Source organism: Pseudorasbora parva, chromosome 1, assembly GCF_024679245.1.
Source record: "Pseudorasbora parva isolate DD20220531a chromosome 1, ASM2467924v1, whole genome shotgun sequence".
Classification (NCBI taxonomy): domain Eukaryota; kingdom Metazoa; phylum Chordata; class Actinopteri; order Cypriniformes; family Gobionidae; genus Pseudorasbora; species Pseudorasbora parva.
Window position 1 is genome coordinate 64,924,774 of NC_090172.1, and position 72,089 is coordinate 64,996,862.

Sequence of the window (72,089 nt, forward strand, 5' to 3'; positions counted from 1 at the left end):
GACTCAAGCAGTCATACAGAGAATTCCACCTGCAAATGCAAGGTGTCTTGAGTTGCTGGTCAGTCAGTTGGCTTAGCATCTCATTACTTTTTGGTCTGCCAGATGCAGTCCATAGGGCTGAGCACTTTGCCATGGTTGAGTGATTCAGTCTAGAGAGAGTTGGATGCTCTTTGATTGATTTCTTAGCATCAGTTGTTGAGACCAAACTCAATGTGTGTGTGGCACTCCTGATGTGAGGTGGTGAAATGATAGAACACCCTGACGTTTCTTCTTCTTGGGGATCTATGGTGACGTAGGTCAGATCACGTTCCTGCTCTTCAATTTCATCTTGTCCATCCGATAGAACACAGATATTAAACTCTTCAAATGCCTCTACGAAGTTGGAGGCATTATCAGTAACTGTAGCTACAATCATTTCTGTAGTCAGTCCATACTGTGTGAATTTCCTCCAAAAGCTCTGCTATACGGCTGTATGTATGAGGGCTGGGAAAGCGTCTGCACGCAAGAGCAGCTGATTCTCTTTCAAGTGTATCTCTATGTATCCAGTGTACAGTTATTGAAAAACAATAGGATTGATGATTATTTTATACAAAATCCGACGGAATATCAATATTTCTCATATGTAATACGTTTAAAAACGTGTAAAAACTGCAGATGGATTTTATATTGTGAACGTGTGCTTAGCAAGGAGATTTCAGTGGAGTTACGAGCTTACGACGTTTTCAGTGGAGTTATTAGCTTATGACGATCTCATAAGGCACAATTTTATCTACAATGCCGTTCAGTGTGCAATATGTGTGAATACTGTGTAGAGTGTATATTTTTCACAACACACTTTACCGTAATGTCGTTTTTAAGAGGAGCAGCGCCACTGTGTTCAAAACTTGTTCACTTCTTGGAGGGAGCCCGGGCCAGAGCTGTTAAGGGTGTCCCGTGATTTTCGTGCATCTAGCCTGTACATTGCCACTGCCAACATCAGACCGAAAATATGGTAAAATCATTTACTATGGTGATTTTTCTTAAGTATTTAAGTTTTTGAAATACTCCAAATAAACTCCCTCAAAATATTTTGTTACAAACTACATTTTATTTTTTCCACACCTGCAAAATACAAATTACAAAATACACTAAAGTAATTAAATACGTATTTAAAATACAATTAATTGAAATACTGCCCATGTCTGACCAAGCCCCCAATATTAACTATCAATGTGATTATTATTCAAATATGATGAATGAAAATCTGACGTAGGTATCCAACTCAGTTTTGGAAACTGAGGAAATCAGTTTCTGGTCTCAAATCTTTCATCAGTCTACCCGACTAGTTAATGGTCAAGGACATAATTATTAAGGGAAACGGAAATATTGGTAATGTTTTAATAGCATTAATATTATCAAATGCAATTCCCAATGCATGGAAATCAGCCAGTTCTCACTAGATAATTACCAACCTATATTTTGAGATTATCAGTGTTGAAAATGATCAAGTAAAAATCTTATTTCAGAGAATCTGTTGCTCAGGTTTTAATAAAATGAGTTCAAATTGGTTTAGTAATTACCTATCATAAAGAATGCAGTGCGTCTCTTTTGAAAACTTCTACAGAATTAAAAATGAATAAAGGGGTCCTGCAGGGATCTATTTTAGCACCAATATTATTTTCAATTCATATAAATGACCTCCAGCTCATGAGATGCAAATGACTCAGCAAATGACCAGAGCTAAAATACATTTACATGCTGATGACGATACAGTTATCTAAAGTGGCACAGTCCATGAATCAAGCCATAGAGCCAGGGTTTTAAAATTAAAGATCTTTTAAAAATGCTTAGACCTAATTTGGGTGTTCTCTTTTGAATACATTTGTTTTTCCGTTTAAGCCAAATAATTATCCAAAGTTGTGGTGGGGTGATGTGATTGTATGCCAACCTAATTTGTGTCGACTGCATCTCCACGTCCCCATCATTGATCTCTGTATGAATTGGTTGGTTGGTCGTCCTTGTACCAAAGGAGAACAATGCATATGCTTCTGTTTATAAGGCATTATCAGGCAAATTGCCAATTTATAATCTCTTATATTATACGTGTAGATTAGATCTTCTTCTAAGAGTTTGGCAAAACGTTTTGGTTGTGTATTTTTAATCTGTTGTGTGAAATGTTTTGTGCTGCCATTTATTCATTTATTTAATTACTTTTTGCCAGGACTTCCAGGAAGAGAAGATTTCTCCTAATTGATATCTTCTTCTTCTTCTTCTTCTTCTTCTTCTTCTTCTTCTTCTTCTTTAATGCAAGTGAATACAAATGCAACTGTTCATTGTTAGCTCATTCTATATCAGGACCCTGCAATACTGACACGCCCAAACTTTTGATTTGAATATATTAGTAAATGTTATTAAACAAAGATTAAAAAATGCTTATAAGTATAAAACAGACCCTTATAGTAAAGCGTTACCGAATGTCCTAAAGGCAGAATTTAAAAGATACTAAAACATCCAGAAAAATGTGCTGAATTGCAAGAAATATGTTTGTATGCATTTCCAAGAAGTGGGCACATTTTCACTCCTCCCTCTCTTACACTCTATATAAAACTCAGTCAAATGAGCATCTCTACACTTTCTGAACTCCAGCTTAGACTCAAGCAGACTCTTTCATTTCCACGAGCTCAAGAACGACACGCAGGTAAATCTATACACCGCACTAATATAAATCATACAGATCAGATACTGAAGATCATCTTAATAATGCATCTAGTCTGTTTAATCATCTCATTATAATCTAACGTTTTAACTGATTTCAGGATGCGTTAGTGTTTTCAAATACATCTGACATATGCTGAAAATGTAAAATGTAATTGTTTTCATCGTTGTTTTTTTGATGAATGTTGAAGTGTGTGTGTGTGTGTGTGTGACTCAAGCATGATCAATTGCAAGATATTCTTATAGTGGTGTTATATCAACTCAATTAGAAGTTAATGCCATAAGAGTTAGCCTTTTTTTTAAATATCATCAATTGACATGAAATATAGTTGTTATACATCATTAATTCCCAAATGCATGTATGTATGTTTATTTATTCCCTTCCTTTGAAATTGAATAACTATGGTGTCTTGTTGCATCACTGCATCAATAAGAAGAGAATTACAATAATGAAGGTCCAGGTGCCCAACCAAAGAGAACACTGACCACCATAATGAAGTGGAGGAAATGAGTGCCACGTCTATAAAAAATGGCCCACCTCAAAAACCGTTTGGCCACCTGTTGTTGTTTTTTTTTGTTTTTTGTTTTTTGGCAGAATGGTACTCAAACCAGTCAAGTAATGTTTTCTTGGGTTTTGTAAGTAGGCATAGCAGGCAAATAGTTCAGATTACTAAATTGCTTTAAGAAAGTTCAAAAACATTTTGGACATTAAATAAAATGTAAATAAAACTAAGATTTAAGTCTTAGTAAGAACAACTTTTGGATTTTATAGTAAACAAAATAAGGAATTTTTTTGTGTCAGGATTTTTCTGCAAAGAGCATTTAAGAAATTATTATTATTATTATATATTATTATTCCTTTAGAGATATATTCAGAAACCCATGCTGATGTAGAAGTCGTTCGTTAGCTTGTCTGATTAGCCTGTTTTCACTCATTGTGAAGCTCTCTCTCTCTCTCTCTCTCTCTCTCTCTCTCTCTCTCTCTCTCTCTCTCTCTCTCTCTCTCTCTCTCTCTCTCTCTCTCTCTCAGGATGAGATCAGCGGTTCTCCTCTTACTCTTCGTCACTCTGATGTTCACTGAGGCCAGGTCTCCCTGCCAGGACCAGAATAACAACGGTTATAACAGTTATGGCAACTTTAAGAAACAGCATATTCTCTCAGAAGATTTCAACACAAGAAGTCGAAGTGCTTGGGCAAACTACCTAACAAGAAATCGTCTTTGTGGGAGAGCACCTCTCCAGTCCTTCCTTCCTCATGACATACGTATAGTTGCAAATATCTGCAATGGAAGAGGCGTCAAACACAGCGGCAACCTGTGCACCAGTACAGATGTGTTCACAGTGTACATTGTTCGAAGCACTCTACAGAACAACCAGTGTATAGTTCAGACTCCACAAACGCAACAGCGCTATGTTGTTGTAGCTTGTGATCTGGTTGGCAGCCGCTGTTTGCCTGTTCACTATGAGACACAAACCAACACACCACCATCCCAAAATGGTGAGATCTGCCAGCGGCAGACCGATCGGCCTCGGTACATTAGGCGTGAAGAGTGGTGGCACTAAAGACAAGGTTGAAAAGATAAAAGTCAGTAGCAAGTGATTTCTACTTAATCTCTACCGGACGTTTTGCATAAGCATCATTAACCATGACGAATGCAAACGTGTTCATTAGCTTCACTTCTATCCTCTTCATCTCTTCTACAGCTGCTTTTAGACCTTTCAGGCCAGAGATTGTGATTTATTTCTGTGAACGCTTTATTTAATCCGTCCATTAGTGAATCAGTGAACCTGTGATGATTCTTCAAAAAAGGGTTCCTGAAGTTTTTGTTTGCTTGATTGAAGAAATGATCGCTGTTTATCACTGTTTTCAGATAAACTATAGCCATTTCTAGGCTTTTCCATGTGTAATTTTGAGAATTTATGTTTTTTCAAGCTTTTTATATTCTTTAAATATACAACTTAATGCATTTGTGGTTTTATGTTTTTGCAAAACTGAAATTGTATATTCTTGCTAAAAATAAAACGTCTTACTGACTGTCAGTGTGAGTGTCTTATTCTCCATTCCCACATCATGGATCAGCGTCAGTTTGGCCGGACTGTGTGTGTTTCCGGCGCTGTGGGGCGTCTCCATACTGTGATCTGCACAAACACAGGAATTTTTTTTCTTGAAATCCTCCCAAACAACATGTGGTGATTATAGGGGTTGTTCAAAAAATTTTTTTTTTTTTTTTAAAGGCTTTCTGAGCCCAAGACTCATCTAATCTCTGCGATTCTGAATCTGTGATCTTGGAGAGTCTTTGTCTTCTTGAACTACCGTGCATTAAGACGATATATACAGTCTTGTTCAAAATAATAGCAGTACAATGTGACTAACCAGAATAATCAAGGTTTTTAGTATATTTTTTATTGCTACGTGGCAAACAAGTTACCAGTAGGTTCAGTAGATTCTCAGAAAACAAATGAGACCCAGCATTCATGATATGCACGCTCTTCAGGCTGTGCAATTGGGCAATTAGTTGAATTAGTTGAAAGGGGTGTGTTCAAAAAAATAGCAGTGTGGCATTCAATCACTGAGGTCATCAATTTTGTGAAGAAACAGGTGTGAATCAGGTGGCCCCTATTTAAGGATGAAGCCAACACTTGTTGAACATGCATTTGAAAGCTGAGGAAAATGGGTCGTTCAAGACATTGTTCAGAAGAACAGCGTACTTTGATTAAAAAGTTGATTAGAGAGGGGAAAACCTATAAAGAGGTGCAAAAAATGATAGGCTGTTCAGCTAAAATGATCTCCAATGCCTTAAAATGGAGAGCAAAACCAGAGAGACGTGGAAGAAAACGGAAGACAACCATCAAAATGGATAGAAGAATAACCAGAATGGCAAAGGCTCAGCCAATGATCACCTCCAGGATGATCAAAGACAGTCTGGAGTTACCTGTAAGTACTGTGACAGTTAGAAGACGTCTGTGTGAAGCTAATCTATTTTCAAGAATCCCCCGCAAAGTCCCTCTGTTAAAAAAAAGGCATGTGCAGAAGAGGTTACAATTTGCCAAAGAACACATCAACTGGCCTAAAGAGAAATGGAGGAACATTTTGTGGACTGATGAGAGTAAAATTATTCTTTTTGGGTCCAAGGGCCACAGGCAGTTTGTGAGACGACCCCCAAACTCTGAATTCAAGCCACAGTACACAGTGAAGACAGTGAAGCATGGAGGTGCAAGCATCATGATATGGGCATGTTTCTCCTACTATGGTGTTGGGCCTATTTATCGCATACCAGGGATCATGGATCAGTTTGCATATGTTAAAATACTTGAAGAGGTCATGTTGCCCTATGCTGAAGAGGACATGCCCTTGAAATGGTTGTTTCAACAAGATAATGACCCAAAACTCACTAGTAAACGGATAAAGTCTTGGTTCCAAACCAACAAAATTAATGTTATGGAGTGGCCAGCCCAATCTCCAGACCTTAATCCAATTGAGAACTTGTGGGGTGATATCAAAAATGCTGTTTCTGAAGCAAAACCAAGAAATGTGAATGAATTGTGGAATGTTGTTAAAGAATCATGGAGTGGAATAACAGCTGAGAGGTGCCACAAGTTGGTTGACTCCATGCCACACAGATGTCAAGCAGTTTTAAAAAACTGTGGTCATACAACTAAATATTAGTTTAGTGATTCACAGGATTGCTAAATCCCAGAAAAAAAAAATGTTTGTACAAAATAGTTTTGAGTTTGTACAGTCAAAGGTAGACACTGCTATTTTTTTGAACACACCCCTTTCAACTAATTGCCCAATTGCACAGCCTTAAGAGCGTGCATATCATGAATGCTGGGTCTTGTTTGTTTTCTGACAATCTACTGAACCTACTGGTAACTTGTTTGCCATGTAGCAATAAAAATATACTAAAAACCTTGATTATTCTGGTTAGTCACATTGTACTGATATTATTTTGAACAAGACTGTACACACGCAGATTCGTAACATCTTTAGTTGATTGAACTTCTTAACTATTGCCCTGATGGTAGAAATTTCTTTCTTACAGCCACTTTTGCTGCACATCAGAACTATTTTCTTTGGTTTAACTCATGGCCTTTGTGCTTCCTCGTACTAATACTCCTGTGGAACAAGACGTCATAGCAAGAAAATGTCATGTTTCTAGTCAACCCGGTGTGCAAAATGTGGAATAAAACGCTAATTTTACAGTACTATTGAATAATGTAAAGCTAGTTATATCCTTTTTATGAGAGCAACAGCCTTCTGAATTACATGACTTTAAAAATTACATTCCCTAAAAATGTCCAATACTTTGTTGAACTAGAAAACTTTTGGTCAGCTGGTCATACTTAAATTAACACAGACCGGCATCCTGTCATCTTTTTGCTGAAAGAATTGTGCATCATTATCGAAAAAATTAATCTCTTAGGGAGATGTTGGCTGAAATCGCACTCCAGGTAGAATCTGATATACAAGTACATGGTATGTACATTTGGAATGCACATTCTGCATCTCTTGAAGATAAGGGCTTCTGTGATAGGCAGTCTTCTGCGATGAAATAGTGAATTTCATTTCTTCATCAGTAAAATGGCACTGAAGACGGTTACCAGCATTTTGTCTCGTATATGCAGTACTTTAGCTCATCATTACTTGGGATTGCGGCTACTTTGCAAGTTACTTTGCATATTCAGAGTTTCATTCCAAATATTCAGAGTTTCATTCCATATGTTCAAGTTTTATTCCATATATTCAGAGTTTCATTCCATATATTTAGTTTCATTCCATATATTCAGTTTAATTTCATATATTCAGAGTTTCATTCCATATGTTCAGAGTTTCAGTCCATATATTCAGTTTCATTAAATATGTTCAGAGTTTCATTCCATATATTCAGAGTTTCATTCCATATATTCAGAGTTGCATTAAATATGTTCAGAGTTTCATTCCATATATTCAGAGTTTTATTCCATATATTCAGTTTCATTCCATATATTTGAGTTTAATTCTATATATTCAGAGTTTCATTCCATATATTCAGAGTTTCATTCCATATGCTCAGAGTTCCATTCCATATATTCAGAGTTTCATTCCATATATTCAGAGTTTCATTCCATATATTCAGAGTTTCATTCCATATATTCAGAGTTTCATTCCATATATTCAGTTTCATTCCATATATTCAGAGTTTTATTCCATATATTTAGTTTCATTCCATATATTCAGTTTCATTCCATATATTTGAGTTTAATTCTATATATTCAGAGTTTCATTCCATATATTCAGAGTTTCATTCCATATATTCAGTTTCATTACATATATTCAGAGTTTCATTAAATATGTTAAAAGTTTCATTCCATATATTCAGTTTCATTACTTACATTCAGAGTTTCATTCCATATGTTCAGAGTTCCATTCAATATATTCAGAGTTTCATTCCATATATTTGAGTTCCCTATATCGAGGGAACTTCGCACTGCGTTGAAACGACGATTTGGGGATACTCCCTAAGCATGAACGCGTCTGAAGTATGAATGAAACTAGTCCAATCCTTATTGGTCCTACGTCATGACGTAGATGTGACGGCATACCCGGAAGCTATATAGGGGAGCCCGGCGCATTGTAGCGTCAGTTATCGCTCTTCAGCATAACGCTCTGTGTGTGTTTGAACATTGTCTGTCTATTTATTGTTGTCTGTCCCAAAAAGAAAGAAAAAAAAAAAAATATATATATATATATATATATATATATATATATATATATATATATATATATATATATATATGTGGCAAGGGGGGCGTGGTTCAGCGAGGTCTGCAGCGGCAGAGAGAGCCGCGGGACGAGCGGTAAGTGAGTGGGTTGGAAGCAGATTAATAACACCTGTCTCTCGTTCCAGTAATGAGCGCGGAGAGGGTATAAGACATCGGTGGAACCGGAGACCGAGGAGAGAGAGAGTCGGACTGTTGGTGCGCAACACACAGAGACTGAGTTGACCCGGAAGCCGGAAGTGCCGCGAACCGGAAGTTATTGTTGCTTATGAGTTTGACTGAAAACACACGACTGAAGTGTGATATTGACTTTGCTGAAAGAAATAAAAGAAAAGCATCAACAGTCCAGCCGACCCCCGTGTCCTGTTCCTTCCTTATCTTATCGAACTTGTTACACTGGTGCCGAAACCCGGGAAGGAAGTAGGACAGCGTCGCCACCATGCAAACGCCCTCCGCCTCGCCGTTTGCGGATATTATCACCTCCCTTGCGGCCCTCCATCAGGACCAACACCAAGCCATGCTGGACCTTCGGGCAGACCAAGAGCGCCGCTTCGCGGCCATTGTCCAAGGCCAGCAAGAGGACCGCGAGAGGTTCCGGAGCTGGATCGACCGGGAGGTTCGTACCGAAGCCGCCGGGCTGACCAGCGCACCGGTCCACGTGCCCCTGCATAAGATGGGGCCACAGGATGACCCGGAGGCCTTCATCGACCTGTTCCAAAAAGCTGCGGAGGCCTGCGGGTGGCCCCGGGCACAGTGGCCGGTGCGCCTGATTCCACTGCTCACCGGGGAAGCCCAGGCAGCCGCCCAACAACTGCCGGTGGCGAACCTCCTGGACTATGAAGACCTCAAGCGGGCCATCATCCAGCGGGTTGGTCGGACCCCTGAACAACATCGCCAGAGATTCCGCTCGCTGGAGTGCGGCGAGGCCGGCCGACCCTTCGCGATGGCCCAGCAGCTCCGGGACTCCTGCCGCAAATGGCTACTGGCTGGTGGAAGCGACGTGGACCACATCGTCGATCTGGTGGTACTGGAGCAATTCATCGCTCGGCTACCGAAGAAGACTGCCGAGTGGGTCCAGTGCCACCGGCCCACGTCGCTGACGACGGCCATCAATCTGGCGGAGGACCACCTGGTGGCGTGCCCAGGGATCGGCGAGCCCCTGCTAACCTCTCCCTCTCTCTCTCCCCCCTCTGTCTCTCCCTCTCCCTCTCGCCCTGTCCCTCTCCCTAGGTCCCGCCCTCCAGGGCCCCCTCGCATTCCCCCCAGAGGCCGGGGTGGAATGGGCCCAGGGCACTACGGGAGTTCGAGGGCCCCGCCCAGGGGGGCGGGGCTGCTGGGGTCGGGCGGGGATAACGGATCCGGTTCCACCCCCCCTCCGCACTCATTTTCCAACCCACTCCCCGCCGCAGGGGCGGCGGGTAGGCCTAGGCTGGCCTGCTGGCGGTGCGGCGACCCGGATCATTTTGTGGACCGATGTCCGATGATGGACGTCGGGACAATGATCCGGGTCCCGGACTTCCAGCGGACCACCCCCGATCAAGCAGGAGAGTACCAAATTCCTGTGAGTATCAAGGGGGGTACATACCAGGCCTTGGTGGATTCAGGATGTAACCAAACCTCGATCCATCAAAGCCTGATGCAGCCTGGGGCATTGGATACTGGCCGCGTGGTTAAGGTGCGGTGTGTGCACGGGGATGTGGTGGAGTATCCGCTGGTCCCAGTCACGATACAGTTCAGGGGATAAAAAACATAGCATTGAGGTGGCGGTTAGTCCCCACCTCCGGCATCCGCTAATTCTGGGGACGAATTGGCCCGCCTTTTCGGCGTTATTGGGGTCGTTATGCGCGGATGCCGCTTGGGAGAACAAGGCTAGGAACGGGGCGGCGCGAGTGCAGGTTGGCGAGACTGATACGGGACCCTTGGGAACAGCTCCAGAGGAACCGAGCGGGGTCGAGAGACTGATTCTCTCGGACCGCGATGACTTCCCTCTGGAGCAGTCTCAAGATGAGACCCTAAAACATGCATTTCAGCAGGTCCGCTCTATCGACGGTCAGTCTCTCCAACCCGCATTGCCCGTCACGTATCCTTATTTTGCCATAATTAAGGATCGGTTGTAAGCAGCCGCCCAACAACTGCCGGTGGCGAACCTCCTGGACTATGAAGACCTCAAGCGGGCCATCATCCAGCGGGTTGGTCGGACCCCTGAACAACATCGCCAGAGATTCCGCTCGCTGGATTGGGGCGAGGCCGGCCGACCCTTCGCGATGGCCCAGCAGCTCCGGGACTCCTGCCGCAAATGGCTACTGGCTGGTGGAAGCGACGTGGACCACATCGTCGATCTGGTGGTACTGGAGCAATTCATCGCTCGGCTACCGAAGAAGACTGCCGAGTGGGTCCAGTGCCACCGGCCCACGTCGCTGACGATCTGGCGGAGGACCACCTGGTGGCGTGCCCAGGGGTCGGCGAGCCCCTGCTAACCTCTCCCTCTCTCTCTCCCCCCTCTGTCTCTCCCTCTCCCTCTCGCCCTGTCCCTCTCCCTAGGTCCCGCCCTCCAGGGCCCCCTCGCATTCCCCCCAGAGGCCGGGGTGGAATGGGCCCAGGGCACCACGGGAGTTCGAGGGCCCCGCCCAGGGGGGCGGGGCTGCTGGGGTCGGGCGGGGATAACGGATCCGGTTCCACCCCCCCTCCGCGCTCTTTTTCCAACCCACTCCCCGCCGCAGGGGCGGCGGGTAGGCCTGGGCTGGCCTGCTGGCGGTGCGGCGACCCAGATCATTTTGTGGACCGATGTCCGATGATGGACGTCGGGACAATGATCCGGGTCCCGGACTTCCAGCGGACCACCCCCGATCAAGCAGGAGAGTACCAAATTCCTGTGAGTATCAAGGGGGGTACATATCAGGCCTTGGTGGATTCAGGATGTAACCAAACCTCGATCCATCAAAGCCTGATGCAGCCTGGGGCATTGGATACTGGCCGCGTGGTTAAGGTGCGGTGTGTGCACGGGGATGTGGTGGAGTATCCGCTGGTCCCAGTCACGATACAGTCCAGGGGCTAAAAAACATAGCATTGAGGTGGCGGTTAGTCCCCACCTCCGGCATCCGCTAATTCTGGGGACGAATTGGCCCGCCTTTTCGGCGTAATTGGGGTCGTTATGCGCGGATGCCGCTTGGGAGAACAAGGCTAGGAACGGGGCGGCGCGAGTGCAGGTTGGCGAGACTGATACGGGACCCTTGGGAACAGCTCCAGAGGAACCGAGCGGGGTCGAGAGACTGATTCTCTCGGACCGCGATGACTTCCCTCTGGAGCAGTTTCAAGATGAGACCCTAAAACATGCATTTCAGCAGGTCCGCTCTATCGACGGTCAGTCTCTCCAACCCGCATTGCCCGTCACGTATCCTTATTTTGCCATAATTAAGGATCGGTTGTATCGAGTGACCCAAGACACTCAGACAAAAGTGGATACAACCCAGTTATTAGTACCAAAGAGCCGCCGGGAAATGCTTTTCCAGGCGGCTCACTCGAACCCGATGGCGGGCCACCTGGGACAGGTGGCCACACTGAATCGCTTAATGACCCGATTTTTTTGGCCAGGCATTCATGACAATGTGCGCAGGTGGTGCGCGTCTTGCCCTGAATGTCAGTTGGTGAATCCACTGGCCGCCCCAAAAGCGCCATTGCGCCCCCTTCCATTAATGCAGGTCCCCTTCGAGAGAATTGCGATGGACCTCATCGGGCCATTAGAGCGATCCGCACGCGGACATCGTTTTGCGTTAGTCATCGTGGACTACGCAACACGATATCCGGAGGCAGTGGCTCTCCGTAACATCTCCGCGAAGAGTGTTGCGGACGCACTGTTTCGTCTGATCTCCCGAGTGGGGATTCCGAAAGAAATCCTCACTGATCAAGGCACGGCGTTTATGTCACGCACGTTGAGCGAACTCTACGGATTATTGGGCATTAAATCCATTTGGACAAGCGTCTATCACCCACAAATGGACGGCTTGGTCGAACGGTTTAATCGCACTCTTAAATCCATGATCCGTAAGTTCGTACAGGAAGACGCCAAAAATTGGGATCGGTGGTTAGAACCCCTCTTATTTGCCGTGCGGGAGGTTCCACAAGCCTCCACGGGGTTTTCCCCCTTCGAGCTTCTTTACGGACGGCAGCCCCGGGGGGTGCTGGACGTCCTACGAGAAACTTGGGAGGAGGGACCTTCTTTGGCCAAAAATGAAATTCAGTACGTGCTGGACTTGCGAACAAAACTCCACACCTTGGGGCGGCTATCTAGGGAGAATTTGTTGCAAGCCCAGGACCGCCAGAGCCGGTCATATAACAGGGGTACGAAACTACGCAAATTCACACCGGGAGAGAAAGTGCTCGTATTACTCCCTACATCGAGCTCTAAATTAATGTCAAAGTGGCAGGGGCCGTTTGAGGTCGCACGACAGGTGGGAGACCTCGATTATGAAGTGATACGATCCGATAGGAATGGGGCACGTCAAATATACCACCTCAATCTCCTTAAGAAATGGAATGAGGTGGAATCAGTGTTGTTGGCGACGGTGATCGGGGGAGAGGATGATTTCGGGCCAGAGGCGAGCATCAAAGCACAATCAGTCGCACTGGCCCCTGGGGGAGATCACCTCTCACCGTCCCAACTCACTGATTTATCAAAACTACAGGCGGAGTTCGCCGACGTGTTCTCGCCCCTACCGGGACGTACCAACTTAATTCAGCACCATATCGAGACCGAGCCGGGCGTGGTAGTTCGCAGCCGGCCGTATCGCTTGCCTGAACACAAGAAAATGTATCCAATGCAGCGGGTTGACGAGTTGCTTGATCGGCTGGGCACGGCTCGATTTTATTCGACATTGGACTTAACGAAGGGCTATTGGCAGATCCCCTTGTCTCCATTGTCCAAAGAAAAGACAGTTTTCACCACGCCGTTTGGATTACACCAATTCGTCACGCTTCCCTTCGGGTTGTTCGGGGCGCCCGCTACCTTTCAGCGCCTCATGGACAGGATTTTGCGTCCCCATGCCGCATATGCTGCTGCCTATCTGGATGATATCGTGATTTACAGTCACGATTGGCCGCGGCATATGCAGCATGTCCGGGCGGTCTTGAGGTCGCTGAGGGGAGCGGGGCTCATGGCCAACCCGAAGAAGTGTGCGATTGGGCGGGTGGAAGTAAGGTATCTGGGCTTCCACTTGGGTCATGGACAGGTGCGTCCCCAAATTGATAAGACCGCCGCAATTGCAACCTGTCCGAGAACCAAGACCAAAAAGGAGGTAAGGCAGTTCTTGGGGCTGGCGGGATATTATAGACGGTTTATACCAAATTATTCGGACCTCACCAGCCCTTTGACTGACCTTTGTAGAAAGGGGCTACCAGATACGGTCCAATGGACGGAGCCGTGCCAGCAGGCCTTCACCCGAGTTAAGGCTGCTCTATGTGGCGGGCCGCTTTTACACTCCCCTGACTTTTCTCTCCCTTTTCTGTTGCAGACTGACGCGTCGGACAGGGGGCTGGGCGCAGTCCTGGCCCAGGAGGTGGAGGGGGGAGAGCGGCCGGTGCTGTACATTAGCCGCAAGCTCTCAAAGAGAGAGGCTAAGTACAGCACCATCGAAAAGGAGTGCCTTGCCATCAGGTGGGCCGTTCTCACCCTCCGCTACTACCTTCTGGGGCGGGAGTTCACCCTCTGTTCGGACCACGCTCCTCTCCAATGGCTCCACCGAATGAAGGATACCAACGCGCGGATCACCCGTTGGTATCTAGCTCTTCAGCCTTTTAAGTTCCAGATGGTCCACAGGCCGGGTGCTCAGATGGCTGTGGCCGACTTCCTCTCCAGAAATGGGGAGGGGGGGGAGGGGGTTTGCAGGCCGGACGGCTCCCCGGCCTGAGTCGGGCGGTGGGGGTATGTGGCAAGGGGGGCGTGGTTCAGCGAGGGGGGGGGGTTTGCAGGCCGGACGGCTCCCCGGCCTGAGTCGGGCGGTGGGGGTATGTGGCAAGGGGGGCGTGGTTCAGCGAGGTCTGCAGCAGGAGAGAGAGCTGCGGGACGAGCGGTAAGTGAGTGGGTTGGAAGCAGATTAATAACACCTGTCTCTCGTTCCAGTAATGAGCGCGGAGAGGGTATAAGACATCGGTGGAACCGGAGACCGAGGAGAGAGAGAGTCGGACTGTTGGTGCGCAACACACAGAGACTGAGTTGACCCGGAAGCCGGAAGTGCCGCGAACCGGAAGTTATTGTTGCTTATGAGTTTGACTGAAAACACACGACTGAAGTGTGATATTGACTTTGCTGAAAGAAATAAAAGAAAAGCATCAACAGTCCAGCCGACCCCCGTGTCCTCTTCCTTCCTTATCTTATCGAACTTGTTACAATATATATATATATATATATATATATATATATAAAACAGATATGTCGAATACTGAGTTTAAGAGGTGCGTGCATCCGTGTCCCCGCTACATCTCGGGAATGGACATGCACTCTCTATGTGTTCAGTGCCTGGGCGTTCAGCATGCTCAGGCGGCTCTTGAGGAAGCCGCCTGCAGTCATTGCGAGCTGCTGACGCTCAGGGTACTAAGGTCTCGGTTGGCGGTCTTTGATGAGGCCGGCCAACCACGCGAGCCCCGATGTTCTGGGCCTGTGTCCGCCGAGGCGGCGTGGCGGCGCAGATCATGGGGCTCGCAGCTGGACTTATCAGCGGAGATTGAGACTGCCGAGGCACTTTCTCAATCTTCCTCTGATAGTTCAGAGGTTCTTCCACCTTGTGTGAAAGCCCGTGAAGCGGCTTCTTCCCCCGGGGTGGAGAACCCGATGTTGATCCTCTCCGGATCCGAGGATCCGGAAGAGATCAACATCGAGGCGGGTGGAGCTGCATACATGTCACCACCGCATCCACCTGCCCAAGAGGAGCTTATCGAGGTGCTGACTCGTGCCGTGGCCAAGTTAAATATTGATTGGCCACAAGAGAGACAGGAAGTCAAGCCATCCAGCAGGCTGGACGATCGGTTTCTCTCACGCCGGGCTCAGTTGCCTCGCCTGGGGCTTGCCGTTTTTTCCGGACCTGCACAACTTGGTCCTGGAACAGACCATACTCCGCACGCATATCCAACCCCCCAGTATTAGATTATGGGAATGTTGTGGGTGCGCGCAAGGCCGGCTACGGGACGATGGAAGATGCTCTGTCACCCGAATCGGCATCGTCCCTAAAAGCCCCGGTACTGCCCACCAAACCATGCAGGGACACATCGGCATTGGTGGGCAGGGCTTATATGGCGGCGGGTCGGGCTGGTAGCTCTCTGCACACACTTTCGATTCTGCAGGCGTACCAGGCCGACCTCCTAAAAGAGCTAGACGAGGAAGAAGGTCCCTCCCCTGAGGATATCTTAGAACTCGGGGAGGCCGCTGATCTGTATCTCCGCGTCACCAAGGAGACGGCCCGTGCCATCGGCCGCTCCATGGCCTCAATGGTGACGGTGGAGAGACACCTATGGTAAAATCTGTCGGGGATGAAGGAGAAAGATAAGACGTTTCTCCTAGACTCCCCGATCTCGCCTTCTGGCCTATTCTGCGACGCCGTTAATTCGGTCGTCGACAGGTTTCAGGAGGCGAGGAAACAGTCAGCGGCCTTCCGACAGTTCCTCCCTCGTCGGCCGAAATCAGCCGTCAGCCAGCTCCTTGCATCGCCAGGTGCAAAAAGAGAGCGTCGCCTCTAGAGCCCCTCCTCCGGGAGCCTGGTAACAGAGGCGGCGCTCTCACCAGCAGGCTTCCGTGCAGAAGGGCGATCTAAGGAATGTCCTTCTCGCTAAGAAGGCTGCTGGTCCCGCGACACTCTCGAAGGGAAAACGATGTGGTATTCCCGCCGTCACAGACGCTTCGGGCCACATCGTCTTCCCTCGGATACGTCACACTCCAGTCGCTTCGAGTAAGACCTGCGACTGGGTGGGACGAGTGTCCAAATACCGAAAAATACCGAAAATATTTCGTCCCCTGTCGGGCATCCGCTTCAGGGATCGAAAAACGAGACTCAAGTAACACCCGAGACCAGCCTCGAGAGGCTGATTCCCTTAGTAGATTATCTCGGCGAATGGAAATGCCTTCCGAATATATCCACGTGGGTCTTGCGTACTGTAGAAATAGGGTAAATGGATGGACTGCATTTATATAGCGCTTTTATCCAAAGCGCTTTACATTTTGCCTCACATTCACCCATTCATACACCGACGGCGATGTCAGCCATGTAAGGCGCCATCCAGCTCGTCGGGAGCAGTTGGGGTTAGGTGTCTTGCTCATGGACACTTCGACACTTGTTCAGGTGGAACCGGGGATTGAACCACCAACCTTCTGGTTTGTAGACAACCTACATGAACCACTGAGCCAATGCCGCCCAGGGTACAGACTGCAGTTCGATCACCCCCCTCCAAAGTTCAATGGGATGACATGGACTGCAGTGGTGCCAGAGCGGGTTTGGGTAATGGAACAAGAAGTAAAACTTTGCTGGCAAAGGGGGCCATAGAGTGGGTCCCGCCGTCGGAGAGGGAGGCCGGGTTCTACAGCCAGTACTTTATAGTTCCAAAAAAGGATGGAGGGCTTCGGCCGATTTTAGATCTGAGGTATCTGAACCGGTCTCTGAGGAGATTCAGGTTCAAGATGTTGACCATCCAAACCATCATGAGTCAGATCCAGCCCAAGGACTGGTTTGTCACGATAGATTTAAAAGACGCCTATTTTCATGTCTCCATCCTCCCTTGCCACAGGAGGTTTCTGAGGTTCACTTTCGGGGGCGAAGCGTACCAATATCGAGTGCTTCCCTTCGGTCTAGCTCTTTCCCCTCGCACATTTACCAAATGCATGGATGCAGCTCTGGCTCCATTGAGACTTCAGGGCATCCGGGTACTAAATTATATAGACGACTGGCTAATACTAGCTCAGTCGTTCGAGATGGCAGTTCAACATCGAGATGTAGTTCTAGCACATATCCAACGCTTGGGGTTGAGGCTCAACACGAAAAAGAGCGTGTTGACGCCAGCTCAGAAAACGAGTTTTCTGGGAGTAATATGGGATTCGTTCGATGCGGGCGCAACTTTCCCCCGCACAAATCAAGACTGTTCTGGCGATAGTCTCAAGGATAAAGCTGGGCCAAAGTATCACTGTGAAACACTTTCAGATAGTGTTAGGGCATCTAGCAGCAGCGTCCAACATTATTCCGTTCGGCCTGCTACATATGAGAGCCTTACAGTGGTGGCTGAAGACCAAGGGGTTTTCCCCAGAGGGAACCCATTCCGTATGATCAAAGTCATGTGGAAATGCCTTCGGGCTCTAGGTATATGGAAGAAATCTTGGTTTCTGTCTCAAGGGCCAGTCTTGGGAGCATCATGTTGCCGGAAAACCGTTTCAACAGATGCCTCCCTTACTGGCTGGGGCGCGGTCATGGAAGGCCGCTTTGCGAGGGGTCCATGGGAGGACCGTCATTCAACCTGGCACATAAACTGCCTGGAAATGATGGCGGTTTACAGGGCTCTCAGGAGTTTCCTCCCAGAGCTTCGTGGGCAACACGTTCTAGTCCGTACAGACAATACGGCAGTCGTGGCATACATAAACCACCAGGGGGGGTTGGGACCGCGCCCACTATGCAAACTGGCACATCTCATTCTTCGCTGGTCACAAGACAAACTGTTATCCCTCAGGGCAGTGTATATCCCAGGGATACAGAATCAGGGGGCAGATATACTATCAAGACTGAGGCCCGGGGAATGGCGGCTCCACCCAGAGGTGGTGGAGGCGATTGTCAGGAGGTTCGGCCCAGTGGAAGTGGATCTGTTTGCGTCTCGAGAGACGTCCCACTGTCCACTGTGGTTCTCCCACTTGCCCCCAGCCCCGCTGGGGTTGGACGCCATGGTACAGACGTGGCCGAGGCGGCGTCTGTATGCATTTCCCCCTGTCGCTCTGCTCCCAGGGGTCCTGGAGAGGGTTTGGCAACAAGGAGTCAGTCTCCTTCTGGTAGCTCCTCGTTGGCCAACTCGATTATGGTTCTCGGACATAATAGCACTGCTGGCGGATCACCCGTGGCAGGTCCCTCTGAGGAGGGACCTCCTATCGCAGGCAGGGGGCACAATATTTCACCCCCGCCCCAAAATTTGGATCCTCTGGGTCTGGCCCCTGAGGGGGCCAGGTACCGAGAGGAGGGATTGCCAGCGGACATTATAGAGACCTTACTTAGCTCTAGGGCCCCATCTACTAGGAGATTGTACAACCTCAAGTGGAATGTCTTCGTCACTTGGTGTAGAGAGCGTGAGGTGGACCCAATTAACTGCCCAGTGGCTTCAGTATTGGAGTTCCTCCAAGATCGTTTCTCTGCAGGGCTTACCCCGTCCACAATTAAGGTGTATGTGGCAGCTATTGGAGCTTTCCACGCTCCGTTAGGTGATGGGCCCTTGGGTAGGCACCATTGGGTTGTACGTTTCCTTCGTGGGGCAAGTAGAATGTGACCTGTAGTGCGTACCAGAGTTCCAACCTGGGATCTGGCAGCGGTTCTCGAAGGCCTGGCCGAGGCCCCCTTCGAGCCACTAGAGGCAGCAGAACCTAAAAATCTCACGCTTAAAATGGCGTTCCTCCTAGCTATTATCTCTCTCAGGAGAGTGGGAGATCTTCAAGCCTTGGCCATCACGCCAACCTGCTTGAAGTTTGCCCCGGGAGGAGTAAAGGCCGTACTGCACCCTAAGCCAGGGTATGTGCCCAAGGTTCCGTCCAGTACGGTCAGATCGTTGGTTTTTCAGGCATTTCATCCTCCACCCCACCTGATGGCGGAAGAAGGGAGATTGTTCCTTTTGTGTCCAGTTCGGGCCCTAAGGATTTATCTGGAAAGGTCAGCTCAGTGGAGGAAATCAGACCAGCTGTTAGTGTGTTTTGGCTCACCCAAGAAAGGGCTGCCTGCGTCCACCCCTACTATCAGTAATTGTATTGTGCAGGCAATAGCTTTGGCATATCAGGTGCGCAATCTGCCTTCACCTATTGCCTTGAGAGCCCACTCGACAGAGGCATGGCCTCCTCGGTGGCCCTTCTGTCCGGAGTCCTTATGCAGGACATCTGTGAAGCGGCCGGCTGGGCTACTCAGCACACATTCATAAGGTTTTACAGCTTACACCTCCCTGCGACCCCCGGTGGCAGGGTACTCCAGTTCTAATTGTGCCTGGTCTCCAGCTCACAATAGGGCAGGCGTATCCTTGGTGTGGCCTAGTGGGCACTCGTTCCCCAAATCGTCGTTTCGACGCAGTGCGAAGTTCCCTCGATATAGGGAACGGCTCGGGTTATGTATGTAACCCTTGTTCCCTGAGAGGGAACGAGAACTGCGTCTCGTCGCCACACCGCGTATCGCCTGAGAGCGTTTTGCTTCATCGCGATAATTGACGCTACAATGCGCCGGTCATGACGTAGGACCAATAAGGATTGGACTAGTTTCATTCATACTTCAGACGCGTTCATGCTTAGGGAGTATCCCCCAAATCGTTGTTTCGACGCAGTGCTCGTTCCCTCTCAGGGAACAAGGGTTATATACATAACCCGAGACGTTTCATTCTATATATTCAGAGTCACATTCCATATATTCAGAGTTTCATTCCATATGTTCAGAGTTTCATTCCATATGTTCAGTTTCATTCCATATATTCAGAGTTTCATTCCATATATTCAGAGTTTCATTCCATACAAGTTTCAACAGAGACAGCATTGTGCATCATTATCGAAGGAATTCATCTCTTAGGGAGATGTTGACTGAAATCTCACTCCAGGTAGAATCTGATATAGATGTTATGCACATTTAGAGAGCACATTCTTCATCAATTGAAGATATGGGCTTCTGTAGGTGGTCCCTGTGAGATGGAAGACATGATTCTTTCCGTATTACAGTTTTCCCTTACGAAAGGAAAATATATTTACCAACACATTACTTGAAATATATTATAATATATTGTAAATACTTGGAATAATATATTGATGGTATTATACAATATATTATATATTCCTGTAATATATTGCAAAATATACAAATGATTGCCGCTTTCATATATTGCAATATATTGGAGAATATAAATATTAAATCCCATATATGTGAATATATTGCCTAATGTATTACATTATATTTTCCAATATACTGCAATATATTTTTGTTTCGTAAGGGTTTCTCACTCTTGAGACACAATGACCACAACATGTAACTCATGCACCAACCCCTGATTAATTTCTGCTAAACTACAAGCACAATTCCTCGTTTACACTCAAATTGCAGTTCTAAAATACACTTTTTTTTTCAAAACACTACACACAGTTATCTGAATTTGGCACAATTTCCATACAGAAAATCTTGTTTTCACAAGGAACACACTGCCATTCAAATATACACACTGACTACTTTTTTTTACTTTAATAGTATACAGTAAATTATTCTGTTGGTTGGGATGTACACTGTATATTAGGGGTGTAACGATTCGTTTAACAACGATTCGATTCGTTTCATGATTTGAGGTTGTTGATACGATTTAAGTACGATATTGGTTAATTTAGAATGATATGATCCGAAACGATGATCAGAAAAAGACTCAAGTAATTATGATGAATGGAGAATAAGTGTTTTGTGTCCTGCTGTACTGTAGCTCATCATTATTTGTATTGCTGCTTCTTTGCAAGTTTCATTCCACAAAGTTTCTTTCTATTCATACTTTCATTACATATATTAGTTTCATTCCATGTTCAACTATCATCACATATATTCAAGTTAGATTCCATATTTCATTCTATGTATTCAGTTTATTTCCATATATTAACTTTCATTCCATAAATAGTTTCATTACAGATATTCGTTACATTCCGTATATTCAGATTTTCATTTCAAATATGAGTCTCATTCCATTCATTCCATAAATAGTTTCATTCAATATATTCAAGTTTCATTCCATATACTGTATTATTTTTTCTCCATATATTCAAGTTCCATTCCAAATATTCACTTTAATTTAGGGGTGTAATGATTCGTTTAGCAACGATTCAATTGGTATCATGATTTGAGGTTGTCAATAAGATTTAAGTACGATATTGGTTCATTGAGAATGATATGATCCGAAACGATTCAGTGACTTGAAATCGATTCATTAACTTTTTAGCCAAAAATTTAAATCAGTGTGACTGTTTTATTTTAGTCGAATCAAATCGTTGTTAAAACGAATCGTTACACCCCTAGGTGTGTTGCAAAAATTTAGGCAGAGACACATATTTCCAATGAGCCTGGGTTGATAAAAAGGCAAAAGGTAAGTTCACCATGTCTTTAACAAAAATGGAAGGCAATGTTGCAGTAAGAGGAAAAGTGAGGATGAGAGGGGGAGCCTGTGGAGGAAGAGGGGTAGAGAGGGGAAGAGAGGGGTAGAGGTGTGGTAGGAAGATGTAGACCTAGAGTAGGATGTGGCCAAAGAAGACGTGGACCAAATGTATCAGATATACGAATCAGGCAACCGTGGTACCCATGGGTTGACATTGAGAGAGGCTGGACAGAGACTTCAGCCCAACCTCAGCAGATGTAAAACATAAACCTTTGAAAATGCATGAATAAAAAAATTAATGATTTCACATTATGGAGAGAAATAAATATTTTCATCAATATGCAGTACTGGTCTTGTGTGTACTTTTTGGGACAGAGAGACTGTGGGCCACCCCCCTGCCCAAAAAAACGATCTCCTCCATTCCCCTGATCAAGTCACAGAATGTCGATTAGCCACAGTCTCTCTGTGAGATCTTTTCTCCAGATTAGTGAGCTTTAGGGGTGTAACGATTCGTTTTAACAACGATTTGATTCGACTAAAATAAAACAGTCACACTGATTAAAATTTTTGCCTAAAAAGTTAATGAATCGATTTCAAGTCACTGAATCGTTTCGGATGTAATAACAACAATGACTATGAGTTTAATGTCTCGGGGAATAATTAATTCAAAAGGGATTTAATATTCAATATTCATGAATTTATGAATATAATTTGCTAGTCGTTCATTACGTATTAAAATTTCCCGATAGGGAAAATTGTTTAATTAAATACAAGTAACCCTTTACGGAATTGCTTGAAATTATCCTACTAAGTTTGTCCTGCAAATTAGTTATAGACTTTTCAAATCAATTCTCACAAAGGGATTACTGCTTTACGAGCGCATAAGAAACATTAACTTTACTGATCAGGACAAGTTCAATATTTCAAATGGTCATACAGTTTACTTTACTAACATAGTAGCATAAGCAGTTAGGTAACGTTAGATCGCAAGTTTCATTGACTTTGTGTATATGTGAGAACAACAGACTCAACTCATAAAATGTCTTTCGGAGGTTTAATAAACACAGACTAAAAATAACACTACGATTCACACAGAAAGTACACACTAAATATGCATCAAGAGACTAGACATATAGATATTAACGAAAGAATACATAAAAGAGAATAATGAATAGACTGAAATTAGAGAGAGATAAAAGAGAGAGAGAGAAAGGGAGAGAGAGAGATGGTTCAAATAATTAGGGGTACGAAGCAGCTTTCCTTCAGTTCATCAAATACAACCTTCACGGAGTTAACTTGTCCCAACGGGAAAATAACACACCCTCTTTACAGCAGTTTGAATTTGGAAGATAATACTTGCTCGAGTTGTGGCTTCTCGTGTGTGTGCGTGTTCCGATTTCAAATGCCCTGCGTGTCCGGTGGTTTTTTTCCGAGGTCGAGAGGGAGCGGCTGGTTGCTTTCTGGAGACGCTCCGTGTCCTCCTTCTGAAGAATGCCCTTGGGGCTACTAAGTTGATGACTCAGTAGGGAAGCGAGGAGAACCAGGGAAGAGGGGAAGAGAGGAAGAGCTGGGGCCTGCTTGGAGGGCCTGCATTGGTGGCATGGCTTAAGTGCCAGCCACCGTGGGTGTTGGCTCCCACAGGGAGAGAGTTGGAGAAGTAAGAGCAAGAGATTTTCAGAGAAGAGAGAGAAGATTGTCTCCACTGGTCTTTTAAGGTCTGGAAGTAGTCCCACCCTCCAGGGTTAGACTTAACCAATGAGATTGTTGGGATTTCCAGGCGGGAAATTCCTCAGCAGATTTTATGGCTCTTTGTTTCAAAGCTCGACTCAGTGGGTCTCTGACCATTCATACTATAATTAATGCAACAAACACACACTGCATTTTCTGAATAAGTGATATACATGGAAGTGTAAGTCGTGAAGTGAGCATTAATTTGATAGGAGACATGATATATATGAGGTTATCTGAACTAGTAATTTGTTAAGACAAAGATAAAAAAGATGCAAAATACCATACAGAAGAAACATTTTACAAAACAGTTATGTGTTTACATATAATGTCCTGGGGTGCATGTTCATCTATAGATGGTTTGTCTATAATTTGAGGCAAAAGCTCTGTGTCTTAAACTCTTTGTGTCTGAAACTTCATGTGGCCAAATTCTTTTGGGCCATAAAACATCTTATCAGATGGTTTCCAGGGTAACGAAGAATCTTTCTCTGTTGTGTTGGGGGAAGGTCTGTTAGTAAGCACAACTTTCAAAACATATTTGTTAAATGTAACTGGCGATTGTGTGTTTGATTCGCCTGAGTCGCTACATAATCCCCCCTTTCGCTAGTTGTTGTCCCTCCTATGGACAACAACGAGCTATATCAAAGGTTCAGGAAGATCAGACACACCATAGCAATGTTAGGCTCCAGTTGTTTGTGTCTCCTGAAGTGATGGTCATTCCACGGCAGATAAGGCAGACAGTAGCCAAGTTCAGGTCTCTGTGCTTGTGCAGCAGGTGCCGAGGCAGCAGGTGCCCTGACGGTGCGTCACCTGTCATCCAGAAGTCCGTTTGTGTGGTGCAGGTGTGCTGTGGGCTTTCTGCAGCCCTGGGTGGGACCATGTTCCTCGCAATGGCCAGTCAGTCCTTTAGGTCTCCTGCCTAGGAAGATGGACTGTGCATCTTGACACTTTTATGTCCTATGCTGACTAGGAACTTTTCAGAGGGTGCCTCGCATTGTGGCCAGGCTGGGTGCCTTCTGGTGATCCACTTTGGTTTCTCTGTTTCAAAGTTCAAAGTCATTGGGGTTTTGAGAATCCCTTCAGAGGCGGCCTTGTGTTCGTTTAAGGCCTTCTTTCTCAAATCACATGCATGACATAGTGTGGGGCTTGGCAGTATTGCCTACAAGGTGACTAACTGGTGTTGGAGGAGAAGGTTCTTGAAACTGGTGTAAGGTTAGGCAGAGGGCAGAGGGCAGAGGGCAGAGGGCAGAGGGCTTGGGCTCCCCCCCCCCCCTTTGCGTTTGTGTGCAGGGCTGGAGGAGCTTGCGCTGCTGATGTGAAGTTCAGGAGAGTACGTCTTTCTTTTGAGGATTCATTTGCAGTTGGTGATCAGCAGTCCAGGTTGCTCTCTCAGTACGATGCCCGAGTCTGGACCCGGTGTGATGATGTCTGGTGGTGGCTGGCCTCTGATTGTCTGGAGGCACAGGAGCATGATCACGGCCGCGTTTCTTAGGCATTTCCAGATCTGTTGCATGGCCTCGGTAGTGAAGTGGATGCCTCTGTCTGAGTTGATTCTCAGTGGTAATCTTGACAGGAAAAAGATGTGATTCATCAGGGGGTATGCCGTGGTCTGGGCGGTGTCGTTGGGTGCTGGTAGACACTCCACCCACTTGGTAAACTGGCACACCGCTGTGAGAGAGTACTTTTTGCCTTTTGTGGACCTGGGCAGGGGTTCTACCCGGTCGATTTGTAGGTTTGACCATGGGAACGTGGTCCCTCTGTGTTGCAGTGGGGCTCTGTGGTTCGGGTTTGCTGGTTGGAACTGGCAGCAAACTAGCCATTCTCTAACATACTCTGCCGCATCTTGATGCATCCCAGGCCCATATGCCACCTGTTTCAGTGTGTCATACGTGGCTCTGGTGCCGTGGTGTCCAGCACATGGTGTGTTGTGGCGCCTGAGTCGCTACACGGATCATATCCTTTTAAATGAACCAATATCGTACTTAAATCGTATCGACAACCTCAAATCATGATACGAATCGAATCGTTTTTTACAGTCAAGTAACCCCAAGAGTTATTCTTCCCTGAGATAGGTTTGAACAGTACATTGCTGTTCCATTTTATTAAAATAAACTAAAATAGACTATGCACCTATATAGATATATATTATAGGACTATACTTAGCAAAATATTTTACAAAACTCAGACTGTAAATAGTCCCTCTCAGTCTGAACTCCGTCACGCCTAATAATTTAGACTCCTCCCTTATGTCATATAAGTTATAGAGACATCATTCAGGTTTATCAGTGAGGCAGAGGATGGTAAGTAGCCTAGTAGGCTGTCAAGCTTTTTATTCATAATTTGTATTACTTTATCGAGTTTCAAATGAGTGTGTTTACTTAGGCTATTTGTTTAATAGTTTACTTAACTTATCACGGGAAACGACGCAAGAGAAATATATTTTTTTCCTTTTTAAACACTTAAGTAATGAGCAAACTTTATGCCGCGGTGAAGAAATCTCGAAGCTCCGTCAGTCATTCAGAAAGTGAAAGTAATCTGGAGGAGCTGAAATATTCCCGACTCCCAGAATGACCCGTATTTGTCTTTAATCTTTCATAGTACACTCCTCAAGTAAACACTGGAGTAAGTCTCAACATGCAAAACGAAAGTTACGAAATTAAATGGATAGTGAAGCTCTCTCACAGATCAAAAGCACACACAGGGCTTCTGTAAGTTTCGCTGCATATCCTCAGGGTCACGGCATAGTTCTTGTCTACAGTAGATCACTCACGTCACTTGTTTGGACAGTTTTTTGGACTCTTTGATTTCTCCTGTTTTGATGAAAATGATAGCATTGATTAAGTCATGTCAACTGTATCTCTGCAAAGCTTTGTGTTGACAGATCAAAGTATGATATCGATTTTTGTTTTTATTTTTCTGTTTTGTTATCAGTTTTTTACAATCATGATTCTAATCTTATCCACATTTTGAAAGATATTATATAGACTGATATTTTTTCCTGTTATATAAGAGTTTAAAGGGATAGTTCACTGAAAAATAAAAATTAACCCATGATTTACTGACCCTAAAATCATTCTAGGTCTACATCTTCATTCTAGACTTTCTTCTTTCAGACGAATACAGCTAGAGTTATATTTAAAACATCCTGGCTATTCCAAGCTTTAAAATGGTAATGAATGGCTGTTTCTGTTTCGAAGTTCATAAAAGTGCATCTATCCATTATAAAAGTACATCCATCATAAAAGTGCATCTATCCATTATAAAAGTGCATCTATCCATTATAAAAGTGCATCTATCCATTATAAAAGTGCATCTATCCATCATAAAAGTGCATCTGTCCATCATAAAAGTGCATCTATCCATTATAAAAGTGCATCTATCCATTATAAAAGTACATCTATCCATCATTAAAGTGCATCTATCCATTATAAAAGTACATCTATCCATCATAAAAGTGCATCTATCCATCATAAAAGTAAATCTATCCATCGTAAAAGTGCATCTATCCATCATAAAAGTACATCTATCCATTATAAAAGTACATCCATCATAAAAGTGCATCTATCCATCATAAAAGTGCATCTATCCATTATAAAAGTGGATCTAACCATCATAAAAGTACATCTATCCATTATAAAAGTGCATCTATCCATTATAAAAGTACATCTATCCATCATAAAAGTGCATCTATCCATCATAAAAGTACATCTATCCATTATAAAAGTACATCCATCATAAAAGTGCATCTATCCATCATAAAAGTGCATCTAACCATCATAAAAGTGCATCTATCCATCATAAAAGTGCATCTATCATCATAAAAGTGCATCTATCCATCATAAAAGTGCATCTAGCCATCATAAAAGTGCATCTATCCATCATAAAAGAGCATCTATCCATCATAAAAGTGCATCTGTCCATCATAAAAGAGCATCTATCCATCATAAAAGTAAAACTGTCCTTCATAAAAGTGCATCTGTCCATCATAAAAGTGCATCTATCCATCATAAAAGTGCATCTGTCCATCATAAAAGTGCATCTATCCATCATAAAAGTGCATCTGTCCATCATAAAAGAGCATCTATCCATCATAAAAGTAAAACTGTCCTTCATAAAAGTGCATCTGTCCTTCATAAAAGTGCATCTGTCCTTCATAAAAGTGCATCTGTCCATTATAAAAGAGCATCTGTCCTTCATAAAAGTGCATCTGTCCTTCATAAAAGTGCATCTGTCCATCATAAAAGTGCATCTGTCCATCATAAAAGTGCATCTATCCGTCATAAAAGTGCATCTATCCGTCATAAAAGTGAATCTATCCATCATAAAAGTGCATCTATCCATCATAAAAGTGCATCTATCCATCATAAAAGTGCATCTGTCCATCATAAAAGTGCATCTATCCATCATAAAAGTGCATCTGTCCATCATAAAAGTGCATCTGTCCATCATAAAAGTGAATCTATCCATCATAAAAGTGCATCTATCCATCATAAAAGTGCATCTATCCATCATAAAAGTGCGTCTGTCCATCATAAAAGTGCATCTATCCATCATAAAAGTGCATCTGTCCATCATAAAAGTGCATCTGTCCATTATAAAAGTACATCTATCCATCATAAAAGTGCATCTATCCATCATAAAAGTACATCTATCCATCATAAAAGTGCATCTGTCCATCATAAAAGTGCATCTGTCCATTATAAAAGTGCATCTGTCCATTATAAAAGTGCATCTGTCCATCATAAAAGTGCATCTGTCCATCATAAAAGTGCATCTGTCCATTATAAAAGTGCATCTATCCATCATAAAAGGGCATCTATCCATCATAAAAGTGCATCTGTCCATCATAAAAGTGCATCTGTCCATTATAAAAGTGCATCTATCCATCATAAAAGTGCATCTATCCATCATAAAAGTGCATCTATCATCATAAAAGTGCATCTGTCCATTATAAAAGTACATCTATCCATCATAAAAGTGCATCTATCCATCATAAAAGTACATCTATCGATCATAAAAGTGCATCTAACATCATAAAAGTACATCTATCCATCATAAAAGTGCATCTGTCCTTCATAAAAGTGCATCTGTCCTTCATAAAAGTGCATCTATCCATCATAAAAGTGCATCTATCCATCATAAAAGTGCATCTGTCCTTCATAAAAGTGCATCTGTCCTTCATAAAAGTGCATCTATCCATCATAAAAGTGCATCTATCCATCATAAAAGTGCATCTATCATCATAAAAGTGCATCTATCCATCATAAAAGTGCATCTGTCCATCATAAAAGTGCATCTATCCATCATAAAAGTGCATCTGTCCATCATAAAAGTGCATCTGTCCATCATAAAAGTGAATCTATCCATCATAAAAGTGCATCTATCCATCATAAAAGTGCATCTATCATCATAAAAGTGCGTCTGTCCATCATAAAAGTGCATCTATCCATCATAAAAGTGCATCTATCATCATAAAAGTGCATCTATCCATCATAAAAGTGCATCTATCATCATAAAAGTGCATCTGTCCATCATAAAAGTGCATCTGTCCATCATAAAAGTGCATCTATCCATCATAAAAGTGCATCTGTCCATCATAAAAGTGCATCTATCCATCATAAAAGTGCATCTGTCCATCATAAAAGTGCATCTGTCCATCATAAAAGTGCATCTATCCATCATAAAAGTGCGTCTGTCCATCATAAAAGTGCATCTATCCATCATAAAAGTACATCTATCGATCATAAAAGTGCATCTAACATCATAAAAGTACATCTATCCATCATAAAAGTGCATCTGTCCTTCATAAAAGTGCATCTGTCCTTCATAAAAGTGCATCTATCCATCATAAAAGTGCATCTATCCATCATAAAAGTGCATCTATCCATCATAAAAGTGCATCTGTCCATCATAAAAGTGCATCTATCCATCATAAAAGTGCATCTGTCCATCATAAAAGTGCATCTGTCCATCATAAAAGTGCATCTGTCCATCATAAAATTGCATCTGTCCATTATAAAAGTGCATCTATCCATTATAAAAGAGCATCTATCCATCATAAAAGTGCATCTGTCCATCATAAAAGTGCATCTATCCATCATAAAAGTGCATCTGTCCATCATAAAAGTGCATCTGTCCATCATAAAAGTACATCTATCATCATAAAAGTGCATCTATCCATCATAAAAGTGCATCTGTCCTTCTTAAAAGTGCATCTATCATCATAAAAGTGCATCTGTCCATCATAAAAGTGCATCTATCCATCATAAAAGTGCATCTGTCCATCATAAAAGTACATCTATCATCATAAAAGTGCATCTATCCATCATAAAAGTGCATCTGTCCTTCTTAAAAGTGCATCTATCCATCATAAAAGTGCATCTATCCATCATAAAAGTGCATCTATCATCATAAAAGTGCATCTGTCCATCATAAAAGTGCATCTATCCATCATAAAAGTGCATCTTTCCATCATAAAAGTGCATCTATCCATCATAAAAGTGCATCTATCATCATAAAAGTGCATCTGTCCATCATAAAAGTGCATCTATCCATCATAAAAGTGCATCTGTCCATCATAAAAGTGCATCTTTCCATTATAAAAGTACATCTATCCATCATAAAAGTGCATCTATCCATCATAAAAGTGCATCTATCCATCATAAAAGTGCATCTATCCATCATAAAAGTGCATCTAGCCATCATGAAAGAGCATCTAACCATCATAAAAGTGCATCTATCCATCATAAAAGTGCATCTGTCCTTCATAAAAGTGCATCTGTCCATCATAAAAGTGCATCTATCCACCATAAAAGTGCATCTATCCATCATAAAAGTGCATCTATCCATCATAAAAGTGCATCTATCATCATAAAAGTGCATCTATCCATCATAAAAGTGCATCTATCCATCATAAAAGTGCATCTATCCATCATAAAAGTGCATCTATCCATCATAAAAGTGCATCTATCCATCATAAAAGTGCATCTATCCATCATAAAAGTACATCTATCCATCATAAAAGTGCATCTGTCCAGATGTCTTTTCGTTATTTGTATTGCTGTTGAGTTTCTCCAAGGTGCTTTTTGTTTGGTACTCTTTTTCTTGACTTTTAGAGGAGCAATATCATCAATTACAATCTTTACTTTTGAGTTAAAGGAGTCAAGGAGAAAATCAACAGAGTCTGCAGATATGCTTGGTTTTAGAGATAAAGCCTTCATAAACAGCACATTAGTGTTCTCATTTAAGCATCTCTTTTTGACAGAGACAGATCTAGCTTCAATGGCAGGAGAGATTGATATATCAAATAAAATACAGAAATGATCAGACAGGGCCACATCCTTAAAGGGGGGGTGAAATGCTGTTTCATGCATACTGATCTTTTTACACTGTTAAAGACTTGGAATCCCATACTAAACATAGACAAAGTTTCAAAAGTTAAGGTGGACGTTTGATGGGAGTATTTCTTTGTCAAAAATACTACTTCCGGTTAGTCATAAGTTTCGGCAAGTTTTTTGAGATCATGCGTCCCCTTTGACGTTAATGGGGGCGGAATTTCCTTGTATGGGCCTTACGGACAATTCTACCGGAAGCGCGTGAGAGAGAGCGTGGGAGAGAGCGAAAGCAACAGGCTACCCCCATCAAAGCGCTGGCTTGTAGGATGCTAAACAGGTGATATAACCAGTAGCTACTGACTTACCCACTGATAGGCCGGCGGTCGATCTGTATTAGCACTTTCCTCACGCGACGGGCGAATCACTTTCCTCACAGAGCGACTCACTTTCCTCACGCGGCAGGCGAATCACTTTCCTCACTGAGCGAATCACTTTCCTCACAGAGCGACTCACTTTCCTCACGCGGCGGGCGAATCACTTTCCTCACTGAGCGAATCACTTTCCTCACAGAGCGACTCACTTTCCTCACGCGACGGGCGAATCACTTTCCTCACAGAGCGACTCACTTTCCTCACGCGGCAGGCGAATCACTTTCCTCACTGAGCGAATCACTTTCCTCACAGAGCGACTCACTTTCCTCACAGAGCGACTCACTTTCCTCACGCGGCGGGCGAATCACTTTTCTCACTGAGCGAATCACTTTCCTCACAGAGCGAATCACTTTCCTCACAGAGCGAATCACTTTCCTCACAGAGCGAATCACTTTCCTCACAGAGCGAATCACTTTCCTCACGCGGCGGGCGAATCACTTTCCTCACTGAGCGAATCACTTTCCTCACAGAGCGAATCACTTTCCTCACTGCAGCGCGCTGCTGCATACGTCATTATTTAGCTCCGCTCACACGACACGCCCCCACCCGCTCGGCTTTTTTCGGAAAGACTCGGAACAGCGCATCTTTCTTATATAATTATAAAAAAAATAAAGACTTTTCGGAGATATGCAGGATGCAATGCTACTCTATAGGTACTCAAGATTGACATGACACTGACTGAAACTGAGTGTTTCACCCCCCCTTTAATAACAATTGATGAAATGTTTAGACCCTTACTGATAAGTAAATCTAGAGTGTGTCCACGATTGTGTATGGGTCCATGTACATGCTGTGTCAAATCAAAAGTGTTAAGAACAGTCATGAGCTCTTTTGTTGTACTGGATTCAATATTGTCTATGTGAATGTTAAAATCCCCAGCAATAGCAAAACAGTCAAACTCTGAGGAAATTATTGATAACAGTTCTGTAAAGTCCTCAGTGAAGCCTGCAGAGTATTTCGGAGGCCTGTAAATAAAGAAAAGCAGGATGCGTGGAGAAACTTTTAACACAATACCCAGATATTCTAGAGACAAATAGTCACCAAATGATACTTGCTTACATTGATAGAAATCTTTAAAAAGAGCAGCAACACCTCCACCTCTCCTAACAGCTCTGCAAACACTCATAAAAGTAAAGTTAGGAGGGGCTGCTTCATTTAGGACTGTTGCACTACAGTTTACTTCTAGCCACGTTTCATTTAGTAGCAAAAAATCAAGGTTGTTAGTGGTTATTAAGTCGCTGACTAGGAATGATTTGTTCTTAAGTGAACAGATGTTTAAAAGTGCTAACTTAACAGTATTCATTTTTTCCTCCACATTAATCCTATTTTGACAGGTAACAGGCAGCAGATTATATTGGTTTGTTAAACGGCCTGACAAGGCCTTAGACTTTCTTTCACGTAACAGAACAGAGATAGAGAAAGAGGCAGGCACACTGGGTTCCCCCTTGTTTTGTAAACATTTGATAAAGGTACTGTTATCATAGCGGGGACCCAAAACACATCACTGAGAGCTGGAATCAATTGTTTTTGGTTCACCCACAACAGATGGAGGAGGGTGTGGGCCCTGACGTTGTGACCGAAGAAATCTCACAGGAGGAGGGCGAGGGCGACCAAATATTGGTCGATATTTGGGGGCTCACAGCGATCGAGTGTGATAGTCTGATTCCAGCATGAACCAAGTCCTCCATTTTCTCTGAGAAGCTCAGATGCGTGGATGCTGGACAGAGGAATGACATGTCCGGAGAGAGGGGCTGTTGCTCTGGTGTTATCAGAAGCTGAAATATGTTGTCTTGGCTTTGCTGTCCATTTTCCAGAAAATCATCCTTGGGTGCTGAATCTTGGAGCAGTTCTAATCCTTCACAGTCTGTCTGTGGTGAGCTCTGTGGGCAGGGCTCAGCTGGGAGTGTGTCCGTGAGCAATTGTTGTTGTGGGCGCGTGGTCTTATAATTGTCCTTGTGGGATGTGTCAGCCACATGTCCATTGACAGCTGCTGAAAAGAAGTCCTGTGGTCGTCCATACTCTGTATCAGGTTGAGTGGGTTAGAACACACAGCTGAAGGATGATGAAGGGAAAAATAAATATTGTCCTTTAACACTCTTGCACCAAGTTTGTTTGGGTGATGGCCATGTGATGTAAACAATTGTCTCTGACTCCAGAAGAGATTAAAGTTCAGGCGGACCTGGAACCTGTGGCGTGGGCAGACCTGGACCCTACGGCGTGGGCGGACCTGGACCCTGCGGCGTGGGCGGACCTGGACCCTGTGGCGTGGGCGGACCTGGACGTTCTGGCGTGGGCGGACCTGGACCCTGTGGCGGGGGCGGACCTGGACCCTGCGGCGGGGGCGAACCTGGACCCTGCGGCGTGGGCGGACCTGGACCCTGTGGCGTGGGCGGACCTGGACGTTCTGGCGTGGGCGGACCTGGACCCTGTGGCGGGGGCGGACCTGGACCCTCAGGCGAAGACATGGGCAGCAACGGTAATGGCAGTTCAACTGGCAATGACGGTAATGGCAGTTCAATGTGCCCCTGGAGGCGAGGGGAGGAAGACTAGGCTTAAACAAACAAAAGTCTTGACTTGACTTGACAAAACTCAACCTGATTTAAACTAACACTCACCTACAGCGGGTTACACATACAATAACTGACAATGACACATCACAAACATGAGGGCTTAAATACACAAGGGCTAATGACAAGACAAGTGACACCTGTGAACAATGATCAACCCATAAACCAATGATAACATGACACATGAGGGCATGGAATCGGCACTGAATAGTCGGCCCTCTAAACCCATTCACACACATACACACACACACACACACACACACACACACACACACACACACACACACACACACACACACACACACAGATGACTCATCTATGAGTCGACTATAGAGAGATTCGACAATTCTGATATATCCTTAGTCCTAAAATAAACAAAAAAAATTGTTGTAAATTTTAAAAGTAACACATTACTTTATAGTTACTTAAAAGAGTAATCTAATTACATAAGTATTGCTTGAATAACTTGGATCTGAGAGTGCAAGCATGACATTGAACCATCAACACATTTTAACAGTGATTCAATGCCATTACCATTGCATTTGCCCCCAATATTAATTGCAGGTGCAAATGATGTTCTTAAAAAAATAAAAAATAAATAAATATATATATATATATATATATATATATATATATATATATATATATATATATATATATATATATATATATATATATATATACAGTATTGTTCAAAATAATAGCAGTACAATGTGACTAACCAGAATAATCAAGGTTTTTAGTATATTTTTTATTGCTACGTGGCAAACAAGTTACCAGTAGGTTCAGTAGATTATCAGAAAACAAACAAGACCCAGCATTCATGATATGCACGCTCTTAAGGCTGTGCAATTGGGCAATTAGTTGAAAGGGGTGTGTTCAAAAAAATAGCAGTGTCTACCTTTGACTGTACAAACTCAAAACTATTTTGTATAAACATTTTTTTTTTCTGGGATTTAGCAATCCTGTGAATCACTAAACTAATATTTAGTTGTATGACCACAGTTTTTTAAAACTGCTTGACATCTGTGTGGCATGGAGTCAACCAACTTGTGGCACCTCTCAGCTGTTATTCCACTCCATGATTCTTTAACAACATTCCACAATTCATTCACATGTCTTGGTTTTGCTTCAGAAACAGCATTTTTGATATCACCCCACAAGTTCTCAATTGGATTAAGGTCTGGAGATTGGGCTGGCCACTCCATAACATTAATTTTGTTGGTTTGGAACCAAGACTTTGCCCGTTTACTAGTGTGTTTTGGGTCATTGTCTTGTTGAAACAACCGTTTCAAGGGCATGTCCTCTTCAGCATAGGGCAACATGACCTCTTCAAGTATTTTAACATATGCAAACTGATCCATGATCCCTGGTATGCGATAAATAGGCCAACACCATAGTAGGAGAAACATGCCCATATCATGATGCTTGCACCTCCATGCTTCACTAGCTGCGTTTCCATTACAGATTTGCGAAAAACTTTTGCGATATTTCTTAAATGTCGATAAAAAACTGTTGCGAAATGACAGCGTTTCCATAGCTGCAGTTATGCGACTAAAACATATTATTTTCCTCTCGCGATAGGTCATTCCAAAATGATGGCACTTGGTAGGTTTGTATATCCCATCCACCACACTAGCCATTACTATTATTGGAAGGAGACGTGTGTTATTCAAGCATTAATGGCAAGGAAAGCCCCTTAGGTTACTTAAGCGGCACGGATATGAGGTGTGTGTGTGTGTGTGTCAGATCTGCTTCAAGGTCTTCATGATAATGTAGCATTTCTGTGTTTAGAATCCAGTATTACTGTAATCCTATTGTCTTTTATGAGTTTAATAAAAAACTTGTCTTCTCTCCAAACCGAACCGTCATCTGTAAAGAATGATCGACTTTTACACGCGCCAGGTTGACGCATATAGAGTAGAGCGAAATGTTTGAATTTGCATGGTAACTCAAATGTTTGTTGTTTTTTTGTTTTTGTTTTTACCACTTTCGTTATTTTGGCTAGATATTTCATTTGATGGGCATGTGAATTGAATTTAGAAATGCTTTGGAAAAGAAAAAAATGGCATTTAATAAACAAAATAATTTTTTTTTAAATAAAGACCGCGTTTGGAGTGAGTGCATGCAAAATAATTAGTTCCCTGAGTCCACAAATAAAAATAGACAGTTTATAGTTTATAATTATGTCTTGAACTTATCTGTAGAGCTAAAAATGACAAGAGTATTGTAAATTGTTTAATCTCTCTTAAAGGAAGAAGGAAAAAATGAGAACGTCGGCGCTTTTATCGGCCGTGGGTTAAATAAAACATAGCCTATCTACGAAACTAAATAGGCTACGTTTAGCCTAAACATTAGCCTGTAATATTATTATTTTAATTGATATGTTGATTATGAAAAGTGAGCAGCATGAGTAAGAATCACAATATGTTTGAGACCTGGGGAGTCACATGAGTTTGATCACTTCGAGTTTTATTTTCTAGAAAGTCTTTCTTAAAAAATTTTTTTCGTTTTGTATAAATTGTATTTTTATTTTTATCGATGTTTCATCAATTAATTGCCTGTTTATTAAATAAGAAGCAAACTAAGATCGTCTGGAATGGATTGACGTGCGTAACTGCCTGTTTCCTCAGCCTTTGAGTAAGGCTGAAAATACAGGCTGGCTCTTTCTGTTTTAAAACATTTCTTGAATATATGTCTTAATTACAGTATATATAGCCTGTAGTCCTTATTAGGAGAAAATATATGTCCTTTTAACTACATTATCTTGTTATCACGACACAAGTGGAAATAACATAGGGCCAATATATTATATTTTCATGAGTGGAAAATATAATATATTGGCCCTATGTTGCAGCAATGTGTCACCGCAACAGGTGACCTGAAATGCGGAAAAACCGTTTCCATTGCAGTTTTGCGAAAATGTCCTTTTTCGAATTGCCTGAAAAACCACCTCATGAGAGCGTAAAAACTTTTTTGCGATATATGGGAGTTTTTGCGAAATTGCCGCGTTTCCATTAACGCGTGTTTTCTATTCGCAATTTCAATATGCGCAATTTGAAGGGTAATGGAAACGCGCCTAATGACTTCACTGTGTACTGTGGCTTGAATTCAGAGTTTGGGGGTCGTCTCACAAACTGCCTGTGGCCCTTGGACCCAAAAAGAACAATTTTACTCTCATCAGTCCACAAAATGTTCCTCCATTTCTCTTTAGGCCAGTTGATGTGTTCTTTGGCAAATTGTAACCTCTTCTGCACATGCCTTTTTTTTAACAGAGGGACTTTGCGGGGGATTCTTGAAAATAGATTAGCTTCACACAGACGTCTTCTAACTGTCACAGTACTTACAGGTAACTCCAGACTGTCTTTGATCATCCTGGAGGTGATCATTGGCTGAGCCTTTGCCATTCTGGTTATTCTTCTATCCATTTTGATGGTTGTCTTCCGTTTTCTTCCACGTCTCTCTGGTTTTGCTCTCCATTTTAAGGCATTGGAGATCATTTTAGCTGAACAGCCTATCATTTTTTGCACCTCTTTATAGGTTTTCCCCTCTCTAATCAACTTTTTAATCAAAGTACGCTGTTCTTCTGAACAATGTCTTGAACGACCCATTTTCCTCAGCTTTCAAATGCATGTTCAACAAGTGTTGGCTTCATCCTTAAATAGGGGCCACCTGATTCACACCTGTTTCTTCACAAAATTGATGACCTCAGTGATTGAATGCCACACTGCTATTTTTTTGAACACACCCCTTTCAACTAATTCAACTAATTGCCCAATTGCACAGCCTTAAGAGCGTGCATATCATGAATGCTGGGTCTCATTTGTTTTCTGACAATCTACTGAACCTACTGGTAACTTGTTTGCCACGTAGCAATAAAAAATATACTAAAAACCTTGATTATTCTGGTTAGTCACATTGTACTGCTATTATTTTGAACAAGACTGTATATATATATATATATATATATATATATATATATATATATATATATATATATATATATATATTTTATTTTTATTTTTTTTATTTATTTATTTATTTTTTTTAAGAATGTTCAAAGAATGTTTTCTGCCAACATTATGACAATATGTAACTCATTCCCCGCAAGCGTTTTTGATAATTTTCACAAATGTTTCATGGTCCCATAATAGTTTGTTGTATGAATGTCTGAATATTCAAAATATCAAAATAAAGTACTGAGCCACTGCTTTTGAACAACAAAAACAACAAACTTTTTTCCCCCTAGTTTTATTTTAGCTTTCTGCATTCTTTTTTATCAACACTTGAATATGGGTAAGCTTCATAAAAAATAAAACAATTACAAAAATATATATTTTTGACCAAAAAGCTGAGAAAATCATGTTTTTGTCAAAGACTACATCCAGATGTGATTCAGAGCGATGAAGCACCCCAAAGCTTCACAGTCATGTAGCTCGTACTTGGTTGACATTTCATTCCTTAACATTAGGCAGATTTATATGAAGTTTAATGTTGACGATCGTGACACGAACAATGTAGGGCAGACTGGGTTTAGTTGTAACACGGGGAGAGTTGTAACTCTATCTATTCCACGAATCACAGATAAGATATTCACATAAGATGTCATATGACAGTTTCAGTTTTCTCTGGCTTCCTTTATGATCCCACATGGATGTTTTCCAGTCTGCGCTGCTATGTCTCCTGAAGCTACAGCAGAAAATCTAATTCTGAGGTAAGAAAGTAAAAAAAATATCAGGTCAAACTGTAGTTTCTCTAGTAAAGAATGGTGTATCAACCTAATGCTAATTTCAAAGCACCATGCTAATACAGCTAGCTAAACAGTGGGTAACAGAGGCGGGGTAGGTTGTAACACATTTTGAAACTATCCACTTACATACAACTAAGGATATTTTTGTGAATTTAATAATTCTACAGAATATCTATGTTTATGTTAAATTGCTCTCACTCACTCACACACACACATGGATACTTTTATTTGGATCTGATAGACATTGCACAAGATAATAAGATCCACATACTCTGGGAAGAGTCAATGACAAGGTGAAAGGTTTATAGTTCACGGCTCACATACTTTTACAAGCTCTTCCATTTATAATACTTTACACGTTAAGGATAAACAAAACATCTCTATCTCCATATCTGCATGCTCCCTATGGTGGCTGAAACTTGCAAGCCTTTTTGCCCCCTTTTTTTTTGCAGCCCCCCCCCCCCCCCCAACTGCCCCCCTATATATATATATATACATCTATATCCCAGTCTGTAAATGAGATCTACCAGTGGTTGATATTTCAATAGTTTTGAATAGTAATAAGTGTCCATATAGATGTCAAAACAGCAGCCCACCTCAAAAATACATACACACTTCATAACCTCTTTTATAATTACGATGTCAGGAGTATTGGGAATGTTTTTAAAATAGTCACTGTCAGATGTGTTCTGATGAAACCACTTAACCTGTACAGTGCCATGCTTGTAAATCTTACTCTCATGTCCATAGTTTATCTCCTTAAGTCCTTTTTGACCAGATCAACCTGCCGGTCATGTCTGGCCACATAAAGTCCTTTATAATTGTGGCATCCGTTTAGAATATGAGCAACAGTTTCATTCTCTTGCTGAGTTGGGTGAAATATACAGTAAGGCTCATGCTTAGATGGATACCATGTTGCCAGATTGTATTTAGTTGGGAGACATTGTAATCTTGCTTAGTCATGGATATTAGGATGTCATCTGAAATTGAGGGGTTTGTCAAAACAGAATGACACTGAATGGTCAGCAAATTGTAGTAATGCAAGTTTTCCTTGTAATCTGACTCCTGTCCAGTGCTGTCCGCTTTGGGTCTGTCTGAGATTAAGAATTGAGTCTCTTGTGTGTTTAATCTGCAGCTGGTGAGATGTAATGTCTTTATTGAGGATCGCTAGGGTGGAAACCAACGGATCGGTGAATATATTATCATTGAGAGCAGCTACTTCTCCGACGGATCCCAGACAGGACAGCTGTATTCCTATACGGTGGCAGAAATCATTTAAATCCAGCCAGTCGGAGCACACTCGAAATCCGGCTGCTCTGATGTTCAACTTTTCATTCTGCTTTAGTTTAAAGCCAAGAAACTGAGAATTGTTTGTGGATGCAGCAGGTATTTTGCAACACTGTAGATGTAGAAACAGCGATTCACGTGCTAGTTCTCTAAAAGTTATACCGTCATTGTTGAGCATGTTTAGAAGATGTCCTGTTCTGGAAGAGGTGTAGAGCCATTCAATGTTTGGAGCGCCGAGACCTCCGCTTCTGCGCGGCTGGAAGATAATGTCCCGAGTTGTACGGCTATTAAGACCAAACCATTTCCTCACCAGCTTCACCATTTTGTTGTTCATTACTGACAATGTACATTGTGGAATATGTATGTTCGGGAAAAGATGTTGGATTTTTGCCGCTGCAATCAGTCTGATGGCCTCAATTTTCATCATTATGGGAAGTGGGGCAGCATCGATCAGCCCAAGTCTTTGGGTGTACTCGTGACACAGCTCTGTGATCTGTTCCTCCCAATCGCAACTGATGTTAAATTTATGACCCAGATAAGGATAAGTTCCGTGGCGTTCATACAGTCGGATAGGATGTGAAAGCAGGGGGGTTGTCAGACTTTGCTTGGTACCATCTGTTTCCTCCACTGCGTCTCTCATAGAACGCAGCACATTTAGTATGTTTGATGTCTAAACCTGACCGCTTTATGAACTCATCGGTGCAGAGGAGAATGTTGGAAATTACACTTTCATCTCTTGAGGAGATTTCCATATCGTCCATTGACAAACACACACACACACACACACACACACACACACACACACACACACACACACACACACACACACACACACACACACACATGAATGTCCACGCACAGACATGCACAAATGCACACAATATGCACACCAAGACCAATTTGTATTTGTTATCATCTTACAAAGTCTGTGATATAGTTGAAGAAAATTAAATTGTTGCCATTTGTAGAAGACAAATGTGGGTACTTTGCCTAAAAGGTTCAGACGTGTAGCTACAAAAAAGTGCTGAAGAAAAAAGTGTCACAACCATAATTAATAAAGTTTTTGTGATTACATTTTGGAAACTTTATTAAAGAACAGATACCATTGAACAAATATTATATTAACATTACTGGAAGAATGTTTTGTTCATAACTTTGGCTAACCTTCTCTCAAAGTTATAATCTGGGTTAACTCCTTCCTAATCGCCTATGAATTTATAATATCTCAAAACTCAGAAATTATAGTGCAGTGAGCTTGATGCTATTAAATGAGAAGTGCGCTAGTTAGCATAGCAAAACTTGTTTGACGTCATTCAGCTTCACTGGTATGGGGTGGGGAAAATGTTTTTAGTGTTTCACATTTTTTTATCTATCACACAACAGCAGCCTCCTCTCCAACTGCGGTGTTGATTCTGATCGATGTGAGTACTTCAAATTTCACATTATAATTCCATTTCTGAAACTGATTTTAAGTTTTGCTATCAGCCCATTCTTGCATTCTTTAACGAGTAGAAATTAAGTGTGGCCCTTTTAAGAGCTGCGCGCGCTCCCTGCTAAAAAGGTCTGCATTTTGTGTATGCGCGCACTGCGTCTTGAGCTCCCATGTGTGAGGATTATTTTCTGTTGCTTACAGTCAGTTATTTTGTTTTATTAAGTAATGCTGTGGACGGAAATGGAGTTTGTGATGAGAGTTTCGCCGGGAATAAAGTGCGAGCTGTTTGATGTTGATCACCTCCGTGTTTGCATCAACTCTAGTTACATTAAGTGAGCTATCCGAAGTTTTCACCCGGACATAAGCCTTAGGCTACACTACCTGCAAATAAGTGTTAATGTAAAGTGATGATATAAAGTCATGATATATGATATACAGTTAATGCAATGATATGATGCATTAACCTTCTGAAAAATCTTATAGCGTACAATAAAGATTCATATCATTGTCATCTATACGAAGAAACTTTTTCCATTTTTAGTACTTTGTTTTCATAAACATGCAAAAAAAAAAAAAATGCTTAAAACCCTTTTTCACCCTTAGCTTTTGTATCAAGGGGGTAGGGAGCAGCAGCTCGTTTGCATTTTAAGATACATGCATGAAAACAGCATATACTTGCTTTCACTCAAAAATGGTCTTTTGAGCTGAAACTTTATAGACACATTCTGGGGACACCTGAGACTAGTGATGGGAGCTTTTCAATCATTTAAATCAATTTTGAATCATTTTGCGAAGCAATTGGGTCAAATGATTCAATGTTTAAAAAAAACAAAACAAAAAAACAGCCAGGCCAAATGTAAAAAACAAAAACAACAATTGCAAATGTTTTATTCCAAATGATTGCATATATTGATATATTTTTTTATATATGCATGGTTTAGCTAAACAGGCTATTAAGAAACTATTAACTACATTGTAAAATCTAATCATTCACTTTAAATTTAAAAACTTTAAGGGGGGGGGGGGGGGATGCTGTTTCATGCATACTGAGCTTTTTACACTGTTAAAGACTTGGATTCCCATCCTAAACATAGACAAAGTTTCAAAAACTAATGTTGGACGTTTGATGGAGTATTTCTGTGTCAAAAATACTCCTTCCGGTTTCTCACAAGTTTCGGAGAGTTTTTTTCGAGTATGGCTCGGCTTGACGTCGATAGACCGGAAGGTCCTTGTATGGGCCGTACGGGCTCTTCTCCCGGTAGGGTGCGCGCGTGTGACCAGAGGTAGAGAGGAAATGCACGCCCATAAACACTCTTAGCTGCAGATCCAGTCGTCCGTGAACACTTCTGTCGTTATAGTCCGCGCCGCGCTCCACTTTATTCCTATGGGTGACTTCAACGCTTCAGCACAGCATTCCGGGAAGGCAGCGCTGCATTTGAACCGATTTGAACGCAAAAAAATTACAGGAAGCTTCACAACATCGTGGCTCTCCACTGCTGTCAGAGGACTTCATCAAATCATACCAAAGAAGTGTGTTTTTGACAGAGCGGTCCCAGCGATAAAGGTTCGGTCCTGCTTTGGAAGCAGCCGGTGAGTTAAACTGCTTCAAATGTCTGTGCTGTCGGCTATCGTTGCGTGAGTAAACATCAGTAAACGACACGATCGCGTGCTTCGTCATTCAAATGCTCTAACGGTTACTCCATTGTTGTTCTCTGTATAACGTTACAGTATTCTGACGTGCAAAACCGTTTTGCTTGCTACTGCTAAGGTTTAGTCGCATACAATAGTCCATAAACCGAATCATGTCCTCATAAACTGCGAGTAAACACACACAAATGTTGACCGGCCACTAAATACAGTCCATACCACAGAGACGGACGTCCTGCTGTTGCTGTTTCTCCTGTTCAATTTATTTCAGCCTCTGAATGATTCTGGATCATTATCTGTATTAGCTGAGATCGATAACCATGTGTTTCTCCACGCTTGAGGACGTCACCGCTTTGCGCGCTCGTCATTCTTTAGCTCCGCCCACACGATACGTTCAAGATTTTTATAGCTGGCAAAGTTAAAGTCCAATGAAATACACTGAAAACCATCTGTCTGTCCTTTTAAAAGCAACTGAATGCCCTGCTACATTAGATATATTAGATTAACCTTTGATGCATGCCATCACACTGGTCACTGATTCTTGAGATAAAGGACAAAACATGTCCTAATAGTATAGTGATTGCAGTACCAGTTTTGGCCACAATCTTACACTTCCTTTAACATCAGTTAATGTATTCATGTAAATAACATGAACTAACCATGAGCAGTTCATTTGTTACTGTATTATTTAATCTTTGTTAACGTTAATTAAATGAAAATACAGCTGTCCATTGATTCTTCATGTTAGTTTACAGTGCATTAACTAATGTTAAGAAGGTTTTAATAAAGTATTAATAAATGTTGAAATTAACACTAACACAGATAAAAATATAGCTGCAAGCAGCCATTATCGGGGCCAAGCGCAAGAAAAGCAAACAAGGAAGTCAGCAGCAGACCTACTGCAAAATAAGTAAAGACATTTGGAGACAATTTTTAAGCAAAAAAAAGAGATAATCACATGTTTTGTATAATTATAGTGCCACCAAGTGGCACAATCATACCAATTTTTTTTGTTTGTCCTCGGAGTGAGCCCATAGAAGTGTGTGTCAATTTTGGTGTAAATATCTCATTTTGTTATAGACATTTATGTGAAAAAACACATAAAAAATGACTGACACATGATTTTGATTTGATTTTACTACCCCTTACTATCAATATTTTGAGATTTGGGCTTTAACATTTAGCTATCGACCTATGTTTGGATCATATCGACCTATTACCTACAAAGTTTGGCTTCAATATGTCAAAGTGTCGCAGAGATACAGCCTCAAGAGTCATTTTTGCATTGTGGCTCAACTCTGTTGCAGTGGTATATGAAAACTTTTTTGTCTATCAACACAAAATTCACATTATACAAAATGGCTGATGAAGTTGCAAAGATGCAATTATATCTATTATTACAGTTCATGTATTCATTAAACCTCTGACAGCAATATGAACAGCAGTCTTCATAATAACACTAAAATAACAGTAGGTATACTTAGATGAATAACAGTATATCTAGTATTTTAATTTTTCAGGATATTTAAAATGATACAATACATTTACAGAAGACCATGGAGTGACTGTAAGACACATTAATAGTAGGATTGACAGCGGAAGTAACAACTAATCACTAGGAATAATCGTAGTCTGGTTGTTCGGCTGTTCTGGAGTAGGCTAGCTGCAAATAATAATTTCCATTTCCATTTTACATTTAGCTTGCGTTCATGTAACTGAATCAGGAATAAATTCAGTCAGGATGATTGTAAAATCCCAGTTTAAATCCCTTATCTTGCAATACCCTGCAATAAATCCCTCAGAATTGAACATCAACAATAACAAATGACCTGACACGTTAATGACCCTCTACTCTCTATAGAAATGCATTCATAGAGATTTGTAAATTAATTTTTAGAAAATAATTTGTGCTCAGGCTTGATGTAGAAATTAATAAATAGGAGTTAAAGTAAGTGTCTTTGTTTTTGGTGTGGTTTAAGCTTTTGTGGAAGAGGCGTATCGTCAGATGTTTCCTGAAACTTGTGAGGGTTTCAGCAGATCAGGTCAATTCCTGTCATCGTTTTACTTTCGAGACTGTGATTACAGGTCATTTTTGTTCGTTAGAAATGTAGTTATCCCTGAAAAAAAGTTCCTTACCAATAGGCTTACCTAAGCAGAAAGCGAAAGCTTGGTGTGGCCATCCAGCAACGTCTTCTCCACTTTCTGTCTTAACCTTTTTTTGAAGAAACAAAGAAAAGGCGTAAAAACGATGTAAGTACATTGCATTGTACACCCTTCACAGACAGTAACATGGACGCTGTAGTGTAAAGTGCGATCAGGGGTGATTATAGTGTTCAGATATCTGTGGATGCTTCAGGAATAATTGATAATGCTGGAATATGATGCACTTTAATTTTATTTATTTTATTTAAGGAAAAAAAATTATATTCAGTTTAACAGCATTAGATTTAAATTATGAATGTGCCAAATGCGTTTACAAAATGGCCTGAATCCACTTTGGACCACTCTATCACTGAATAATCTGAAACGAAACAGACCGACCACATTGAGAGAACAACCAGCAAAGGGTGTCAGTATTTATTTTTTTGCAGTACATCCAGTACATGGATGTCTGACAACTTATTTGCTTTTTGCAGTTTTCTGATTTAAAAACATTTAAAACGTCTAAAGAAAAAAAACAAATGAAAATAATAAATAAATAAATAAATATAACGTCTAGAGATAGAGTAGACTACACCCGTTCTGCGGTACGATTGCTCTCTCTCTGAAACTAGCGTACTAGTAAGGCTACCCTTGTGAAAAAGAAGTGTGCTTAATTGTATTGAAAGTGTATTTTTTGTGCACTTAATATATTTAAAGTATATTTTTTTAAAAATGCACTTGTAGATAATATGATATAATTAAAATTAAGTGCCACTTAAGTGTACTTAAAGAGAATACACTTTAATGACAATATTTCTAAACACACTTAAGTACACTTTTTTAAAATTCACTTTGTAATAATATCTAATTAATTTGTATTTTTAAAAAGTACACTTTCATGACAATATTTATAAACACACTTTAGTGCACTTTTAATAAGTGTACTTTGTAATAATATATAATTAATTTGTACTTTAAAAAAGTACACTTTCATGACGATATTTATAAACACACTTTAGTGCACTTTTAATTAGTGCACTTTATAATAATATCTAATTAATTTGTACTTTAAAAAAGTACACTTTCATGACAATATTTATAAACACACTTTAGTACACTCATAATAAGTGCACTTTATAATAATATCTAATTAATTTGTACTTTAAAAAAGTACACTTGCATAACGATATTTATAAACACACTTTAGTGCACTTTTAATAAGTGCACTTTATAATAATATCTAATTAATTTGTACTTTAAAAAAGTACACTTTCATGACAATATTTATAAACACACTTTAGTACACTTTTAATAAGTGCACTTTATAATAATATCTAATTAATTTGTACTTTAAAAAAGTACACTTTCATGACAATATTTATAAACACACTTTAGTACACTCATAATAAGTGCACTTTATAATAATATCTAATTAATTTGTACTTTAAAAAAGTACACTTGCATAACAATATTTATAAACACACTTTAGTGCACTTTTAATAAGTGCACTTTATAATAATATCTAATTAATTTGTACTTTAAAAAAGTACACTTGCATAACGATATTTATAAACACACTTTAGTGCACTTTTAATAAGTGCACTTTATAATAATATCTAATTAATTTGTACTTTAAAAAAGTACACTTGCATAACGATATTTATAAACACACTTTAGTGCACTTTTAATAAGTGCACTTTATAATAATATCTAATTAATTTGTACTTTAAAAAAGTACACTTTCATGACAATATTTATAAACACACTTTAGTACACTTATAATAAGTGCGCTTTGTAATAATATATAATTAATTTTCACTTAAAGAAAGTACACTTGTATGACAATATTTATAAACACACTTAAGTGCACTTTTTAAAAATGCACCTTGTAATGTCTACACCTAAATTTACTTAAACCATTTTAATTATGAGTTTGTTTCATAAAGTACACTTATTTTACTAATGACAAAGCACATGGAAAATAAATGATTTTTTAAAAAAAATTAGTTGTCCAAATTTACATTGGTTAATGTATTTTTCTTCAAAATTTCACTCGCTTACACTCCAGTACAACATACTGTTGAAATGTTATAACTAGCTCATATGAACTCAACAACAAGTGTCAGTTTTCTACATAATTTGACATTGTCAATCTTTATGAGAGGAGTTGCCTAATGTACTGTAGGCTACTTTACATCTGTGTAGAATAACCTACTTTCAATATTATGTTGTTGTATGGCGATTAAACACACATTTAATTGCATTAATTCCAAGAAAAAGTTGAACAAATCTAAACCAAATTAATTTGCATTAAAATTCAGTTAAAATAGGCTACATTTAATTTTAATCAGACTCTAAACATGATTGACTTTTAGTTAGGTGAATGAGTCAAGTTCTCTGAAATACAGTCCAACTACACAGTGTGTTAGAACAACCTGAACAGAAATGGATAATTAATAAGTGATTTATAATCAACATTTAATGCACGAAATATCTTATTTTATATTTATACTTAATATTTCAATGCGCATGCGCCAAAAATACTACGTCATGATTTTGAAAAATGCGCGTCCGCCATGATTGCGTCATCTCGATGCGTGAGGGAAATGAAGCTGAAGAGAACAGACAACAGAGGAGCGAACCGTTTGGATCATTACAGATGAGACGTTATATGCTACAAATAACGAGTCAAGTAAGTATATCTTGATATAAGCTCTCTTGATTTTACATTTTCACCGTAACATGGTAGCTCTCTATTACAGTGTAGTAGTTATTTAGTTTAATCGCAGATAGGATAGACGCAATATGGACTCGGGAGGTGAATTAACATTAATCATGTTTCCTATGTATCTAAGATTGTATTATACTAATTTCTTAAATCGGAATGTGATCGCCGGTGTGGGCATGTTCAATGAATTTGCCTGCTGTAAATACAATATTTTAATCGATCTCCTACTTTTTAAATGGACAGAAGACATTTAACGTTATATACATTTATTCCATATATTAACTTAACGTATAACAACAACCAGTAATGAAATAATGATTTTAATATGTTCTTTTCTTTTTGCATTTGGAGAGTAAGATGTTAAAGTACTATTTGTGTTTTTAATATTTTGTGCTTATTTTTTATTTTATTTTGTAGGATCAATACAGATGTGTTATTGGAGATCCAGTGCAAGCTGTGTGGAATCACGGAGCCATCCTGATGAGGTCCAGTTAATGTTAATTATGAATTTATGCCCAGCCATGACACAAGCTAAAACATAACTATCAAGTCTTTAGCTTTTAAATGCTTTGCATCTTGTCCATTTGTAAGTAATACATTCCCACTTGTGCATTTACAGATCCCCTAATCATTATATATTTTACAGGCCACACACCCAAAGGAAAGGAGCCGCAGCATTGCTGTGCCAGGCGTGGTAAATGCAGGAACATCCTTCATGGAGATGGGCGAGGTAAGCTGAAACTTGCAAGGCAAGATGAGGAAAAATGCAAGAATACTTTTCTCAATTTACATTGGTCTTGGGTTATTTATCTATATTTAAGTTATGTTTAATTCCCTGTAAAGTAGGAATAAAAACCATTATTAAAATGTTCTCTATTTTTAAAGTCCAGTGTCAGTGAAGATGATGTGCTCAGTGGGATACGTGAAGGAACCTCTCCAATCACTCTACCCTGACGACTGAGGTAATTCATCACATAGGGGATGCAGTTGTGGTCAAAAGCGTACACACACCGTGCAGAATAAACTGCTTCATCAGGGCAGGACTAGATAAAAAAGAGACAACATGCTCATTTTTATGATCCCTCTTATGGCTATTTCTTTTTTTCTTCTTTTTTTCATACAGATACTGCTGTGTGAATATATAGTGTACATCTATCGTTTTAATTTAATTGAGCCAATTATAATAATGGATAGATCTGTTTTATAAACAAGTTTTTTCTTTGCGTTTTCTTTTTCTTTCCTCAAGGTATATATTTTTTTGCTTTCCTGCCTCTTTGGAACATGTCCATTCACATCTACTGCGGAGAGATGGTGCACCAGTTTCCTACTGATGGAGAGCTTCTGGGACATTGACATAAACAGCACTTTCCAAACAACTTGAAAAGAGTTGGTGACAAACAATTTTGTGTGCCTTTGGAGTTCTTCCGTTTTTTTTTTTTTTTTTTCTTCATTCACTGTAATGCTGGAATAAGATTTTAGAATAAACCTTTTGGTCCTAATTTTGGTGCTAGTAAAGGTTTAAGAGCTTATAAGTTCAGTAACACTTTACAATAAGATCTAATTTGTTAACGTTATTTAATGTATTGACCAACATGATCTAACAGTGATTTCTTTTTATTTATTTTTTTTATTTAATTTTTTACAGTGTTTATTAATAGTTGTTGACCTTGCTTAATAAATTATAGTTCAAAGCTGGTTAATTAAATTTATAGTCATTGTTCATGCAAGTTAAAAATGCATTAAATAATTAACATTTAAGATTGCATTAATAATAGGGGTGTAACAGTACACAAAGCTGACATTTCGGCGAGGAACACTAAATATAAAAATGCTTCTTTTTTTTATTGGTTTACTGAACAAATTGTAATTATCCTAATCTAAAGGTTTCTTAAAGAATTAAAAATATAATATAAAAAATATCTCTACTAATTATTATTATTATTATTACCTTTATTTAACCAGGAGAAAAACTCACCGAGATTAAAATGTCCTGTCCTGGCCAAGATAGCCAGCTGTGTTTGCATGTACAGTTATACATAAAAAGTCACATAAAAAACATAAAACATACAACCAGTCAAAAACAATTACACACCATTAATTTACTCTCAAAATGATGTAGTAAAATTTTAAAATGACTAAATGTCACCAGATCTTTTAGCTTCAACTCAGTCTGGAGCAAATTCCAATCTGAGGCTGCGACATATCTGAAGGACTTTTTACCAAGCTTTACTCTAACAAAGGGCACACAAAGATTATAATTTGATTCAGAATGTAATATATAATTGCCTTGTTGTTTCTGTTTAATCAAACGACAAAGAATGCTGTATAGTGTAGACTATATAGGGAGGCCTTACTTGCACTCGCATTGTATGCAAACGTGTAAACTTCTCATAAGACCGTTTTTGCATTAACTTATAAATCTAATTATAGGTTAGATTTTTTTTCAGGTTTTCAGGTTAAGTAGAATATGATGAATATATAGGCTAATATAATGCATACATTTAGTGAAAGAGTTCATCTCTCTCGTGTTTTATCGACATCTTTCTGCTGTTGAAACACTGAACGATTACACAATGTGATACATTTTAGTAAGTTGTAATGTATCCTTAACATACCTTCTGATGTTAATTCATGTTTATTCTTTGACTATGACGAGGTGATCACATTCACTCGTGCCGCAGTGCTGCTTGAACTGATGTGTCTTTACAGTGATCTGTCATGTCACATTAAAGAGCATCAATATGGCATCACTTGAATTTAATGATAAAATTGACAGAATACATATGTTCTTATGAAAACTTGTATTGAAGTGTGTTCCACTCATTAAACAAGCCGTCTGTTAACTGTTAAAGATTGCATTCGTACCGCTCGGTACACACGTGCACTGTACCGGAAGTCCTTTACCGAACCGGTTCGGTATGAATTCATGTGCCGTTACACCCCTAATTAGTAAATGTTGAAATTAACATTAACTAAGATAAATAAATGTTTATATTATTATTCATTCTAGGTTCATGTTAAATTAAGTAGTTAACTAATTAAACGTTACCCAAAGTTTTGAATCTTAGTGTTGTACATGAAACGATTCTTTTCTTTCCATTTGTTTGTATTTATTCATCTGTTGTGTGAGGTAATTTTCTGTGATGGGTAGATTAAGGTACCTTTGAATGAGGGAGATATATAATAATGCATATAATTACATATAATTGCATATAATCCTCATTGTCCTCCAGACTCTTTCTAAATGAATTTGTGTTTGTGTAAATAGTTTTTTGGGTTTTTCTTGGGCATCAAAAAAAAGTTTTTTTTGTATATTTGTTTTACAGATCGTTTTGTCAATAAATGTAGAGGATTTAAATTTGGATGTGTTTATTATACGAAATTGCAGCTGTATTATTTGAAAAATTTAATTATGAATGTATTTCATTATATTAGAGTGTACATGTAAATTACGTTAAGGTATATTTTAGTTCATATTAATTGCTTGTTTTTAAGACAGTAGAATGGATGTCAGTACATTGAGCAGTGCACTTTAATTACAATTTTAATACATTAGAAGCGATTATGAAAGTACATATAAAGTTGTATTTAAGTACCACTTAAGTTGTTCCAAAAAATCACTCTTAATTGCAACTTATTGTATTTTATTTCAACTTAATATGTGATAAATTTGAAATCAATTACATATAATGTGTGTTAAGTACACCGAAAACATTGCATTTAATTCACACTTAAGTGTATATTTAGCTGACATTAAAGTATGTTTTAGTTCACATTAATTGCTTGTCAGTACATTGAGCAGTGCACTTTAATTACAATTTTAATACACTAGAAGCGATTATGAAAGTACATATAAAGTTGTATTTAAGTACCACTTAAGTTGTTCCAAAAAATCACTCTTAATTGCAACTTATTGTATTTTATTTCAACTTAATATGTGATAAATTTGAAATTAATTACATATAATGTGTGTTAAGTACACCGAAAACATTGCATTTAATTCACACTTAAGCGTATATTTAGCTGACATTAAAGTATGTTTTAGTTCACATTAATTGCTTGTCAGTACATTGAGCAGTGCACTTTAATTACAATTTTAATACACTAGAAGCGATTATGAAAGTACATATAAAGTTGTATTTAAGTACCACTTAAGTTGTTCCAAAAAATCACTCTTAATTGCAACTTATTGTATTTTATTTCAACTTAATATGTGATAAATTTGAAATCAATTACATATAATGTGTGTTAAGTACACCGAAAACATTGCATTTAATTGCACAATTAAGTGTATTTAGTATAAGTATATTATCTGTGTAATAAGTACACTTTATAAAAGTACACTAAAGTGCACTTTTTTTTCACAAGGGTATGCTTATTTAACTTTATAGTGTTAAATAAAAACCTTTTATGCGTAGGCCTACCATAAGATAAAATCTTGCAGGCGTTCATGATTTCTCTGTCCATGCAATAAATGCACATCCTTGAGTGAATGTGGATTTCTAGCATAGGTACTTCTTAGGTAATATGTAAAGTTTGACCCATTTCAGAGGTGGCTAATATCAGAATTTGAATTGACTGAAGAAAGCACTCTTCGAATTTGACGTGCGATGCCGCGCTGACATGTATGCACATGAATCACTGTCGTACACAGTGAGAAATATTTTAAGTTACTGCATAATACATTTTTAACAAGCAGATCATTTTTACTCTAGAGGACCTAGTGAGGCACGAGGGCCTGTGCTGCCGCACTCTTGGCTTAGCCCGTACTGCTTAAAGGGACAATCACATTATTATCAATCAATCATGTTAACACTAACCACTATTCTGAACAGTTTGGGATGACCGAAATCTTATTTCACAAGTAATTTAATATTTTTTAAATGTAGTTTTATAATAAAAATAAATGTTTTAATTATTTTTTTTAAGCTAAAGTCAAGTTAAAACAAGTCTTTTTACAATCCTGATTGTTTCAAACAGGAAAATAATGTGACAGAATTTGATTTGGCCATACAGCTACTCCAGAGAAAACGGTAATGTCATCCAGCTCATTTCAATTATCATTCAGTGACAATAAGGGCAGACTAGTAATTTAGTTTATATAGTTCCCTATATCGAGGGAACTTCGCACTGCGTCGAAACGACGAAATGGGGATGCTCCCTAAGCATCAACGCATCTGAAGTATGAATGAAACTAGTCCAATCCTGATGGGTGCAACGTCATGACGTAGATGTGACGGCATCACCGGAAGCTATAAAGGGATGGCCGGCGCATAGTAGCGTCAGTTATCGCTCTTCAGCATAACGCTCTGTGTGTATTGTCTGTCTATTTATTGTTGTACGTCCCATATATCACATATATTGTTTTAAAATATCATGGCGACCAAGAGCACTGAGTTCAGGCCGTGTGTGCCTCCGTGCCCTCATTTTATGCTGGGGTTAACACACATTCGCTATGTGTTCTGTGTTTGGGTGTTCAGCATGCCATTTTGTGAGCATTGCGAAGAGCTGACGCTCAAGGTGCTTTGATCGGCTGGCCGTTTTTAATGATGGCGGTTAACCCCCGTGGCTTTGGACCAGCGGCCGCCGAGGCGGCTCGGCGTCGCAGATCATGGGGTTCACAACTGGATTTGTCAGCGGAGATTGAGACTGCCGAGGCACTTTCTCAATCATCCGCTGACAGTTCAGATGACCGTCCTCCCCGTGTGGAAGCCCGCGCTGCGGCTTCTTCCCCCGGGGTGGGCGGTCCGATGCTCGTGCTCTCTGGTTCTGAGGAGCCAGATGAGTTCGACATCGAGGCGGGGGATGAGGATATTGTGTCGCCACTTCATCCGCCCGTCAATGAGGAGTAAGTGGAGGTGTTGACCCGTGCTGTGGCCAAATTAAATATAGAGTGGCCACAAGAGAGGCAGGAGATCCAGCCACCAAGCAGGCTGGATGATCGCTTTCTCTCTCGCCGGGCTCCAACACCTCGCCGGAGCTTACCATTTTTCCCGGACCTGTACAATGAGTTGAGCAGGTCCTGGAACAAGCCTTACTCCGCGTGTGTAGCCAATCCACCGGTACTAGATTATTCAAACGTGCTGGGGGCACGTGAGGCTGGTTATGGGACGATGCTGCGGGTGGAAGATGCTCTCGCGAGCTATCTTTCGCCCGAACCGGCATCGTCCCTTAAAGCCCCGGCACTGCCCACCAAGCCATGCCGTGATACATCTGCATTGGTGGGCAGGGCATATATGGCGGCTGGGTAGTTCCCTGCATACATTGTCAATCTTGCAGGCCTACCAGGCCGACCTCAAAGAATTAGATGAGGGAGAGGGACCCTCCCCGGAGGATATTTTAGAGCTCCGGAAAGCTGCCGACCTGTCTCTCCGCATCACCAAGGTGACGAGCCGTGCCATCGGCCGCTCCATGGCATCAATGGTGACTGTGGAGAGACACTTATGGTTAAATCTATCGGGGATGAAGGAGAAGGATAAAACCTTTCTCCTGGATTCCCCGATTTCGCCTTCTGGTCTGTTCGGCGACGCCGTTAATAACGTCGTCGACAGATTTCAGGAGCCGAAAAAACAGTCGGCAGCTTTTCGGCAGTTTCTCCCTCATCGTTTTAAGGGGAAGGCTGCCCAGAGCGGGCAGCCTCAGCCGTTCACTAGCTCCTTGCACCGGCAGGTGCAGAAAGAGAGCGTCGCCTTTCGAGCCCCTCCTCCGGGAGCCTGGCAACAAAGGCGGCACTCTCAACAGCAGCAGCAGTCTTCGAGGCCAAAGGGCGATCTGAGGAACGTCATTCTGGCTAAGAAGGCTGCTGCAAAGAGGCTGGGCTTCTAAGAGCGGTCCCCCCCACGCGGACGCAACCGAGGTTGTTTTCCGTGCGGCGCTCGTGGGAAAACGATGTGGTAATCCCGCGGTCACTGACGCTTCGTGGCCACATCATTTTCCCAGGGGCAAGTGCTGTCCCAGTCGCCTCAAAAAAGACCTGCGACGGAACAGCGCTTGTCCCCACACACCGAAGATCGCTACCAGCTGCTCCCTGAGACGGCAGTCACAGGCGGGGGGCACAATATTCCACCCCCGGCCAGAAATATGGAACCTGTGGGGTACCAGGAGGCTGGACTACCAGCAGACGTAATAGAGACCTTACTCAGCTCTAGGGCTCCCTCAACTAGGAGATTGTACAGCCTCAAGTGGAATGTGTTCGTCACTTGGTGTAGAGAACGTGAGGTGGACCCAGTTAACTGCCCGGTGGCTTCAGTGCTGGAGTTCCTCCAAAATCGTTTCTCTGCAGGGCTTACCCTGTCTACACTCAAGGTGTACGTGGCTGCCATTGGGGCTTTCTACACTCCTCTGGGTGATGGGCAGTTGGGTAGGCACCAATTGGTTGTACGATTCCTCCGCGGGCCTGTAGTTAGGACCAGGGTTCCTTCCTGGGATCTGGCGGTGATTCTCGAAGGGCTGTCTGAGGCTCCCTTCGAGCCACTCGAAACAGTTGAACCTAAATTTCTGACCCTTAAGGTGGCGTTCCTTCTGGCTATCACATCTCTGAGGAGAGTGGGGGATCTTCAGGCCTTGGCAGTTACGCCGACTTGCCTGGAGTTTGCCCCCGGGGGAGTAAAAGCTATCCTGCACCCTAGACCGTACTATTTGTGTGTAAGGTGCCTTCTAACGTGGTCAGATCTCTAGTACAACAGGCTTTCCATCCTCCGCCTCATGTGATGGCAAAAGAAGGGAGACTCTTTCATTTGTGCCTCGTCAGGGCTCTGAGAATATATCTTGAGAGGTCAGCACAGTGGAGAAAATCAGAACAACTGTTAGTGTGTTTTGGTCCGCCTAAGAAAGGGTTTGCCTGCAGCGACTCCCACTATTAGTAACTGGATAGTGCAGGCGATTGCCTCGGCATATTAGGTGCGCGGGTTGCCTTTACCTATAGCCGTTAGGGCACATTCCACCAGGGGCATGGCTTCCTCGGTGGCTCTTCTTTCGGGCGTTCCAATGCAGGATATCTGTGAGGCGGCTGGTTGGGCCACTCAACACACATTTATTCGATTTTACAGTCTTCACCTCCCTGCGACTCCCGGTGCCAGGGTGCTCCAGTCCTAATTGTGCCTGGGTTCCAGCTTCACATTAGGGCAGGCGTACCCTTGGTGTGGCATAGTGGGTACTCGTTCCCCATTTCGTAGTTTCGACGCAGTGCGAAGTTCCCTCGATATAGGGAACGTCTCGGGTTATGTATATAACCCTTGTTCCCTGAGAGGGAACGAGCACTGCGTCTCGTCCCACACCGCGTATCGCCTGAGAGCATTCTGCCGGCCATCCCTTTATAGCTTCTGGTGATGCCGTCACATCTACGTCATGAAGTTGCACCAATCAGGATTGGACTAGTTTCATTCATACTTCAGATGCGTTGATGCTTAGGGAGCATCCCCATTTCGTCGTTTCGATGCAGTGCTCGTTCCCTCTCAGGGAACAAGGGTTATATACATAACCCGAGACGTTAATTTGGTTGTCTAATTAGATTAATTTCGATATTTAGTTGAAAATTAGTTTCCCCAACTGAGCAAGCCAAGCCAAAAGGGACAGTGGCAAGGAACCAAATCTCCACCAGGGCATGATGGAGAAAAAATAAACTTTGGGAGAAACCAGGCTCAGCCGGGTGCCAGTTCTCCTCTGGCCTTTTAACAAAGAATGTATGATTATTAGTATTTGATTCTGGTGAATTTACAGGTCAGAAGTCAAATTAAACTGGAATTTTCAGAGGATCGGAAGCAACACACTGGAGGCGGGTTTATTGAGGATGACATGTTGATTAAACAATAAATAAACAGGTATATTTGAAGATTCGGCGTCATCACGCCGCAGATGGGTTTATTAATAATAATAATAATAAATATAGCTGCAAGCAGCCATTATAGGGGCCAAGCGCAACAAAAGCAAACAAGGAAGGCAGCAGCAGACCAACTGCAAAAATAAGTAAAGAAATTTGGCGACAATTTTTAAGCAAAAAAAGAGACAATTACATGTTTTGTTAAATTATAGCGCCACCAGGTGGCACAATCATACCAATTTTTTTGTGTGTCCTCATAGTGAGCCCATATAAGTGTGTGTCAATTTTGGTGGAATTATCTCATTTTGTTTTGGAGTTATAGACATTTATGTGAAAAAACACATAAAAAAAATGACTGACACATGACTTTGATTGGATTTTACTACCCCTTACTATCAATATTTTGAGATTTGGGCTGTAACATATAGCTATTTTCTGACACTGGTTTCGTCTCGATCGGACTAGTGGTTAACAAGATATCAGCGAATGTTTTATAAGCACTTAATTACCACGCTGCACAAACCGTACATCGAAACCTGACAAATTTTGGTATCGTTGGACTCAGCAAGGATTCAGGAGTACAAAAACGTTACTCCCATCAAAATATGTCAACCCCACCCAAAGTTATAAGCGTTTGAAAAAAAAAATCTCTTCTAGGTGGCGCTGTTTCGAAACTTATCACGCTACTTCAGGGCATCGTGGTGATGACCCATACCAAGTTTCGTAACGATCCGTTCATGCATTCGTAAAATACAGCATTTTAGCATATAATTCAAAATGGCTGACATGGTAAAATCTGATATCATTCGACTCGACATGACGCCCTGAATCTAATGAGACCAATTCAATGATTTTTGGATAAACAGTTCAGAAGTTATAAGCCAAAATAGCCATTTTTGCTATCTCCTGACCAGTAGGTGGTCTGCATGTTGCCTCAGGTCATGCTTGTGATGACACGTACCAAGTTTGGTTTGAATATGCCAAAGCGTTGCGGAGATATAGCCTTTAGTGTGTTTTTACAAGCGCTACGTAAAATTTGTTAAAGTTTGTTTGAAAAAGTTGGTTTTCAGTTAATTAAAAATGGAGAAAATGGAAAATTTACATAATGGAAAAATGACGTCATAGTGTGCAATCGAATCGGCTTGAGCCACGGAATCAGATGAAAAAAATAATTTTGTTTCTATCCCTTATAGTTCAAAAGTTATTAGCATAAACATGATTGAAACTTTGGACAGTTGGTGGCGCTAGAGGGAAGGGTTTAGAGACTCCAAATTTGGTCTGTTTACTATTGGTACTGACCTCTATCAGTGTACCAAATTTCATAACTTTCCCGCAAACGGTTCTATGGGCTGCCATAGACTTCCATGGCGGAATAATAATAATAAGAAGAAATCTAACGATTTCAAGAGGGGCTCCGCACCTTCGGTGCTTGGCCCCTAATAATAATACATTTTATTTGTATTGCACTTTACATTTGGAACAAATCTCAAAGTGCTACAGTTAAGATCATTTAAAACTGGGAAAATACAAATAGATTTAATAGCTAAAAAACATAAGCTCTCCCAAAAAGAAACGTTTTGAGTCCTTTTTTTTTTAATTCTCAAGAGCTTGAGGTGCCCTCAGATGGTCGGGTAGGGCACTCCAAATCCGAGGAGCGGCAGAACAGAAAGCCAGATCACCCATAGAGCCGTGCTTAGTCTGCGGAAGATGAAGGAGGTTTGAGTTTGTTACATTTTACATTTAACATTTACATTTAATCATTTAGCAGACGCTTTTATCCAAAGCGACTAACAAGAAAGGGGAGAGCAATAGAAGCAACGAAACAAACAAGGCCAACAACCTGTAAGAGCTGTAAGAAGTCTCAATTAATTAGCACAGTACACATTTTTTTTTAATTTTTTATAGCCATCTACAATAGCCATCTACAATAGCCACCTACAACAAAAACTCACATACGGAAAATACAGAACACTGGATTTTGATAGCCATGATACCAACCCATTAGGACTAAGGCTGTTGCCCCAACTGTTGTCGTTAAGCAGATTCAGTGGCCCAATGGGTTGGTTTTGTATGGCATTCTAGCTAAACGCGCAGCAATAGCCATCTACAACAAAAACTCACGTACGCAAAATATTGAACGAAGTGATCGAGCTGTAGTTGAAGGTGTGAGTAGTTCTTTCAGATTGGAGGGGACATTTCCATAGATGCACTGGTGAGTTAGAAGGGAGACCTTATATTCAATCCTGACAGAAACAGGAAGCCAGTGAAGTGAATTGAGAATGGGTGTGATGTGATCGAATTTTCAAACTCTCAACAGGCTCCTTGCTGCACTTTTCTGAGCACACTGCAGTCTCTGCAAGCTTTTGTTAGGGATCCCGATGATAAGTTCATTACTGTAATCCAGTCTGGAGGAGACAAAGGCATGGCCCAGCTTTTCCTCATCTGCTAAGGTTAGTGTTGGACGGAGTTTAGCAATATTTCTGAGATGGTAGAAAGATGTCTTGCAGAGGTTTTTGATATGGGCTTCAGAGCTGAGTTGTGGGTCAAATCTTACACCAAGATTGGTGACAGTTGTGGAGAGGGGAATGTTCTGACCAGAGATAGTTATACCAGTTATGGAGGAAGACTGTGTTTGATGTGGTGTGCCAACAAGAATTGCCTCAGTTTTAGAGCTGTATAACTAGAGGCAGTTGTGCTTCATCCACACCCTTATCTCCTCCGGACAGGCAGTAAATGTTGAAGTCGTAGATGATGTTGGGGAAATTGCAGAGGTGTGTGTTTCTGATTTCATGTACAGTTGTGTGTCATCGACATAGCACTGAAATGAGACTCCATAGCGGCTAATGACATGGCCGAGGGGGATGATGTAAATGATGAAGAGAATGGGGCCAAGGACTGACCCGTGAGGGACCCTGCAGGTAACTGTGTGTTGTCGGGACCTTGCACTTCCAAGTGAAATGTACTCTGATCTGTTAGTGAGGTATGATTTAAACCAGTTTAAAGCAGTGCCAGTGAGTCTAGTGGTTTGATGCAGCCGGTTAAGGAGTATGCCATTATCCACAGTATTGAAATCAGCTGACAGATCGAGGAGTATGAGAAGAGATGGTGAGCCTCAATCAGCTGTCATCCGTAGGTCATTTGTGATTTTAACCAGGGCTGTTTCAGTACTGTGTGCAGAATGGAAACCATACTAAAAAAAAATCGAAAAGATTGTTGTATTTGAGATAATTCTGGAGGTGGGAAGCTACAACTTTTTCCTGTACTTTGGAGATTAATGGGAGATTGGAAATGGGCCTGTCATTTGCAAGCACATCTGGGTCAAGGGTGGGTTTTTTGAGAAGAGGTCTCATTATGGCAGTTTTTAGAGCCGTTGGAACATTGCCATGATTCTGTGGACTTTTATAATAACACTTTGAGCAGTATTTTGGACCTCCATGCACCTGAAAAAACACGAATAGTAACTTTTTCTCGTAAAATCCCCTTGGTTCACTCCAGAACTACGGAAAATGAAAACAGCAGGGCGTGTACTTGAGCGACGTGTTTCAAAAACTGGACTTACTGTTCACAAAATAGCCTATCAAGAACATCAGAAGGCCTACTCAATGTCACTAAAAAAAGCACGGACACAGTTCTACTCAAACATCATTAGTGAAAATCAGGGGAACTCCAAGCAGCTTTTCTCCACAATAAATCATCTCATCAAGCCACAAACTACTTCACACAATGACACATCAGAAGAGAAATGCAACAGCTTCATCACCTTCTTTAGGAAAAAAGTTGAGACCATCCACTCTCTCCTTTCCAGCACTGCTGCTCTATCTGTCCCTACTGCCGACCCACAGCCTGGGACCTTCCAGCCTCTCTGTTGTTTTCCTGAAATCTCTAAGCAACAAGTTGAGGACATCATCAGCAGGATGAAAGCTTCCACCTGTATGCTGGACCCTTTACCCACAGCTTTGGTGAAAACACACATCAGCTCTCTTAGTCCCTTAATAACCAAAGTCATCAACCATTCTCTACGTACTGGTCATGTTCCATCTGCTCTTAAAACTGCTGTCATCAAACCCCTTCTGAAAAACCCCACTTCAGACCCTGAAGTTCTTGCAAACTACAGGCCTATTTCCAACCTTCCATTCTTGTCCAAAGTTCTAGAAAAAGTTGTTACTGCCCATCTTCAGGATCATCTAAATTCACACTCCCTTTTTGAAAAATTTCAGTCTGGTTTCCGTTCCGCTCATAGTTCTGAAACAGCCCTGATCAGGGTCACAAATGACCTGTTGATGGCAGCTGATACCGGCACACCATCGCTGCTCATTTTACTGGATTTATCTGCTGCTTTTGACACGGTTGATCACAATATCCTCCTTCAGCGTCTCCATCATTCTATCGGACTCTCTGACACTGCTTTGAGCTGGTTCCAGTCATACCTGTCTGGAAGAACAGAGTATGTTTCCTTGGGAGGTGTAAAGTCTCATACGCATACAGTAACTTGTGGTGTCCCGCAAGGGTTGGTCCTCGGCCCGATTTTGTTCACCATTTATACTCTTCCCCTTGGCCACATAATCAACAGGCATGGAATATCATTTCATTGCTCTGCCGATGACACTCAGCTATATATAAAAACCAACCTCACTTCATCTACAGCCACTCTGTCATCTCTGAGCTCCTGTCTTGAGGATATTGAGGCATGGATGAAGGCAAACTTCCTACAGCTAAATAGCTCCAAAACAGAAGCTATTTTAGTGGGTACACCACACCAGGTCCAGTCATCACCTATAAGGCACATCACCTTCTCTGGTCAAAACATTCCAATTTCATCGACAGTCACTAACCTGGGAGTAAGATTTGATGCTCAACTCACATTTGAAGCCAACATACAACATCTGTGTAAGATCTCCTTCTATCATCTCAGGAACATTGCTAAACTCCGTCCCACAGTTGGTCTGTCAGATGCTGAAAAACTTGTCCATGCTTTTATTTCATCCAGGCTGGACTACAGCAACGCTCTCTTTTTTGGGATTCCTGGCAAAAGTCTACAAAAATTACAATACATTCAGAACAGTGCTGCCAGGATCCTAATGAGGATAAGAAAATATGACCATATCACACCCATCCTTCACTCGCTCCACTGGCTCCCTGTTTCACACAGGATTAATTATAAAATCATCTTACTTACCCATCAATGCATCCACGGAAACGCACCCCCCTACTTAAAGGAATTACTCGTCGCAACACAAAACTCTTCACGCAACCTCCGTTCTGGAAATAAAGCCCTTCTTCAACCATCCACAACTAAGCTCCACACTATGGGGGATCGAGCCTTCTGCTCAGCCACACCACGTCTTTGGAATTCACTTCCAGAAAACCTAAGGGCTCCTCAAGCCATAGACTCTTTTAAGAAAGAACTAAAAACCTTTCTTTTTAAACAAGCATTTTTTACTTTTTGCTAATTCATTTTATTTTTTTATTTTTTATTTTTATTTATTTTTTATTTTTTTTATGTGTAGCACTTTGGGATTTTTTTTAACTATGAAAAGGGCTTTACAAATAAAATTTATTATTATTATTATTGCCAGACTGGAGGGAGTGGTTTATTATAGTGGTAATCAGAGGACTTAAGACAGAGGTATTAACTTTCACTAGAGCTGTAGAAAAAGGGTCGAGCGCACAGGTGGTGGGTTTCATCCTTTTAATTATATTCGCAACCTCTTGCTGTGTGATTTCTGGAAAGTGATCTAGGAGCTCCAAAATTGCAGGCTGTGAGTGGATAGTCAGGGTGGATAGTGGTGAGGATCCAGGAAAGGTAAAGTGAATTGAGTCTATATTTGTTTTGAAAAAGTCCAGGAAGTTCTTCTGTAGTGAAGTGCTCTTCTGTAGTTTCAGCAAGTGAGGTTTTATTGAGGATGATATGCTGGTGAGGTAAATTCAGAGGAGATACCAATTGACACGGACTCAGCAGACACTTCAGGATGTGTTTTGGCCATGTCCAGATGCAGGTCCACCATCCGATCCGGACACAGCCTGGATCCGGCCGACTGCAGTAAACCTTGGGATAAACAGAGAGACTAACATTAGTGCCACTCTTTTTATGATGTAACAAGTACATCAGGGTGCGCTCCACACCGGTCTTGTCTCATGGAGGAGAAACGGGGGCATAAAAAGAGGGGCGGCCTGGAATTTGAGTTGTTTTTTGTTTACGTTTTGTTGTGTGTGTGCGGGCAGTCATCCTTGAGGGGCTGCCCTCGTTTCCTTAATTTTGTTTGATTAAAAGTCTTTTGTTGAAAGTTCGCTGGTTCCCGCCTTCTTCCTTCCCTGAACATACAAACTATATTACATTGGTACCGAAGACCCAGGAGGAAGGCAGGATGATTTCCCACCCCCACCCCCCCACATCTATGTGTTTCCTTTCTGAGGAAGCATCCGTTAAACTACTGAGAAGTGCACATGCAAATCCAAAATTGGTGCTTATCAGTCAGAGGCCAATATTAAACTACAATGGATGTTTGTCAACCATTGCTCAACAGACTAACTAAAATCATGAGGGCCCACCAATAAACCAAGCCCTCAGTGGATTCGAGCAAATCGTATCTGTATCTGAATATATCTTTGTGTCAAATTCATTAATATCTTTAAAACTATTAAATTGTGTTCAACTGAAATATGTATTTTTAAACCAACCAAAGATGTGAATGTGAACTATAAGCAAGGAATGCATGTATGGTTACTGTATAACAACAGTAAATGTATTACATGTATACACAGTGGCATTGATATAATTATTTAAACCAATACAGAGATACAACAAGCATGATTTAGTCACATTACAGCTTTTGAAAGGATGAAAACTAAATGAAAGCAATATAAAGCTATAAAAATAAAGTCTGGAGATCGTCTGGACAAACAAGCCTACACACGCGCACGCACACACACACACACACACACACACACGCGCGCTCACACATCTGTATAATGCTCTACTCTTGCTAAACGTCCAGGTTCAGCTGCTGATTGTGGTTAATGTATTTAGTTTCTCTTTTATTTTGTCATTAGGAGTATTGATGAATGAGAATATAAGTATGATAGTGTAAGAATATGAAAGTATTGGGATGTGATAGGCCTATTTTGGTGTGTGAAATATCTGATGCATGCTTTAAAATGAGTTTTTCTACATTTTTTGACCAACTAGAGATCTCAGCCACACGTGAGAGCAAGCGAGGACAGGAAACCGCGATCTGGAAACGGCCCACAAGATCTGTTGATTAAGACAGATCCTGTTATTTTTCTATTACTATAAGATTAATGATCTATATTGTGTAAACCCATAACGTTTTTTTGCATTGCCTTATAGGTAAAACACAAGCACAAACAAGTTTATGTGTAAAACATTTATACATAATGTAAACTATACCATGTATATATATGAAAATGTAATTGGACTGATGGCTGAGGTTGACAGGCTTTTTGCTTCGAGCCACAGATCAGAGACAGCTCTAAAAACTCATATTAAGCTGATTATGTAATGTAATTAGAAGGATTTATTCTGACACATATCAGTTTATGCATGAGCCTCATGAGGGTGAGATGTTTTGCCATGAATGTACACGGTACAGCGCCACCTGCTGGCTCGTGCAATTTACAACAGACATTAAGCCTGGAAATAAACCTGCATGTTTTATTAGCTGAAAATATTCCCAAAAGGAACATCATTTCTTACACATGTAAGGGAATCTGTATAAGGGAGACAGGTCTATTTATCTCAAGTGGAAATATTAATTGATTCATAGGGAATTTTGGGGAATTTTGTCTGATTTTACGAGCAAAATAATCCAGTGTTCATTTGAAGGGGTCGTAACTATCAACTCTGCAGCGGATATTAATATCCACACAATATTGAAACACTATTTAACAGCCAGGTAACTTAGTTCAGCAGTTTAAGGCCGGTGACACACTGCAAGCGTGGCGTTTCTGCTGCGTGTCAGCCGCGGGGCGGCTGCCTGGCGTTTTCTCTGTCTTTGCACACCAGAAGCGTGTCTGACGCGGCGCTGCTGCTGCTGGGAAGCCCTATACTTCATGTTAAATATAAATATATTGCCTATTGATACAGCAAAGACAACGTCGGCAGTAGCCTATTGACCATACATATATATGGTATTGACGGCAAAATAGGCTACAGAATATTTCATTCTATGTTGACAGGTTTAATATTTCAAAATCGATAATTATGTTGTTTTTTATTATTACAAGTAGGCCTATATCTGCATTTATGTGAACCTAAAGACTTTCAAACATGAAAATGTCATTTATTAATATGTATTCGTATCAAAATGGCATATAAACAGCTTTTCCTGTGCTATTTTGCCTAGAAACGCTTCCAACACGCTCGCGTGTTGCGTGAAAAATAGGCGTCTCTTCTATTTGAAGCATGCACGCGTTTTCTGCGCGGCTGACGCAGGCAGTATGCAAGCGCTAACCGGTTAACATGGGAGTCGAAATAAAAACGGACCCGCCACACAGCCGAGACGCTCACGGCACGCTTGCAGTGTGTCCCCGGCCTAAGACATTCAAATTGTAAACCGCATTTTACTAAGGCACATTTTTTTTAAAGCATGAAACTAGGTCTAATTCTAGTTGGGAAATAATCCTTTTGGGACTATTTGCAAAAAAAAAAATTCATTAATTTCTGTCAAATACATTATTAGGCCCGAGATTCTTCGTATTAGTGAATAAATACATAGATTGGCTGATGATAACTCAAATTTCTAGTGGTCTGGTGGCAGAACTTGACAAAGGTGTCACCAGGTTCTAATCCGCCCTCATATAGTTTTTTTTTTCTTCATTAAAATCAAAGATGTTCATCAGTGATTGTATATTAAGAACAGGGACACGTTTGTGTGCATTTTGTTTTGTGATTTTAGAAAGAATAGTCTCTGTCCACAACGTCATTAAAGGGGTACTTCAGCGCTGGGAAGATTAATCTGTATTTAAAGTGAGTCTTTAATGTAGTGTAAATGTAAAATTATTTTTTGAATTTGGTGCCTTCTAGACTGAGAAAAGACAGAAAATTAATTTTTCTCTCATGGGGATGAAAGACAACAATTCCCAGAATTCTTCGCTGCTCTATGAGGCACAGTGCGTGTTCAGTCTGGCCCGTTTTCAGTTCATGCCTTTGGAAGCTTAACTTTTATAAGGTAATAGGACTTAGTTTGAGAGGTTGAAACACTCACTTTGCTCCACCGGCCGCTCCGTTGGCGGGTTTAAGAGAAAGGTTCGGCACCGTTTAAGCGATAGATTGATGCTTGTCTGTGTGTGATGACTGTGCACGAGCCAAAAGAGAACGTAAACTTAGTGAAATACAGTCTCTGCGCGTTCAGTGTTTTCAGCTGGGCAAAAATGATTTAATTCCAATTCCTCTTTATCTGACTCAATTTTATTATAATTTAGAATTTAGATTAGAATGCCAAATGGTTATTTGGTAATTCATATAATAGTTAATCACACATTTAATTTTTCTGTTTAACTCTTTGTTGAAATTATACCCGTTCATGAACTGAATAATTCCAGAGCAAGTCAGAATAAATCAAAGTGTAACAATTTATTAACAGTCAGGTACAGTATATAATGCCAATTACATAATCAATTCAAAGATAATCCATACATAACATCAAATACTCTGAAGTAAAGAATAAAATATATAGCTGACTTCTGAAGATTACATAAAACTGGGTATCTTAAAGGGGGGGTGAAACACTCAGTTTCAGTCAATCTCATGTCAGTCTTGAGTACCTATAGAGTAGTATTGCATCCTTCATATCTCTGAAAAGTCTTTAGTTTTATTTTATTTATAAAAGAAATATGGGCTGTACCGAGTCTTTCCGGAAAAAAACGAGCGCCTGGAGGCGTACCGTGTGGGCGGAGCTGAAGAATGACGAGTGCGCAAAGCGGTGACGTCCTCAAGCGTGGAGAAACCCATGGTTATCGATCTCAGCTAATACAGATAATGATCCAGAATCATTCAGAGGCTGAAATAAATTGAACAGGAGAAACAGCAACAGCAGGACGTCCGTCTCTGTGGTATGGACTGTATTTAGTGACCGGTCAATATTTGTGTGTCTTTACTCGCAGTTTATGATGACATGATTCGGTTTATGGACTATTGTATGCGACTAAACCTTAGCAGCAGCAAGCAAAACGGTTTTGCACGTCAGAATACTGTAACGTTATACAGAGAACAGCAATGGAGTCCGTTAGCGCATTTGAATGACGAAGCACGCGATCGTGTCGTTTACTGATGTTTACTCACGTGACGATAGCCGACAGCACAGACATTTGAAGCAGTTTTACTCACCGCCTGCTTCCAAAGCAGGACCGAACCTTTATCGCTGGGACCGCTCCGTCAAAAACACACTTCTTTGGTATGATTTGGTGAAGTCCTGACAACAGTGACCGTGGAGATCTGCGATTTTGTGAAGCTTCCCTTCATTTCTGCGTTCAAATCGGTTCAAATGCAGTGCTGCCTTCCCGGAATGCTGTGCTGAAGCGTTGAAGTCGCTCGACGTCACCCATAGGAATAAAGTGTTCACGGATGAGTGAATCTGCACCTGAGAGAGTGTTTATGGGCGTGCATTTCCTCTCTCGCTCTGGTCACGCGCGCGCACACCCTACCGGGAGAAGAGCCCATACGGCCCATACAAGGACCTTCCGCTCTATCGACGTCAAGTCGACCCATTCTCGAAAAAAAACTTTCTGAAACTTGTGAGAAACCGGAAGTAAGTAAGTAAGCTTTATTTCTATAGCACTTTTCACAGACAAAAGGTCACAAAGTGCTTTACAAAATTAAAATATACACATAAAAGATATACACATACACATAACATACAAATATACATAAATACACGCAAACATACAAAACCATAATTGCTAATTAAATGCTTGTCTAAAAAGATGCGTCTTAAGGTGTTTTTTAAAGGGATCCCCTGGTGTTGAGACTTGTATGGCTTAATATAACATAAACATTGTCTCTTCCTGAATTATGTAGTAGAAAACCCATGAAAGATCTATGTTATTTAAAAAATTGATTTTATATTTGGACCATGGGCGGCACCATTTTGTTTGCGTTCTAGGTTGATGACGTAGATTGGTTGAACTCCTCAATCAGCTGGCGTTACCCGTAGCTATTTTTACCACAACGCAACTCGAAAATTGTTTCAGAGTTAAACAAAACCAATGAATTGCTTTGTAATTGTACTTAAAACACACTCAAACATACATGTGCACACAAACTCACCTACACAAGTCACAAACAGATCGGCGGGCGCGCACACACACCTGACAGACTGCGCTGTCTCAATCGAGATGTTGGGCTGCTCAGTCTCCACGACAGGGGCTGAATCTGAAATCGACCCCCTATACCCTGAAATAGGGCATTATTTGAAGGGACGGCCATTTGTAGTGTTGTCCGACACCATAGTGGACATGTTCGAGTTCAGTCATTCAGTCTCACGTTCACCGCAATAACGAGTGTACAGCCGATTTACAAACAGCTGTCAGACTTCACGCACCCAAACATACATGTGCACACAAACTCTCTCTCTCACACTGACTCACACACACCCCAACAGATCGGCGCGAACACACACACACACCCCAACAGATCGGCGCGAATTACACACACACACACGCACTGCGTGCGCGCATACATAACCCTCAATCCCTGTATTGATATCATAGATAGACTGTTGATATGCAGTAGATTAACTGTAATGATGTAAATGATGTAAAGATATTATAAGAAACCAAAATATTATTTAGCTGGTTCGCAACGACCTTTTCTAAAATTTTAGAAAGAAAAGGCAATTTAGAAATAGGCCTGTAGTTTTCAAATAAAGTAGCATCAAGATTGTTCTTTTTCAAGATGAACAACCGCATGCTTATAACAGCTAGGAACCTGGCCCAGCTGAAGAGATAGGTTTAAAAGTGAAACCAAACATGGGCCAAGATGATTTATGGATTTTAAAAATAAAGAAGTAGGTACAATATCACCCGGGCTTTGAGATGGTCTCATCGTGCCCACTACTTTTGTGAGGTCGTTCAGGGTAATAGGGCAGAAAGAGTCCAGTATTGAAGATCTGTGATCTTCAACAATATGATGGTTAGCTGATGGAACCAAGACTGCCCTGGCAGCTCTAACCTTGTCTACAAAATGAAACAAAAAGTGATTGCAGTCAACATTTGAAAACACAGGGACAATACATGCAGCAGGAGAAACAATGTTGTTAATAGTTTCAAATAGAGCCTTTGGATTCTTTTTACAGGCAGAAATCAGATTAATAAAATAAGAGGATCTAGCCTCTTTAATCAGTTTGTGTAAGTCCATAAAGAGCTCTTTAAGATACAAGCGGTGGACTTGTAGCTGAGTCGCTTTCCATAAGCGCTCAGTTCTCAGACACGTCTTCGACAGACACGTCTTAAGCTGCGAATGGCATCATTCATCCACGGTGATGTATTGACAGATGAAGTTTCTCTAATTTGAAATGGTGCCACTTTGTCCAACAACACAGTACAGTGATCATTAAAAGCCAGTGCACAAGCGTCTACATCATTCGAAATAAGAACCAGGCTTGAGTCGAATGCGGCTGAAAATTTCTCAACAGTACGCTGGTTAATCAAACGTGAACAGGACTCTCGTTTAGCACTGAGAGGATCCTCATCACACATAAGATCAAAAAAGATGCAGTTGTGATCACTAATAAGTATATCTTCAATACAGACATTATTAATATTTACACCATTAGAAAAGACAAGATCGAGCGTATGTCCCTTGTTGTGCGTAGGGCCAAAGACATGTTGAGTGAAGTTAAAAGATTCAGTAATATTTACAAATTCAGAAGCATCTTTACAAGTATCATCATCCACATGGATATTAAAATCGCCAACAATAATCACTCTTTCCAGCTTAATAATAGATTATAGGAAGTCCGAAAAATCAACAAGAAAAGAAGCTGCTGGCCCAGGTGGCCGGTAAACTAGAATACAATAAAATGAATTCGAGCTACCCACCTTAGTCATCTGTAGTTCAAAAGAAGAGTATGTGTCAGCGCTTACTGACTGACAGATAAAACGATTTTTAAAAACCACAGCAAGACCTCCACCCCGACCTGTAAGTCTTGTCGTGCTGATAAAATTACAGTCCATAGGACAGAGTTCATTTAAGTGATAGTATTCCATATTCCATTGCCAAGTCTCCGTAAGCAACATGAAGTCCATGCTTTTGGAGGTAAATAAATCGCTGAGCAGAAGAGACTTGTTTGCAATTGAACGGGCATTTATCAGACCCATCCTGAGCGTTGCAGGAACACCCGAAACAGATAAATCAGCTCGTGGCAGCGGCCTCAGATGCACCAAACACACACCACAACCAGAGGTAGAGTTTCTCCTGTACACCGGAACGCGGGCCATGGGGACATCAGGGAAGACAGAATAAAGACATACAGGTCTGTAGTCGTAGTCCAAGATCCCCAGTTTAAAGAGATTTTTCAGCTGAATCTGTCTCCCTGCCCTTTTTCCTCGCTTTCTCCGCTGTCTATTTGCAGGTCGTATTAGGCCCTCTTCATGCCGCATACAGATAGCAGTTCCAATCGGATGTGTGAACGGGGCTGCAAACTTGTCAATACCACTCCAGATATATCCGTCACTGCATTCTACCATGGAAGATCGGATTAACAGCACTGTTTGGCGATCATACACCCATGCAGTTAGACACAACTTTTGCTTATATTTGCTTAGTAGCAATATAGCGCAGAAAACAAACAAAATGAATCGGGACGAACAACCAGCCACAGGGGCAAAGCCAAACACAGGCGCCATCTTGGATTGGGGTGTGAGATATTTTTGACAATGAAATACTCCATCAAACCTCCACCATTAGTTTTTGAAACTTTGTCTATGTTTAGGATGGAAATCCAAGTCTTTAACAGTGTAAAAAGCTCAGTATGCATGAAACAGCATTTCACCCCCCCCCCCTTTAATGACCTGTGTTTGTCTTGCATTGCAGAAATTTCACTTCGAGTAAGGACAAGAATAATGGGAGGTAAGAAATAACAGGATTAATCAGACACTTGGTCCAATAATACTGTGTACTTTTGGTTCCATTCTTTTCTATTTTTTAAAACAAATTAAACATGTAAGCTGCGGTTTCTTCTTTTTTATTTGTAACACTGATGAATAGAATTAGCAGATTTGAGCTTATTTTACTTTTACAAGATTATTATATATATATTTTTTTAAATTATATAATTTAAATATGTAAAAATGCTAACTGTAATTTTTTTAGACCCATTCTCACTCCCAAGGCGTCAAAATCTGAAGCATGGTCAAGTGCCTTTCGTGACACAATGAAGATGCCATGGGTGTACTCACACTAGGCACGGTTGCCTTGTATCATGCCGGAGCGCGATTGTCCCCCCTCAGTCAGAAGAATCAGGAGATTATTACGGAAGCAGCTGACATTGATGGAGGAATTTACAGCTTTACTCGCAAACTACAAATTATGTTAATCAATAAGATGATAACCAGGCCCATTATAAACCTAAATATACTTGATTTTGTTAAAAAGTGTATCCAAGTAGTAATCCTTTTTGTGTTTGCTCTCGTATTCATGACAGTATTGCACAGCTGTTCTGTGCTCTGGCACAATTAGCACTCACACAGCATGCAAAGCGAACTGCGCTCTGGCCCACCTCTCCCAAGCGGGCAAGGGCCGGCCAAACGAACCGCACAAGGGCACGGAACGGAGTGCTCACACTTGCCAAAGGAACTGGGCTTTGGGGCTCAAACACGCTCGGGCACGGTTCAGAGCGCCTAGTGTGAGTACACCCCAAAAGTGCCCCGAGGCGTTTGCCCAATGCATCAGATCAAGACATTTAATTCTTTCATTTGTAAAAGCATATTTGATTTTATGAATATGTATAGGCTACTTTTATATTTTGAAGCAACTAACCCAACTCCTACTCTTAACCTACTCACTTCTAAACAACACATTTAGGAGTCGCTTTATACACAGCAAAATCCCCAGTGTTAAATTAACCCTTCTCTGAGTTTATTTGAATCCACAGCACAAGTGTTAAAATGAACACTGAGGCAGTTAAAGTTAATGAGATAATGAAGTGATTAAGTGAATGATGATTGAGCATTAATTATGAACACCTGATGATAACAAGCATATTCACTGTAGAAAAGAGGGTGCTTCTCAATATCCTCACTCCTCCGTCCTCCATCCTATGACCTGGAAACAGATGGAGCTCAGTAATCGTGTAGGACATCTCACTTCTCTAAATGCACCTCGAGGCGGGCGGGGATGGAGAAGTGAGGAGGCTACACAGGTCTATCCTTTGTGTACGTTTTTTATGGACTAAATGTGAAACATAAATTATTCTCCCTCTTCACATCTTGCAATTTTA

At 41.3% G+C, this 72,089-nt stretch overlaps 1 long non-coding RNA gene across 1 annotated transcript; it reads left to right on the top strand.

Annotated features, from left to right (window-relative positions):
- Positions 1-47,283: 47,283 nt before the first annotated feature.
- LOC137087899 (uncharacterized) lies at positions 47,284-49,120 on the top strand. Its single transcript, XR_010907541.1, has 4 exons — positions 47,284-47,780; positions 48,234-48,546; positions 48,702-48,778; positions 49,063-49,120. It is a non-coding gene; the product is annotated as an uncharacterized lncRNA (long non-coding RNA).
- The last annotated feature ends 22,969 nt before the right edge of the window (positions 49,121-72,089 follow it).